Below are 64,115 nucleotides of genomic sequence, written 5' to 3' on the forward strand. Positions count from 1 at the left end.
TCAGAGATTCTTTTAGAGACTGTAGAGAATTCTAAGAGCCGGCGATGAAACATAGAATACAAAATATGAAAAAGAAAAATGCTAAGAAACTAACGGACGTTCGAACAGTTTGAAATTGAAAAGCTTCTGTGAGTCTGGACCCTAAAAAGATGGACTGTCATTGTAAAACCACTTGCTGGTCACCTTTTTAAGAAAAAGAAAAAATAAAATATAAATCAGATGCGTATCGACACAAACACACACATATATACATACACACACACTGTGGATGCATGTATAGTTAATTGACCAAAAAACCCTGCAAAAGAGCTGACACCAAGTGCCAATATCTAACAGCAGTGTGGTGTTAGTAAAAAAAAAATCTCCGACACCTAAGTCAGAGATTATTTTAGAGAAACTAAAATGTTTGTGGAGAGTTCTAAGAGCAGGCGATGAAACATTAAATACAAACTATGAAAAAGACAAAATCCTAAGAAACAAACAAATGGACGTTCGGACAGCTGGAAACTCCGCAAAGCCGAATTCAGTCTAAGATAATAATATAGATTGCATAATCACTTTCGTCACAAGTCATTCTCTGCTTTACAGATAAGTTGTGGCTAGCTGTTTTCGAAGTGTTCTTTCTCCCACCTCAATTAAACTAAAGTATTTAATGCTTGTTAACATAGAAAAATGGATTAAGAGAATGGGATAAACAGAGTAAAACGGCATCCACTGTCAACTCTAATAGTTTATTGTTTTATACTTAATCAAACTACTTAATTTAATTATCGAATATAAACATGCATGCTTTTAACCTATAATGTTTAATTGACGTGCGGACCCATGCATGCCACTGTAGACACGTGGCTTCATTTTATTCGAACTATACATGCACGTACGTAATATGTACATCCGGTTAGTTAAAGCATAAACTAAACATTTTTGGTTTGACCGAATAAATAATACAAAGTTTTGCAATACCAATAACCATGGTGGATTGTACAGTTCAAGTGGCATCAATTCCTGGAAGCTTGCCTCCGTGCTTTGAGGTAAATCGATAATTCGACGACCATAGCGTATAATTCAAAATTCCATCAGACAAAGCCAGTTGTGAATTTGGAGTTTTTTTTTTGCTTATTATCTTTGCGATAATTTATTAGACACTTTATATATACTAGCTAGGGCAGAGCTCGTGGAGAATCCAAGTTTTGAACTTTGAGGGTCTCAGTGTACGTAAAGATTTAAGTTTTTTTTTTTTTTTTTTTTTAACGAAAGTTGTTTTTTCAGTGATTCATTTCGTCAATCATTTGGTGGACTTGTCATTGTTTGCCAAGTTGTCGACTTCATGCCAAAGCAACTTCCTGAGTGCTGCCAAAAGCCCCTATCAAATTATGCCGACACAACCTGTCAAATGTTGTCAAGATATGTCAACATGCATTACATTACACACTTAATAATTATTTTTAGTTTTCAATTTGAAAAATAAAATATAGTTTATATTAGCATGATTAAGGATATAGTTTATGCTAGCATGATCAAGCAACTGAGTAAGGACACTTCCTCTATTCAGTAAAAACTTTGACTTTGAGTATATATAAACACTCATAAACAATTATATATAGGCACAATTATATATAAGATAGATCACTTCAATTTTGACTTTGATAATGATACATATAAAAAATATTTTTCATGGAATGAATTGATTATATTATCAAAAGATCTCCAAGACTTAATTTTCAAAACTCTTCCAAGTTTTATTTCCTTACAATGGAAGAAAGTCAAGCTTTGATCTTTAACGACGAAAAATGGTAGTTCATATGAACCAAGTCATTAACTTAGTTAATCTCTAAGAATCTATTTCATACTTATTTTACTTTTTATTTTAAAATAATAAATGAGAATAGACAACTTTTAGCGACTATTTTTTGTTTTCAAATAAAACGAAAACTAAAATTTGTTTGGAAGTACTGATTAGTTTTGAGTTTAAACAGCCTCGTCCCTTGAAATAATGGACACATGTATTTTCCTTTCTCATGACTTGAACTTAGTAGCAAATTTTTTAAAGAAGCATTCGATGACTACACACCAAGTATTAACTTGCATTAACAGTAATTGTACTTATAACAAATTATGCCAAATATATAAAACTCAGTACCTTAATATTATATTAATTCGAGAGATGTTATGGTAAATCGGTCATACTCACACGACACATAGTTAATTATTTTCCATTACTGATTCTTTCCATAGAGTGCAGGGCTTTATTTAGAGGCTATAGAAAGATAGATTCGTTTGTTGGGTTGTGAACTATTTTAGTACACGTGCTAAAGTGTGGGTAAGCATAAATAATCCAATTAACATGCATAATTTGCAGCATATTGGATTCCGTTTAATCATATTTAATAAATCCATGTTATCATGGTTAATTGACGTGTCTGTGTTACAAGTTCAGAATTCCAACCTTTAGATTTATATGCGGACGAATTCAATGATGTTGAGTCCCCGAAGTGTTAGCCCTTTACTAGTATACACACGAGTGAATTTTTGGTTAATGAAGTAGGAAGACATCAATCTGCTAGGATCTTCTCCTCTAGGTGGTGCGACAAGGTGTCACTACCAGAAAATATTATTTGCCTACGAAATTTGGCCCAACAGAACCATATTTAGTTGAGTCAAGTTATTTTTCCTGACAAAAATTCTGTTGGTCGGACAAAGCAAGTCAACATTTAGGATTTTGACAAAAGCATGGTGTGATGAAATAATCTTGGAGGACAAGGGTATTTATTCGTCAATCAAACATTTGGCCCCAAGGAAAAAAAATGACGTGCATTGTGTCAAACCTTGCCCAACATACCATAAAGGTTCCGTCGCACAAATGCTAAATTAGGTTTAAGGTTTAAGGTTTTAGAGTTTTCTTTCATCAGGTCAAGTGGATATATTCATCAGGCAAAGTGAGAGACATGGTTGGCATATCAAATTCCTTCGATGATTTTGCATTTTAAAAATTCAGTTTCCACGATCTAATCGTCAACTTGTTTGTATATACTTCAAATCACATACACCAAAAATCACCAAAAACAAACATTCGGATATCAAGTAACGGAATGAAATTGACGATTAAAAATGAAAAATCACGATTAACGATCGTTTCACCTCTGATTTTAATATTTTTTTACAACTACACTCCTCGAACCTATAAGAAACAGTGAACAAACTCTATCATCAATTTAAAATATTTACACTAGTGGACAAAAGCTTACGTTCTACTTAATGAAAATATAAAATAAACTCTTAAGTGTTTGTTGAATCTACTATTTTGACGGGATACGCATTCTACAAAACTAGTTTCAACAATCCAACCATTAAACTTATTTGTATATACTCCGAGATCTTATACTCCAAAAATCACCAAAAATAAACATTCGGAGATTAGGTAACGGGATGAAATCCTTTGACGGTTAGAAAGAAGAATCACGATTTTTGGTTACACATGAGAATTTTTGGTTAGTGAAGTAGGAAGACATCAATTTGCTAGGACCTTCTCCTCTAGATGCTGCGATAAGGGTCACTACCAGAAAATATTATTTGCCTACGAAATTTGGCCCAATAGAACCGTATTTAGTTGGGTCAAGTTATTTAACTCAACGAAAATTCCATTGGTCGGACAAAGCAAGTCAACATTTAGGATTTTGACAAAAGCATGGTGTAACGAAATAATCTCAGAGGAAAAGGGTATTATTCGTCAGGCAAACATTTGGCACCAAGGGGAAAAAATGGCGCGTATTGTGTCAAATTTTACCCGACATATCATAAAAGTTCCATCACCTAAAGGCTAGATTAGGTTTTAGGGTTTTGTTTCATCAGGTCAAGTGGATATATTCGTCTGGCAATGTGAGAGACATGGTTGGCATATTAAATTCCTTCGATGATTTTGCAGTCTACAAATTCAGTTTCCATGATGTAATTGTCAACTTGTTTTTATGTACTTCAAATCACATACACTAAAAATCACCAAAAACAAGCATTCGGATATCAGGTAACAAAATTAAATCAACGATTAAAAACTAAAAATCATGATTAACGATCATTTCACCTCTGATTTTAATAGTTTTTTACAACTATACTCTTCGACCCTACAAGAAACAGTGAACAAACTCGATAATCAATTTAAAATATTTACACTAGTGGACACTACAAAAGCTTACATTCTACTTAATAGAAATATAAAATAAACTCTTAAGTATTAGTTTCAACAATCCAACCATCAAACTTGTTTGTATATACTCCGAGATCTCATACTCCAAAAATCATCAAAAATAAATGTTCGGATATTAGGTAACATGATGAAATCCTTCTACGGTTAGAAAAGAAGAATCACGATTTTTGGTTACACACAAGTGAATTTTTGGTTAGTGAAGCAAGAAGACATCAATCTGCTATAACCTTCTCCTCTAGGTGGTGCGATAAGGGGTCACTACTAGACAATATTATTTGCCTACGAAATTTGGCCCAACAGAACCATATTTAGTTGGGTCAAGTTATTTTACCTGACAAAAATTTTGTTGGTCGAACAAAGCAAGTCAACATTTAGGATTTTGACAAAAGCATGGTGTAAGAAAATAATCTTGGAGGACAAGGATATTTATTTGTCAGGAAAACATTTGGTGCCAAGGGGAAAAAATGGTGTGTATTGTGTCAAATCTTGCCTGACATACCATAACGGTTCCTTCACACAAGGGCTAGATTAGGTTTTAGGGTTTTGTTTCATCAGGTCAAGTGGATATATTCGTCAGGCAAAGTAAGAGATATGGTTGGCATATTAAATTCCTTCAATGATCTGCAGTCTGCAAATTCAATTTCCACGATCTAATCGTCAACTTGTTTGTATATACTTTGAATCACAGACCAAAAACAAATGTTCGGATATCAGATAACGAAACAAAATCGACGATTAAAAACTAAAAATTATGATTAACTATCATTTCACCTCTGATTTTAATAGTTTTTTACAACTGCACTCCTCGGCCCTATAAGAAAGTGAACAAACTCGATAATCAATTTAAAATATTTACACTAGTGGACACTACAGAAGCTTACGTTCTACTTAATGGAAATATAAAATAAACTCTTAAGTATTAGTTGAATCTACTATTTTGATGGGATACGCATTCTGTGAAACTAGTTTCAACAATCCAACCATCAAACTTGTTTATATATACTCCGAGATCTCATACTCCAAAAATCATCAAAAATAAACGTTCGGATATTAGGTAACGGGACGAAATCCTTCGATGGTTAGAAAAGAAGAATCACGATTTTTGGTTACACACTAGTGAATTTTTGGTTAGTGAAGCAAGAAGACATCAATCTGCTAGGACCTTCTCCTCTAGGTGGTGTGATAAGGGGTCACTACTAGACAATATTACTTGCCTACGAAATTGGGCCCAACAGAACCATATTTAGTTGGGTCAAGTTATTTTACCTGACAAAAATTTCGTTGGTCGAACAAAGCAAGTCAACATTTAGGATTTTGACAAAAGCATGGTGTGACAAAATTATCTTGGAGGACAAGGATATTTATTCGTCAGGAAAACATTTGGTGCCAAGGGGAAAAAATGGCACGTATTGTGTCAAATCTTGCCTGACAGACCATAAAGGTTCCTTCACACAAGGGCTAGATTTGGTTTTAGGGTTTTGTTTCATTAGGTCAAGTGGATATATTCGTCAGGCAAAGTAAGAGACATGGTTGGCATGTTAAATTCCTTCAATGATTTGCAGTCTGCAAATTCAGTTTCCACGATCTAATCGCCAAATTGTTTGTACATACTTCGAATCACATACACCAAAAACAAACATTCGGATATCAGGTTACGAAACAAAATCGGCGATTAAAAACTAAAAATTATGATTAACTATCATTTTACCTCTGATTTTAATAGTTTTTTTACAACTACACTCCTCGACCTTATAAGAAACAGTGAACAAACTCGACAATGAATTTAAAATATTTACACTAGTGGACACTACAAAATAAACTCTTAAGTGTTTGTTGAATGTACTATTTTGACATGATACGCATTCTACTAAACCAGTTTCAACAATCCAACCATCAAGTTTGTTTGTATATACTCCGAGATCTCATACTCCAAAAATCACCGAAAATAAATGTTTGAAAATTAGGTAACGGGACGAAATCCTTCGATGGTTAGAAAGGAAGAATCACGATTTTTGGTTACACACGAGTGAATTTTTGGTTAGTGAAGCAAAAAGACATCAATCTGCTAGGACCTTCTCCTCTAGGTGGTGCGATAAGGGGTCACTACCAGAAAATATTATTTGCCAACGAAATTTGGCCCAACAGAACCATATTAAGTTGGGTTAAGTTATTTTACCTGACAAAAATTCCGTTGGTCGGACAAAGCAAGTCAACATTTAGGATTTTGACAAAAGTAAGGTGTGACGAAATAATCTTGGAGGACAAGGGTATTTATTCGTCAGGCAAACATTTGGCGCAAGGGGAAAAAATGGCACGTATTGTGTCAAATCTTGCTCGATAGACCATAAAGGTTCCGTCACACAAAGGCTAAATTAGGTTTAAGGTTTTAGGTTTTAGGGTTTTGTTTCATTAGGTCAAGTGGATAAATTCGTTAGGCAAAGTGAGAGACATGGTTGGCATATTAAATTCCTTCGATGATTTTGCAGTCTGCAAATTCAGTTTCCACAATCTAATCATCAACTTGTTTGTATATACTTCGAATCACATACACCAAAAACAAACGTTCAGATATCAGATAATGGAACGAAATCGACGATTAAAAATGAAAATTCACGATTAACGATCATTTCAGCTTTGATTTTAATAATTTTTTACAACTACACTCTTCGACCCTATAAGAAACAGTGAACAAACTCGATCATCAATTTAAAATATTTACACTAGTGAACACTACAAAAGCTTATGTTCTACTTAATGGAAATATAAAATAAACTCTTAAGTGTTTGTTGAATCTACTAATTGTACAGGATATGCATTCTACAAAACTAGTTTCAATGATCCAACCATCAAACTTATTTGTATGTACTTTGAGATCTCATACTCCAAAAATCACCAAAAATAAACGTTCGGAGATTAGGTAACGGGACGAAATCCTTCGATGGTTAGAAAAGAAGAATCACGATTTAACGATGATTTTAGCTCTGATTTTGATGATTTTTTTATACCCTAGAAGAATACAATGAATGACTCAACCATCAATTTAAAATATTTACACTAGTAGGTGCCACAAAAGTTTACGTTCTACGTATTGGAAATATAAAATAAACTCTTAAGTGTTTTTTGAATCTATTGTTTTGATGAGATAGGCATTCTATGAATTAGTTTCAACAATCCAACAATCAAATTTGTTTGTATATACTCGAGATCTCATATGCCAAAAATCACCAAAAACAAACGTTTAGAGATTAGATAACAGGAAGAAATCCTTTAACGGCTTTAGGACCTGTGATTTTGATGATTTTTTTCTTTTTCTGAACAACGGCAATTGAGAGTAAAATCATACACTGAATTGACCTGACCATCATATTTGATGATCTTTAACTGTTTGAAATAAAATAAAATTGTCGTCTTTGCCCGACGAATTAGGTGCAAGTAGTTGGGCAAATTACAAAGATTCGTCGGGCCTCACTTCTAAATTAGCGGACTGTTAATTGACCTGTCGCTTTTAACCCCTTTGATCAATACGACATGGTTTTATCCCCCTGTAACCCTACTTCCTTCCTTCTTTGTTTTTCATGTGTGTATGTGAGAATCAGACACGAACAAACTAACAGGAAAACCGAAACCGAACCAAAGAAAATAAAACCCAAAAAAAAAAAAAAAAAAGGAACTAAAAAAATGGAAAGAAAAACCAAACTCAACTGAACCGAACAGTGACTTTAGTTTGGTTTTTGGTTTCGGCAAAAGACTAAACCGAACGGAACGAAACCCACATCTAGAATCAATAGTCTACTTTGGTGTATCATTTGGAGCCATTTTTCTACCTCTTATCGTAATGTAAGAGATGTATTAAAAGAAAAACGATGAGCAATGGATGTTACTTTGATGCAAAAAAGAAAATAATTCGAAGTGGAAAGTCTCCTCTAACTCGAGAGGCTTAACTACTAGCCTACTATTACTCGTACAATTTTGTGATTGGATTCATGCTTCTTGTGAAGCATTAGTACGTAGCAATCTTAATTAAATTAACTTTAATTGCATCCTTTAATTTGAACATGTACGTAGAACCACAGTAACAAATAGCCGTGATTTCGTGTAAGAGCAACATTATGCAACTAAGACGACGATCAAGAGTCAAAGTTAAAACACTTGCCACAAATGAAGAACTGCTCGCATTTCTTCTTCTTGCTTGAAATGCAGCTTGAGTAACTGGTCTGTCGTCAGCCATTGAAATTTGAAACAAGCTCCACGGCCCATTCCAGGGGTATACGTTGGACCAGCGAGTGTTGGCATGTTCAAAACTTCATCAGTATCCGAGCACTTCTCAGCCACCTTCCTAAAAAAGACAACCTCGACCTTTATCGGTTTTGCAATGATGTTACCCCTTGATCTGTTCTCCCCTTTTCTTGATTTCATTTCAATTTTTGTTTCATTAAGATTGGGTATTATGTGTTCATATTAGAACTTTATCAAGTTTTTTTCTGCTTTGCTGCAGATATGGAATGATAGCAGATTATTGTATTCCATGATGTACATATAGTAGCAACTTGTATTTTTCTTTCGTGCACCATATCAACATGTATCGACACAAAACTGTCACCTATATCAATATGATAGCCATCGTATTAACCACAAGTATTAAAGATGTAAGGAACTAGTTGCACAGCTTCGTAGAAAAGCTCTTCCCAGTATCAAATGCAATTAGCTTGAAAGGCTCTTCAAGGTAATGTGTCAATTTAACCAATACAATGACATCATCATGCACAGAAATCAGTCTGGTGGAAAGCAAGGATTCGAACCTTAATCTTCTCATGTAGATCTTATAACGTGCATCGCTAAATACAAGTTGAGAGCCCTATCAATTTCAGTCTAAGTACACTCAAGTTTTCATTCAAACTGACGGTTTTTATTACAACTGTTGTAGCAAAAGTTGTTACAACGGTATTAAGAACCTCCATCGGAAATTGAATGCTATCTATGTGACCCCAGGCGACTTTATAGTGGCACTGAAAAGTATGCTAGGTTGTTACTTCTAAGGATGTAAAAGTAGCAATATGTAATCCTGCTCTAATGTTCTGCTGTTGTCATGACCTACTTCTCAGGGGACTCTTTAAAAATAAAACGCTCAGAGATCGTCAACATGCCATATCCATTCAGATCGACAAAGGATTTAGAAATGTAGCCCTCGAATAAATTCATTCCTATTTCAGATTCAGATGGCTTGTAAATCCAAACTTGACATGGTTTCATAATTGATTCTAACCTGGAAAACTTCTGAAAACTCATGGATCAAAGATCTACAAGTAATATCAAGTAGCTGGCCATCATCGGGATCAGGTAGATCTGCTATTCCACACTCTGCAGATGTCTGAAATTCCTCAAGCAAGCCTTTAATGCTTCCAACCTGATAGCCTTGTAACCCACAAGGTACAATCCAACGAAAAGGGGTCAAGTCTGTATTCACATTCACTGCTAAGCCATGATATGTTATCCACTGTTTGACTCGTATTCCAATGGCTGCCAGTTTCTGGTTTCCTGAAGAAAAATTCAAATATAAACATCACAGGAAAATTCCAGCTGCCAGTTTCAATACCAATATTCTTGGTTTTTAAACTTTTTTTCAACATGACTAAATTAAGAACAAGGAACCACTACTTGTAAGGAAGCTATGAGAGCAACAACCCGGTATTGGCAATGATAATAAGCTATAATACAAAAGGAAGGAGACAGCATGCCTTTGTTTTAAGATGCATACCATACCAAACACCAGTGAGGCCCTCAAGCCGAGATGCCTTGATACAGAATGTCTTTGAAAGAGCACGGATAATCACCTCCTCAAGTGACCTGAGGTACCAATGAAGATCCATCTTGTGATTTCGTAGATTCATAATAGGGTACATAACTATCTACAATGAAAAACGTATGCATCCAAGGTTAGAAAAACTGACCCTATAAACAATTAAGTCACACGTTCAGATTTTGATTCCTACTTTATCACGATGGGCTAACAAGTTCAAATTACAATGGCAACATCTTCGAAAACATAAATGTTTAAATTCAGGCATTGAAGTACCTGACCCGGACCATGATATGTAACCTCGCCGCCACGTTCAGTTCGATAAATGTCGAACGGAGCATCCTTGATATCGAAATTAAGGAACTGTTCTGAACTAGCAGTTCCCAAGGTAAACACAGGACGATGCTGAAGGACAAACAGTGAGTCTGGGCAATGCTCATTCCTCTCTATCAGAGTTTTTTTATCCTCAACTATGCTCTTCTGCCAATCCCATGCCTGACTATAAGGAACCTGCTGCTTGTACATATTGAAGCACTCACACCTGCACAAGTCCGAGTTGACCAGGTGGGTTCCGTGGGACATTATGAGTATATGAAATGATTTGGAAACTCACTCTCTTGTTGGCTCGAGAGAATAAAAGGTCGACTGCTGAGTTTTAAGATCTGAAACTTGATTCGATTTTGATAAGATCCGCAGAGAGAAAGACCGAGGAGGTTTATGTCGACGCTTAGAGATTGGGTATGTTGGAACAGCGGCGACACAATGAGTCACCCCAAGAGTCATACTTTAGGTGGTGTTTGGGCTCCTACAATGAAATGGACTGGGAATGAGAACGTAGTTGGGAAGGCAACGGAAATTTAGAAAAACATGATAAACATGCACAGTGCAGCCAACAATACATTCACATTGGTCGAAACAATATTAATAAAAAGCATAATCAACATGAAAGACCCCAAAAATTACATTGCAATTGTGGTGCAGACAAAATCTGTTACAGTTGACAACTTACAAGAAGGAGCTAAAAATATATATGCAAAGGTTGAATCTGACAGTCTGTTCCCAATAAACTAATACTTTGAAAGCGTTTTGACATTGATATTGAAGCGAATCAAACTAATATTTCTTGTTGGAAGCTTAGAGGTGAAGTTAATCTAACGAAGATAGGTTGAACAAATTCAGAAGTGTTTTGATTGATTCCATATGAAACAAAGGCACAGAATTTGCATTTGTGGAAACCACAATGACAACAGCAGCATACCTCAACAAGAAGGAACGAGCCAAAGAAAGCACCTAGCCCAGTGACCTGTCATTCAGAGAATTGAATTGAATTACAACCCTAAATTGAGAAATTACCGAAACTGATTGAATCTCTTACGCTGTGAATTGTGATCCTCCTTGTCAACGTCGCAGGGACACAAGCAGAGAGAAGTTTTGCAGCCGTTTGATCGAACCCAGACAATCATAGCCCTCCATTTTTCGTACCGCTGGAAAGGAGAGGAGTCGTCGAGGCTGCGAGCCTGCGAGCAAGAGAGAAGTTTTCAGGGCGTCGGGTTATCTAATATGAAGACTCGGATTTTTTTATTTTTCCAAGTATTTAATTATTTATATTATAACACTTGGTTTATTTAGTTGTATTTGTGATACATCACAAAAATCTCATATTTTTCTTTTAGCACCCAAGAGTTTGGCTTTTACGATGGAAATTAGATGGTGCTTAATTCAAAGAATTTTTAGGTATGACCAAAATTATTTATATTATAGACATTTTAATAAAAAATAATTAATATTAAATTTGTTTAATCAATTAATTATAGAATATAGATAGTAAATTCATAAAGTTTTTCGTCGAATTCTTCTATATGCTTTTGTAGAGTATGCTTTTGCATAGTTTTTCTATTTATCAGTGGCATTCTTCCTTGTTGAGGTCTCTTAAGCGATGGGCTCACAATTTTATATGGTCAGATGAGGTGACCTTAAAAAAGATTGTCATGGTTTCTTGGTCACAAATTTGTGCACTGAAAAATGAGGGTGGTTTGGGACTACGTGATCTTTGCTCTCCAAATCCTACTGTTCTCTTAAAACTTGGATGCGTTATTATTACTTTTGATTCTCCATTGAGTGTTTATTTTCGAGAGCGATTCCAGCTACATGGTCGTTTATACTCTTCTTGTTACAAACGATCTTCTATATGGTCTGGTGTTAAATCCATTATTCATATCTTATTTCATTATTGTCGTTGGATGGTTTGGAATGGCTATAGTACCTCTGTTTGGGTTAATATTTGAATATTGGGCTTTAATTAAGGAAACCCAAGGATGCCAACTAAAAGGGAGACTTGCCCAAAGCCCAGCATTGAACCCAGAAGCAAATTAAAGCATTCTCAGCCAAGATACAAGCCACTTGCCTATAATTGAAATGACAAGTGATGGAAACTAACCTACTATCAGCCAAAGAGCACTTTCCAATGACATTGTTAGTAAAAAGTCGATGACTCACTACCCTCTAAGTGCTTTCAGGTAAAAGCAAAAACTACAATAGTTGGGCCAAATTGTCTATAAAAGGGAAGGCAGGCCCCAGAGACAAAGACACTTAAACAACCAATCAAACAAACATACAAACTCTGCTCTCAAGCCAGATTTGCACTCGAAAGCTGATATCAACCCATATTCAGTCATTTTAGCAATAGTTTCCTTAGAAAGTTATCTTTTGTCTAGTGTAAAAGCTCTGCTACCTCCCTCAGTGTTGTAGTATTGATTCCCTTTTTAGCATACAACCCCTGTAAATTCAAAGAGAAGTGACTGCAAGAAGTTCAACCTTGCCAGACAATGTTAAATCTTGCCCAAAGCTCTTCGTTCGTTTTCTAAATTAGTAGATCTATTGCTTAATGCATTCTACAGCATGTATTCAAGTTATTTCCACTTGTTTTTCTATTTTAAGAGTCTCATTTGCATCTGGATCTGGTTAGCTTAATGGATATGTTTTCATTAAATATCAGTTTAGGATTAAACGAATAACTTAAGGGGCTCTGGACTCCCTTCATTCAAACATGCAAGACCATGAACTAAGACTCCTTATTTACAAGGCGAGAAAAAGAACTTAATACAACCCATCTGTGACAATTCTTTGGTAACAAGAAGTTGGAGTAACTTGGGGCGCAAGTAATCAACTTAAAACACACTTGTTGAACATCTGCTATATTGAGATAGCAGTGGCATGCCTAAACATTTAGTTAGTTTTGATTGCGAGCCCCAAGACCTACACTTAAGGCCCCACAAAGGCACATTTTCAGAACTAACTTTAAGCTCTTATTGCAACACACTAGGCAAGCAAGAGCCTGACTACCAAACATATACATCTAAAGTGCCAATCCCTTGGGGAGCTGTGCTGAGGTCCAAGGAGCCTTCTCTAGAGAAATCTTTGCCTGAACATAGTTTTGGCACGCTCCGTGGGATCATATTAGTCTTGTATGCCAAGAAGGAGAAAGAATGAGCGAACCTTCAGGTGGAACATAGAATACGAGCCACCCTAGTGTCTACTAAGATCAAGCATGACAGACCATCCAGAAGATTTCCCTTCCCTATGAGGACCAACTACTTTGGAGAGTCTGACTGCATCTAAGAAGTCAAGAGGAAAGGTAACTAATGAAGACTTATAAGCCACCATGGTGCAAGTGTTGAAAAGTATGGAGAAGATTACTTTAGAAACCAGATGAGAAGTAAGTAGACTCTATTCCTTAAAAGGAAGTCTACAAAGAAGATTAGATCTGGAGTACTTTACTCCAAAAAATGGTTATGCCAAGGAAAGGATGAGATAAGCAAACCTTGAAAAAGAACCCGTTGTGCCCATATTTCCTTTGCTTGAGGAAAAGAAGGATAAAGGGAAAAACAAGGAAGGATCTGGAGTTAGTCAGCCAGTATTAGAAGAGATCTTGGAAACAGAATTGCCTGACCCTCTATTATTTTCACTAGATAGTAGGGGGCAGAACGGGCAAGAAAGAAATAATTATAGGATGCCTCAATTAATTGGAGAATCCAGTGGGAAAGTTGAGCTCACAACTGTGGACAAACCTCCCCCTTATAGGCTACCACCATTGGCTAATAAGGGAGGAGGGGCCAGATCGAGGAAGGCTGAACTAAAAAAGGAAACTTTCTCGGGCAATGATCGAAGCCCGAAGTGGGAACCTCCTAATACCCCACCTAATAATATAGCCAACCATCAACTCAGAGAAGAGTTAGCCGAACTAATGAGGATGGTGGTCCAGAATGCTCAACCTTAGGCTCGCCAACTGTTTAGGATCACCTACCAGAAGCCATATCCGAAGTATATTGATGAACATAATCCTTTTCCCCTCAACTTTAAGATGCACGCGCTTCCCATTTTTAGTGGAGAATATGGCAGTGTGTCCTCTAGAAATCACATTTTCAAGTTCTCCAACCATTGTGTGGCATTTGAAGACAATCTTAACTATAAGTTAAGATTGTTTAGGAACTTGTTGGTTAGATGCAGGAACTTGTTGGTTAGCCTAGCATCTTGGTGGTATTCTCTGTTGCCCCTCAATTCTATTGCTAACTGGGGGCAAATGGAGATGGCTTTTCATGAACACTTTTATACGGTGGAGCCAGAGATGACTATGAATGATCTAGTGAAGGTGAAACAATATGAGCATAAGTCTACAGAAGACTTCATGATGAGGTTTAGAAAGACAAAGATGAAGTGCCAATCCCTTGGGGACCTATGCTGAGGTCCAAGGAGCCTTCTCTAGAGAAATCTTTGCCTAAACCCCTTTCAAACTTTTAATAGTAAAATGTTTAATCCAGCCAGTTAAGGATCAGAAAGTGGTGATGAATAATGGTGGATTTATCCCTATGAAGCCCCTTAAATACCAGAGTTATTCTTTGATTTAACAAAGGCCTCAGAAATTTATGAAAAGTTGGTGTAGGAAAAAGTAATTGTGCCCAACAGCACCAAGAATATGCCTAAGCTAGAAGAATTAAGAGGAAAAAAAGTATTGCAAGCTGCACTATACCTTCAACCATTCCATAACTAATTGTGTCCAGTTCAGGGACTGGATACAAGACCTTATGGTCAAAGGAAAGTTGCTCTTAGAGAAACCTCAGGCTAATATGATGACTGACACAGACCCTTTCCCAGAGGCCCCAATAAACATGATTAACTTGATTTGGGCTGAGAAGGGAAAAGGAAAAGCCGCTTGGGAAGTAAAGGTAGAAAGAAGGCAAGTTAACAGGCCTATAGAATGAGCTATCACGTTGCCCGAGAAACCCAAAATAGCCATAGTTAAAGGGCTGGTGTTGTGTAGCAAGTGTCAATTTGTATGTGAGCTAGAAGCATCAGCATTAGGAGTTATTATTGATCAAGAGTTAATCAGAAGAAGAGAGACGGAATAACAAAGAGCCCGTAGAAACATCATGCAAGCTACTGAGGAGACCTCTAGAAATGTTTTCCAAAGATTAGGAAGTGATTCTGAACCAAAAAACTTGTTCGAGGTATTTAGGAACCACGAAACCTCAAAAGAAGTGGAAGATAAAGAAGCCAAAAATACCAAAATGGGTGGAGGTTAGGCCTCCCTAGCCAAGTTATGAAGGTAGTGACGTCAAGATGAAAGGAAGAACAAAGAGCATAGTATCCCCAGTCACCAAGAATGATTCTGCTCGACTCGGGCGGAATGGTATATAGTTGGAAAGGATGGGAGACCTGACAAGGAAATGAGAGCTTCTATGATTAGGAGAGTCCAAAGGCAACACAAAGCCCATATGAAATCACTAAAAGTTCCTGCTACATCAGAAGCCTATGAAAATGTGAAGTTTGAAAAAGTGCCTCATGGCAAAAGAAATCAACTTAAATGGAGGAGCAAAAATAAGCTCGAAAGAGCTAATAGCAAGACCGAAGGGGAGAGAGATCATGTGCCACAAAGCCCTTATTCGGGAAAGTACAGAATCTTGAGGAGAGCTCAAGAGAATATGGTAATGATGCCAACCCCAAGATGGAGTCCAGAACCAATATGTTTTGGAACTATCTTGCCTGAAAGGAGAATGCCCTTAACTTTGTTGGTTGATACTCTTTGTGAAGTTCCAGGGCAAATGCTGAACTTTGGTAGAACTCGAGAGGAAAGGTTGCCCAAGCTAATGTCGCCAAAAAAAGCACATACATGGTTACATGAATTCATGGACCATATTGGGGGCAAAAAAGAGGATTTACCTGAACCTAGCAATTCCACGTAAATATGACATATGTTATGTCTACTATGTTTTGCGCCAAGCTTGATCAACCTGCCACAATGGAGGGTGATTATTTGGCCACAAAACCTATGATGGCACATGTTAGCATTGAGGAAATAAGAAGAGATGTGGGCAAAACAGGTTTGCTCGAGCTTGCAAAGAAAGAGCCCAAAAGGGTGTATTCATATAAAATGGTATTCAGCTGCTGAGTTTGGCATTGGCTAACCATCTCAAGCTCATATATGTAACTACTCATTTGGAAGGGGTACCCTTTAAGAGGGTTTTGATTGATGGAGGAGATGCGGTCAATATAATACCGTTAAAATGATGAAGAAATTGGGAAGAAGAGAGGGAGATCTTATTCCGACTAACTTGACAGTCTCTAGCTTCTCTAGAGCCATTACTAGAACTCATGGGATATTGCCCTTGGAGGTTGACTTGGGTTCCAAGCAAATCATGTTAGCTTTCTTTGTGGTGGACAATAGTTCTACTTATAGAGCTTTGCTTGGTAGGGATTGGATTCGTCAGAGTCTCTCTATACCATCTAATTTGCATCAACAAGTAGCTGTTTACCATGAGGAAGGGGCTATGAGACTAAGGTTTTGGTAGATGGTAGAGGCCGAATCACGACCATTCCTCCCTACTTCCAATGTTGCAGAAGCCAGTTTTTATAATCCCAGTATTGGGATTCTCCAACGCATAGGAGCTAATGAGAACTATCGCCCGACTAAGGTGACAGCCCAAAAGCTTATAGAATAAGGATTGTTTCTCACGAGGGAAGAATGGGACAAACCCCATATTATCCTAACTCCCCAATACCGGTAATGTTGGAACAAAGAACAAAGGACCAAGTAGTTGCAATCAGGTCCTTAATCAAAAGACTGTTGGTATATAGGAGAGAGAGAAAACAAGAAAGGGAAAGCTCGGCCAAAGAACAAGAAGAATGGAAGGAAGAAGCTTCAAGCAGCCAGAACAGGGGTGAAGAAGAGTTTTTTGGAAAAGAGTTAGAAGCAGCCATAAAAATGGTTGAATGATATATAACTTGGATTGGCCAGAGGATATGCTCGAGAGTCTGGAGTTAGTTGAATTTTTGTGTGCATAACCTAACAAGCCAACACCAGAGGTATAAGACCCATTAGAAACCATTGATTTGGGAAGTAAGGAGGATCCAAATCCTATACAGATCAGTGGCCTGTTGGGAGCTGAAGATCGGGCAAAGATAGTCAGCCTTCTACATGAGTTTAAAGACTGTTTTGCTTGGCATTACACTTAAATGCTAGGTTTAGATTCAACCTTAGTAGAATACAGAATGCTTATTAAGGAGGGATATAAACCTGTAAAACAAGCACCATGGAGAATGTCAAAAGAGATCGAAGAAAAAGTCAAAGAAGAGATTGAGAGACTGGTAAAAGTTGGATTTATTAGGCCTGCTAAATATGTCGAGTGGTTGGCCAACATTTGTACCTGTATTAAAAGCTATAACTAATGCAGTTTAATGTTGTGTTAACTATAGAAACATTAATGGATCCACGCCTAAAGATGATGTTGGTTATAATTAGATAAAAATGGCTAAAGAAGATATACATAAAACAACTTTTAGATGCCCAGGCCATGTTGGAGCATATGAATATTTACTTATACCATTTGGGCTTAAAAATGCTGGTGCAACCTATCAAAGAGCAATGAATGTTATTTTTCATGACTTGATTGGCCATAGCATGAAAGTATACATTGATGACATTGTTCATTAGAGAAGGGTGGAGGTCAACAAAAATAAAGCTTAGGCAATAATGGAATCACCTCTTCCCACTAATAAGGTACAACTATAGAGGCTACTAGGGAAGATCAACTTCTTGAGGAGATTTATTGCTAATGTGGCGAGTAAGATTCAGCCTTTGACTCCTCTGTTAAAGTTGAAAGATCAAGAAGAGTTCGAGTGGGGCCCACCACACCAAGAGGCCTTTAACAGAATAAAGGCTTACTTGACCTATCCACCAGTACTTATGCCACCTCAGAGAGGAAAGTCTTTAGAGCTTTACACTCTGCCTTTGAAAAATCAATGGGACAATTGCTAGCTCAAAACAATAAAGGTGGGAAGGAACAAGCAATATACTACTTCAATAGAATCCTTACTCAGGTAGAAACAAGATATACCCTACTGGAGAAGTTGTTGGCTCTACACTTCATTGCCTGCATGCTAAGGCATTACATGTTGCCTTGCCACATTCACATCATTGCCAAGATTGATGTAATCAAATACATGCTGTCAAAACCAATGCTAACTAGAAAGATTAGATGGATTCTAGCATTATCAGAGTTCAGTTTTCAATATGTGCCTCAAAGAGCGATCAAGGGACAAGGAATTACAGACTATTTAGCCAAGCACCAAGAATCGCAGGATAACTTATCAACATCCCAGGAACTCTAGAGATGGCAAGTCTCTAGATCCCACCAAGCAAAGCCTTCTCGGGCAGAGAATAATGGATTCATCAAGAGATAAAGAGGATAACTACCCTCTGGATCACTCATTGGAGATTGTATTTTGATGGTTCTTGCACTCAAAATTCTACTGGAGCCGGCATTGTCATCATTAATCCTAAGGGTGCTCACCATTTTTATTCATTTCTCTTAGATTATCAAGAAATTATTAACAATTGAGCAGAGTATGAGACACTGATAATTGGTCTGGAAATCTTCATAGAGTTGGGGGCAACTGAAGTTGAAGTATTTGGTGGTTCAGAATTGGTGATCAATCAGCTAAATAGGGAATACAAGTGTAGACACATTACCATGGCCAGTTATTACTTGGTAACCACTTAATTGTTGGGTTATTAGGGCGCTGAGATATCAGTCAACCATATTCCCAGATAATCAAATGTAATGGCTAATGAGAAAGCGTAGTTGGCTTCTGGAGCATAGATTCAAGAAAGAAGATTCGAGGTAAAGGTGGAAGTGCAAAGAAGAAATCTCCTTTTTATCCTTGATAAAGGATTCAACCTAGATGTAATGACTAAGGAGTCAGAGACAGAAGATTAGAGATCACCTATTACTCAACACTTGAAAAATCTTTCTTGTCCGACAAGTAAGAAAAATAGACAGCAAGCAACTAAGTATGTCATGTGTGAAGAGAATCTGTTAAGGAAAACTCCAGATGGACTTTTGTTAAAATGCTTAGGCCAAGAAGAGTCAATGAGAGTAATGGCTGAAGTATATGAAGGAATTTATGGAGCGCATCAAGCTAGAACTAAGATGAGGTGGTTACTGAGAAGATATGGTTACTTCTAGCCCGACATGGAGAAAGACTGCAAGGCCTATGCCCGAGGGTGTGAGGAATGTCAAAGGCATGAACCCCTCCAACATGTGCCCTCAGTACCCTTGAATCATGTGGTCAAACCTTGGCCCTTTAGAGGATGGGCAATGGACTTCATCGAGCAAATATACCCAGCTTCTAGCAAGGGACACACATTCATAATTGTGGCAACATATTACTTTACCAAATGGGTAGAAGCTTCAGCTGTGAAGAATATCACTTCAACTGCTGTCAAAAAGTTCATTGAAACTAAGATCTTACACAGGTATGGGGTGCCCGAGACAATTGTTGCAAATCGCGGGCCATCTTTTATTTCAAAAGAAGTAAAAGAGTTTACAAATAAGTTTAAGATAAAGATGATCCAATCTAGTCCTTATTACCCACAGTCAAATGGTCAAGCAGAAGCCAGCAACAAGGTCTTGGTGAATATTATTAAAAGAATGATGTCAAGAAGTCCAAAGAAATGGCATAAGAAGTTGGGAGACACTTTATGGGCCTATAGAACCTCCAAGAAGGCAGAAACTGGAATTACCCCTTATGCCCTAACTTTTGGGCAAGATGATGTGCTTCCCGTGGAGATTAATGTGAATTCTGTTAGGATCCAAAACCAGTTTGGGCTACACAGTGAAGAATACATTCAGGCTATGTGTCAAGGAGTTGAAGATCTAGATGTAGCCCGAATTGAAGCTTTAAATAAATTCAAAAGGGAAAGAGAGTTGTTAACCGAGCATACAACAACAAGGTGAAATTGAGAACCTTCAAGGAAAGAGAATTAGTTTGGAAGGCAATTTTGCCTTAGGAGCTCAAGTTAGAGGCTTTAGGAAGTGGAGCCCTACTTGGGAGGGTCCTTTCATTATCAACCAAGTGCTGGAGAAGGGAGGATATTACTAGCAGATTTAGAGGGGAACTTGCACAGGCATCTAGTTTATGTTAAGTTTTTAAAGAAATATCATTCAACTCTGTGGGATGTCAGGGATTGTTATATTGAGGAAGTTTAGTTATTTCAAAGATAATTGAAGATTGATGTTACAGTAAAAACCTCAATGTGAAGCAGGATGTGAAACAAGTAAAAGCGAAAAAGGGATTCATTTTCATTTCATAAGAAGGAAGGAAGTTTCAATGGTCCTAGCCTAATAGTTTTACATCTTCACCCAAAGTAATTATTCTAGAATAATAAGTTTGCATGATTGCAAAGATTCTGGTAGGTTCAGCCAAAACGGTGTTGTTATTGGTGAGTTGAGATTCAGCATCCTCCATCTCCAAATTTGCTTTCTTCAACTCTTTAATTTGTTGGTCAAGTTTATTAAGAAGAGTAGTTTTTTCAGCCTTCAGCACAGCAAGTTGCTCCTCTAACTTCTGGATCTCAAAAGTCACTACCTTGATCCTCTATTTTGTAGTTGAACCTTCATCCACCAGCTGTTGAATATGAGCCTAAGTACTGGATTGTTTCACCTTGAAGCACTTCAGTCGATTGGCTTGCCTCTCAACCTGCTAATGTTAATCTCTTAGAGGCCTAAAGTTCTCAAAGTAGGTGAGGAATGACTCATACTGAACTTTGGATAGTTGATCAGCCTTAAATAGATTAGTAATAGCCTTCTCTACATCGTGGAGAGCCTTAAGGCTGAGAAGTCCCTCATAGACCATTCTTGGAAGATTCGGCGTTGATCGTGAAAACCTTAGGGCTCAAATGGATGCCATGAAGATCTTAGCCTTATTTTGAGTTGCCTGAACTCTTTGAAAAGCTCTGGCAGATATGCTGTCACAGAAACGGGTGCAGTGGATGAGGGCATTGCTCTAGCTTCTTCAGAAGATGCAATAGTGGAAGTAGTTTCAACAGAGGAAGGAACCCGAAAGGCAGAAGCAACGAGAGCCTTGGTTTTCTTCTTAGGCTTAGGGATAGAGATCTTTGTGACCCCAGAAGCTAGAGGAGGCCGGGGAAGATCTATCTTGTGCACCAAGGGCGGGGGAGATTTGCCCGAGCCCTCTCCAAGACCCTGCTACAAACAAAGGGAAAATAAAGTCAAGAATGAAGCGTTCGGATAAGATTAGAGAAAGCTAGAAAAGGGAGTTAGTAAACCTGAATTAAGCCTGAAGTCTTAGAAGGAGGTGGAGGATGAGTTATTTCCCTTAATGGCTAAGGAGGATCATTCTCACTTATTTGAGAAGGAAGGATGATGCCTTAGCGTTCACTAGAGACTTATAAATATCAAGGAAAGAGGGGCAAATGTCAGTAACTAACTTATGAGGAAAAGTGGGCAGGATCTTGAATGGGAGGAGGAAGCTCCTTTATGGTTGCTGCTTGTTTGAGGAAAAACCCATAGGCTAGTCACCTCTGAGACCACAGGGATCTCAGGGACCATGGGCTACCCAAATGCAATTATTGCTGGTTGTTGTGACTTCTGTGTTGAGGAAGACTAAAAAAAAAAAAAAAAAAGCAGAAGAAAAATGAGTATAAAAGAAAGGGGAACGTTAAGCATAAAAATGTTAAGATCAAAATGCTCACCAAGTTACTGTTGTCATCCACAAAATGCAACATTTCCCCAGTACTTGGATTAAATTGGGAGGTTGAAGTCACCACCAATGTAGGAGGAGGAATGGAAGACATGGGAGTTGAGCCTTGCCCGATTGAAGACGCAGGTTTTCTAGCCTTGTCCTACAGAGGAGTGAAAGTCAATCATTAGCTTCCAAAGTAATAAAGTTGCAAGTTTAAAGCCAAGAGTGAGAAAAGTATACCTTCGAAGATTTAGCCCGAAGAGGGGAAGCTTATATCATTTGGGTTGGAGATGAAGAGGCCTTGGGCTGAGAGATCTTTTCTTCCCTTATAGCATGTTTCAGGCAATCGGGCAAAGAGTTAATGAAAGAAAAGAAAAGGGAAAACTCCAAAGGGGAACTTAAGATGCAGGCCATACCTCCAGCTTATCAAGAATGGTATCAAGAAGATCCTTGGCCTTCTAGTGCATCTCTACACCCAATGGCTCTTCTTTTGATACAAAAGTGGGCTTGTTGGTTACTTGAGGCCCTAGTGACAAGATAAAAGAAAAAATATCAGCTCACACTTCATGAGAATTTAAAACTGCAACTAAACAGGAGGAAGGAAGATAACTTACTGGAAGCCATCTATTTCTTCCTACGCACTTCAACTACAAAGGCGGAAAACTTGGAGGGTTTGGAAGATTTAGCCCTGGTTCTTTTCTTCGTTAGCGTTGCCTGTGAACCCGGAATGGACAAAGGAGGCCTACAACATGGCTAAACCCAACTCATTATCTCTCTGCTTTAGCCGCAGCCTCTTGGAGGACAAATGTATCTGCATCTTCTTCCTCTAACCCGACATCCACCTTTACGGTGTTACCTTGGGCTGCAAATGTAAAGTAACCAAGGAAAGGATTAGAAGAAGGCAAATTCATAAAATATCATAAAATACAAGTTAAGAAGATAAAGATATCTATTAGAAGGAGCTGGTTCTTCTGGTGAATCATCTCTTTCCAATTCCCGAGCTCGCCTGAGTTAGAATAGAATTTGATTGAAAGTTGACTAAAAAGGCAGTCATGAGACTTCTTGAGATCCCCCCTTGGTACTTCTTAACCCACTTGGTCTCCCACTAAGTGGAGAACCTTGAAGCACACTCAAAGTTAAGAGCCATGTGCTTTCTAGTGATCTTCCTCATAACTTCGAGGATGCGTTGGGTAGCCCGATATGTGGCTTCTTATGGTGAACGAAGATAATAAGAGGTGCCGCAATGAACAAAGTCGAAGAAAGGCACTGAGATGGCTGTTCTAAACCTTAACTGTCTAACACAGAAGCTAAGGTGGTAAACCTCCAACTCGCGCTCGTAACGATCGCTAGGGACTCCCCATGACAGATCCCTTGACTGGATGTAACTGATAAATTCCTCCCTACAAAAAAGGCGGGCGTATTCTCCGAAGGTAACTTGGAAAGCTTGGTCAAAGAACCAAGGATATCTTCTTAGTACTGAAGCTCTCCATTCCAAGTCTGCCGGAGTCTTGCAGACTCTGAAGAAGTAGAGGCAAGAGAAGGTAGAGTGATTGATAGGTGAAGCCTTGGCTAGAATACGGGCAGAGACTACTCCTTCAAGAAACTCGAGGTTGGGTGCCCGAAGCTCGAGGAAGTACCACTGCAACCACAATTGGACCATCCAGGTTGGCTTGTTGAGGTTGATCTCGAAAGAAGTGCCTCAGGAGAACATGATAAATATGAGCAAGGAGGAAAGGGCATGTGGCCACGTCATCAAAGTTATGCAAAGCCTCCACTAAAGGGATCCATTCAACCTTTACTCCCTTAGACTTGTTGAGAAAGACATGCTTGTTGAGCCAGTACAACAAGAAATACATATGCTCTTGGTCTATGCTGGCATTAAAAGAGGAGGGCCCAAAATTCTTTTTGACAAACGTGATAAAACCCGTGAAGGAAGTCCTATAACTCTTGAAAGTAGAAGAGTTGTAGTCCAGCTGAGTTATGGGATCAAAGATGCCTGAGCTCTTAGCAGTCGGGTGAGAAGAGGGAGCCTAGTCGTGGGTGACATCCATGACTCTGCCCGATGGCTTTAGCCCGAATACTTGAGCCATGTCAAGAATGGTCGGGGACATGGGACCCATCCTAAAATCAAAGGTGTTTGTCCCCGAATTCCAAAAAATGAGGGTCGTGGTTAACAGCTCAGGCTTGGCAATCACAGTGGTCTTGGAAAGCATGATTAGCTCATATATGCCGTTATTCATCCATTTCTGCTTAAAAGTAGGCTCAAACTCGATTATCCATTGTGTCCAGCCCTAGTCCTTCATTAAAGGAAAGCCTCGGCCGTGGTTTAACCACTTGGAGGCTGAAATGCCCGACTTGGCCAAGTACGGGTTGGGGATGAACCAGTTTGCCTTGGGCATGTTACTTTCTACTACACTTGGGACCTGAAAGGTCCACGCAGGCCCCAGGGAGTGCACCCTTCCCTCTTTGAAGAAAAGTGAAGTCTGCAAGCCTGCCTAAGGGCGATGAAGGTCTTTGAACAAGTGACGCATGGTGGTGATGCCCTTGCTTGATTCACAGGGAGATGGAGTAGTTTTTGGGACCATTGGTTAATTTCAAAAAGAATAGGGAATAATTGAAGTCAGGAAGCAAGAAAGAGCAAAAATAAGAGAGAATTCTGGGAAATTCTTAGAAAACTAGGGATTCTGGAAATTTGAAGGTTTGGAATTGCCAAGGTATTTGGCTAAGGGGTTTAACTGAAGATTATATAGTAATGCAGTTACCTAACATTGGAATTTGTGGGTTAGGGCAAAGGTTTTGTTAAACAAATGGTTGTTTTGATTGGTGCAAGTCCCGAGTAAAGGCATGCGGCATCATTAACACCTCGATTTGCAAACTTAACAATGATTAAAGGGGGCACTGTTTGGGTTAATATTTGAATATTAGGCTTTAATGAAGGAAACCCAAGGATGCCAACTAAAAGGGAGACTTGCTCGAAGCCCAGCATCGAACCTAGAAGCAAATTGAAGCCTTCTCAGCCAAGATACAAGCCACGTGCCTATAATTGAAATGACAAGTGATGAAGACTAACCTACTATCAACCAAAGAGCACTTTCCAGTGGCATTGTTAGTAAAAAGTCGATGACTCACTACCCTCAAAGTGCTTTTGGGCTAGAGCAAAAGTTACAACAGTCAGGCCAAATTGTCTGTAAAAGGGAAGGTAGGCCCCAGAGACAAAGACACTCAAACAACCAATCAAACAAACATACAAACTCTACTCTCAAGCTAGATTTGCATTCAAAAGCTGAAATCAACCTAGATTTAGTTCTTTAGCCAATAGTTTCCTTAGAAAGTTATATTTTCTCTAGTGTAAAAGCTCTGCTACATCCCTCAGTGTTGTAGTATCAATTCCCTTGTGTAAACTTGTTTACCATCCATCCCTTTTTAGCATACAACCCCTGTAATTTCAAAAAGAAGTGACTGCAAGAAGTTCAACCTTGCCAAACAAGGTTAAATCTTGCCCAAAGCTCTTTGTTTGTTTTCTAAATTAGTAGATATATTGCTTAATGCATTCTCCAGCATGTATTCAAGTTATTTCCACCTATTTTTCTATTTTAAGAGTCCCATTTGCATCTTAATCTAGTTAGCTTAATGGATATGTTTTCATTAAAGATTAGTTTAGGATTAAACGAATAACTTAATGGGCTTTGGACTCCCTTCATTCAAACATACAAAACCATGAACTAAAAGTCCTTATTTACAAGGCAAGAAAAAGAACTTAATATAGACTTAATCCATCTATGACAATCCTTTGGTAACAAGAAGTTGGAGTAACTTGGGGCCCAAGTAATCAACTTAAAACACACTTGTTCAACATCTGCTATACTGAGATACCAGTGGCACACCTAAGCATTTAGTTAGTTTTGATTGCGAGCTTCAAGGTCTACACCTAAGGCCCCACAAATGCACCTTTTAGAACTAACTTTAAGCTCTTATTGCAGCACACAAGGTAAGTAAGAGCCCGACTACCAAACATATACATCCAAAGTGCCAATCCTTTGGGGAGTTGTGCTGAGGTCCAAGGAGTCTTCTCCACATAAATCTTTGCCCGAACAACTTCTCTTTGGGTTGATAAGTGGTTAGTTATGCCTATTGTGGAGGTTATTGGTGCTACTTAACTTGCTCATTCTCTATCTCGCACTAAGGTCTCAAACATTGGGAAAATGGGTTATTTCTTCTATTTTTTTCTTTTACTTTTCCAGATTTGACTAAAGAGATTTTAGAGATGCCTCTTCCAATTAATGAGGACAATGACGTGTCATTTTGGGAAACTTTTACATTTGGAGTCTTTTCATTTTTTTGATGGCTATGAAAATGTTCATCATCGGTTTCCTGTTAAGAGTTAGGCTTCCATTATTTGGCGTCCCTTCATTCCACGTCACTAATCTATTTTAGTTTGGAAGATTCTTTTCAAAAAACTCTCAACAAAGGATCAACTTCAACGACGGGGCATTCCTATGGTTCCAATATGCCAACTATGTTACAATAACTCTGAACTTATGAGCCCTTATTCTTTTAGTTGTGAATTTACACAACATGCCTGGTGTTGGCTTGACACTCAATTCGGCACTATTTTTCAGTTTACTGATTCTTTCTCGGATTTATAGCTTGTTTTTGTGTCAAGCAGTTTTCTCCATAACTTCACAATGTGTGACCAACATTAGGGTTTTTCTTACTAATGACTATTTGGAAGATGCGTAATAAAATGAAGTTTGAAAGTAAGCCTCATTCTTTTTCATGCCTTTGTCGTTCCACCTTGGCATGGATTAGGTAGGTGTGAGTTTTCACTCATGGTCATGTACGTGTTTCTGGATAAGCAACTTTTAATCTCTTTTGGAATCGCGGCTGAGTCCTGTAAATTTCATTTTATAGTTCCTATTCTTTTGCATCCCCTCCATTTTCCTACGTCAAGTGAATACAAATGGCCTTACTAAGGTAAACCAGGTCCTACAGCTTATGGTGGGGTTTTCCAAGATTTTGTAGATTATTTTCTTGGTGGTTTCTCACTAAGCTTGGGGCATCGTACTTCTTTCTATGCGGAGCTTCATGCTGTCATTCTTGCTATGGAGTTGGCCTACGAGCAAGGTTGACAAAATTTATGGCTTAAAAGTGACTCTTCTAGTCAAGGTTGGGCGATGGGCTAGCGCCTAGGCGGCTAGGTGGGATCTAGTCGGGCGCCTAGGCGGCCTAGGTAGATTTAGGTAAATTTCTTATATATTATATGAATTAATTAAATTTACTATATCAGATGTAAATAATTATTGAATAATATGTTATTTCTTATAGAAGAATATACATATGTGAATGTTTTATGTACATATATAATATGCTTGCCTAGGGAAAAAAAAAACAAAATATTATCTAAATAATTTATAATTTATATAACATTTATATATATAATATATATCCCAAACTTGTAAGTGGGTGATGACACATAACATTTATATAAATAGCCCACGCAAGTGGGTGGTCCTTAGTCATCAGTCATCACCCCTCAAGTAGTAGCTGTCCACCCTATTTCACATCACCCAAGGTAGACCTTAGTCATCACCGGTTTTTTACCTTGGAAAGTGAAATGTCATTTGTATAACTTGTTCGTTTCTTCTTCTTTTCCTTTTCAGAACCTCAAAATTGGATCTTTTAGTCTCTCTCTCTCTCTCTCTCTTTCTCTTCGCACTCTCTTCCCTCATCTTCGTTCTTCTTCTTCACCCTTTCAGAAGAATCAGAACCTCAAAATTGGATCTCAAATCCAACTTGCGCCACCACATAATGAAATGTTTAATACTCTCTCTCTCTTTCTCTTCGCACACTCTCTTCCTTTTCGCACTCTTTCTTCCCTCATCTTCACAAAGACGAGCTGCAAAAATTCACCGGGGCTCTACAAAATTGCAGCGAGTTTGTGATTTGCAACAAGAATCAAACCGCCTAGATTTCCGCCTAACCCACCTAAGTCCTCCCCACCTAACTGAACGTTTTGGTCTAAATCAGCTTGGAGCTCCATCGCCCAGCGCCTAGGCGCCACCTAGGCCGATTTTTAGAACATTGCTTCTAGTGTGGTATCTTCCTTTGCTTTTGGTTCTTTTTGTTTTCCTTGGTCGCTCTAGACTTGTTGGAAGAACTGTATTTCCCAATTACAGCACATGGTATTTCGTTGCTCTCATACATTTCGAGAAGGGAATGCAGTTGCTGATAAATTGGCCAATTTATGGCTTCTCTCGTCTTCACTTGTTTGGCATATTACTCCTCTTGTAGAGATTCTTTCTTTTCTAAAATCAAATTTATTGGGTATGCCAATCTACAGGTGTCCCCCTTTCTTGATGTGTGGTTTCTTTTTAACTTGTTTTTTGGATTTTCCTTTTTTGTTTTGCAACTTGTCTTGCAGGTTCTTACCTTTTAGGTTTTATTTTGGGGAGGTTTGGTCCATGTCCACCTTATCTTTTTCTTGTATTTTCTTTTTTCAAGAGGGTTAAGGTCTAGTGCCCCATTTTTTTTCTTGTATTTGTTTTTCAACCACTTGTTTTGTATGTCCCCCCCCCCCCCCCCTCTTTTCTTGTATTTTTTTTTTAATTTTTAATTTTTAATTTTAGTACTCATGACGACAAAATAAGAAGGGTGCATTCAATTGAGATTTTGAGGGAATTTAAAGGATTTATACATTCATAGGTTGTGATGGAGTTTAATTGATTTGTAGAGATTTCATATAAAGTTTTGATTCAATTTCATCGAAATCTGAGAGGAGAGGTGAGATTTATTAATACTTAAAATACATTACGAAATCCCTCAAATTCCTTAACTTTTTAAAAAATTTTAAAATAAATTCATAATTGAATACACCTTATAAACTTTTTTAAAATTTTAATTGAATGCAGTTGGATTTCAAATTGTAAGATCCCACATCGCTAAGGCGAGTGGATCCTGTAAACCTTATATGTATATTCCCATCTCTACCTAACACGAGGCATTTTGGGAGCTCAGGCTTCGAATTCCATCAGAACTTCGAAGTTAAGCGAGTTTGCGCGAGAGCAATCCCATGATGGTTGACCCACTGGAAAGTTCTCGTGTGAGTTCTCAGAAACAAAACCGTGAGGGTGTGGTAGGGCCCCAAAGCGAACAATATTGTGTTATGGTGTAGTCAAGCCCGGATGTGGTGGGGGCTCGGGTTGAGATGTGACACAAATGATTTTAATAAACCATCTTAAAATCTTGATTGAATACTCGCTGAATTTTAAAAAATTATTTAAAATCTTAATTAAATATTTTTAAATTCATTAAAAGAACTAAAATTTCTCAAAATTCTAATCGAAAACCCTCTGATTGAAAAGGAACTCTTCATTAACAATTAAGGAGCCAAGTTTATCCCTTTTAGTAATCATGTGGGTTTTTCTAGTTAAAATAAATAGAAATTGTGAGAAGAACGGGCAAACATGAAGCCTGGAAGAGTTGACCTCGCAGCTGGGCAGCCTGTGAGAGCAGCTAAGAAGACAAATTGAAATAAATCTCCCTTTTTTTTTCAGATTCAGATTGATTGGGATTTCAATTAGGGTTTTCGGTTTTCTTTCTTCTTCTTCCCTCCCAGAAGAAAGAAGAAGGAAGAAGGTAATAACGCGGGAATGGTGATCAAATAACCAAAATCGCCCACTAAGAAAAAAAAATGGAAGGAAGAATGGGGTGGAAGAATGCGTTGGACAAGGCGAAACCAGTGTTCGCGACGATATACGCCGCTGTAATAATTGGGATTGTCTTCTCGTCTTTGTATGTGATATCCGCCATCTGCTCCGGCAAGTCTGCAGCTGATTCCACCACATCCTGGCTTTCCCGTCGGTTCCCCCTCTCTCTCTCTCCCCGTTGATTTTCTTACAAGTACCATGCATTATCCGCAAAAGCTTCAAATTTTAGCACTTACATTGCATATTTGAAATGGGGTTTTATGAATTTAATAATTCAACACATATGAAGTATGAACTTGTCTTTCTAACTAATTACGATGTCAACTGCTTACATACATTGCCAAGTGATGAAACTGATTCAGCTATTACATTAACCGGGGAACATGAATGCAACCTCATTTAGGAATTATATGATCAAATTTTTTACCTTTGGTGGTGCTTTTTTTTTTTTTTTTTTTTTTTTTGTTTTTGTTTTTAAATGTTCCTTTCGGGTTGGGTAGAAGAAAAGGTGATCGACTCTATGGTTGTTGTTGTTGTTATATACCAAAATTTCGAATTTATATATTGTAGTAACTGCCTTTGTATAACATATTTTCTTGCTCTTATTTTGCCGCTTTGGATATATGCACCAAATTTTGTGTATATTTAATATTGACGTTCTATTATGGATTACCCTGCAGTCAGTAATATTGTATAACTCAAGACCTTTTTTTTTTTTTTTTCAATGCACCCCTTGTTGCAATGCTTTGTGTTCATTCAATAAGCAATCTGTCTATTATCCCAGTCTCCTTGTTCGTGCATGTGTTTTATTTATGTGAATGCATAAATTGTTACATATGTAGGTTCTCCTCCGTTAGAGCAAGCACCCAATGTTTCTCAACCAGAAATAGTTCAAGCAATGTCCACACCTTCACTGGGGCCTCAAAGCATGTCAACAAGACCTATTTGGGAAGCTCCCACACGCACAAAGAAAATGCCACCTTTGAAGAAATTTAGACTGAGCAAAGAGCTAGTTCAGCAAAGAGTGAAGGATAATGTCGTTATAGTGACATTTGGGAATTATGCATTCATGGATTTTATCCTGACCTGGGTTAAACACTTGACTGATCTGGGGCTTTCTAACCTTCTCATTGGTAAGCTACCCGTATTCTCAGTTTGTATGCATATATTGTTCCATTTCCCGAATTTTTTGTCTGCAACTCTGAGTTTGAACTTGATGAGTTAGGTGCAATGGACACCAAACTGTTGGAGGCTTTGTATTGGAAAGGAGTTCCAGTATTTGACATGGGCAGCCATATGAGCACAATAGATGTCGGATGGGGATTGCCAACATTCCACAAGATGGGAAGAGAAAAGGTTATCCTGATAGACTCAATCCTCCCTTATGGTTTTGAACTCTTGATGTGTGATACAGACATGGTTTGGTTGAAGGTACTTTGCAGCTAGTTTAAGTCTTAATTGTTTAGTTCCTTTGTCTGGCATTATGAGTTATCAAATTTCTTATAAATTATTTTCATTTTCGTGGGACAGGACCCACTTCCATATCTTGCTCGCTATCTGGAAGCAGATGTCTTAACTTCCAGTGATCAAGTTGTGCCAACAGTCACTGATGACAGGTTGGACATTTGGCAACAAGGTGAATATTTTGTATATAAATATTTCTCTTTTTGTTCTCCATTATTCTTTTTATGAAGCTATTCCATGTGGATGATTTTTGTAAAACTTGCATAACATCTGGTGATATGAAAATGTATCCCACCACAAAGGATTACCATGGTTCGACCGCTCTGAGATACTAGTACAAGATCCGACTCTTCGTTTCTGTAGATACCTTCATTACTATTCTTGGGTGTTTAGGCACTTAGAAAAGAAAAAGAACTGCTGAATATGCTTTTTGTCCTACTCCTAAAGAACCTATACTAATATGTTACTCTTGTGTCTATTTGATTCTATGGATCTTCTTCTTGTACATATACCAAGTTGGATTAATATATATGCCAGTGTTGACTGTAGTATATTAAGGAATTTATGCACATGCTGTACGTTTTTGCAACTCCTTTCCTGGATTTAAAAGATTCACCAATGTCTATTTTTGAACATAAAAGTTGTGCCCGTGGTTAACAACTAATATGCACAGTTCACACTCTAGCCACATTGTTTCGTACAGTCCAATTTTGACTCCGGCTTAGCCTCTGGTCACCCTTGTCTATTTTTCATTTTCAAAGTTATTGCTTCAGTTACGGTTCATTTTCATGATAGATAGATTTATGGTTACCTCACTTTTGAGAATTTTAAAAAGATGTAGTATCTTCGCCTTTAACAGTTGGTGCTGCCTACAACATTGGAATTTTCCACTGGCGGCCAACAGATCCTGCTAAAAGATTGGCTAAGGAATGGAAAGATATGCTTCTAGCTGATGAAAAGATATGGGACCAGAATGGGTTTAATGATCTTGTACGAAGACAGTTAGGACCACCAGTTGATGAGGAGAGTGGACTTGTATATGCTTTTGATGGAAGTCTCAAGCTGGGAGTTTTGCCTGCAAGTATATTTTGTGGTGGGCATACATATTTTGTCCAGGTAGATGGTGTGGGTTTTATTTGATAGTTTGGACTTTAGATCTTCTTATTTTATCTTGGCAAGATTTATAGTGTTATTCCTTTTTTTTCATTAATTGCGCTATCAAAGTTAGGTGTCTTGCATGTACGTAATCCACCTAGGCTATAAAAGGTTTTGTTTCACATAAGCCCTAAGCTTTAATTCTTTAATGCTTTAATGACAGGCCATGTATCAACAGTTGAGGTTGGAGCCGTATGCAGTGCATACCACATTCCAGTATGCAGGTACTGAAGGAAAACGCCACCGACTACGGGAAGGCATGGTTTTCTATGACCCACCAGAATACTATGATGCACCAGGTACTAAAAGGAAATATCGCTGACATTGTGCCATACATTTTATTTCTTCTCAATCTTATTAGGATGCATTTTTCTTTCAGTTGTTTGCTTTAACTGAATGCTTGGTATCATTCTTTGAATCATCTCTCCTAAGGTTTCTTTCCAATCTCATTGAACTTGATCTTTCACATTTACAGTTCTGCTATTTACTCTTGTACTAAAGAAACTAAGGTACAATTTGGTAGCTAGAATTAGCATTGGAATAGAATGGTATTTTCTATTATTTGGGGGAATGAACATTCTATAGGAATGCGAGACCATTTCAGTGTTCATTCGAAAAACACTATCTAAATCTTTTTTTCAGTCAGAACTTCAAACCTCCTCGTCAATCAAAAGGTTTGTGATTTGGAAGGGAATAGTTGATCACGTGAATACATGGATATGCCACTATGTCTTTTGTTCAAATAGTACTGATGACTATTTTTTATACAATTGCTGCTTCACATCGTTTGTAACAAGGTATTTGGAAATTTATGCAGGAGGTTTTTTGTCATTTAAGCCATCTATTCCTAAGAGCTTGTTGCTAGATGGGGAGCATAATGTTAAATCACATTTTTCTCTTATTAATTACCAAGTATGCGTGTACCTGCTTCTATTAACTTTTCACATTCATTGGACGGGGTTATCATAATGTTGCATCTTGTAATTTATATACTGAATGTTTTTCTTCAGATAAAACAGATAAGGATGGCTCTTTCTATTGCTTCTTTGTTGAATCGAACCTTGGTAAGAAAAATATGTATCTCTCCATTTTCTTTTATGTCACAGTATATTTTGTTGGACTGAAATGTTATGGTGATGAATGGGTGAATGGATTTAGTTCCAGATCATTAAAGGAGTTTGAGATTGGTTTGTTTAGATGTAGCTGGGTGAAGTTACAATTCACCATCAACACAAGCGTTGATGCAATCATCATCATCATCTTACATGGAAAATTGGGGCCTTATTCAAACATGTTCCACTGTGCATGCTTCATAAAATATCACGTACAAGGCTTAGTGTAATTTGTAAAAAAACAAATGTCATTCAAAAGTCTAAATCTTGTAAGGACCTACACGTTTAACAATGTAGTAGGATCCTGACTGATATTCATAAGTACATAGTAATGTCTTCTGTGAGAATATAGAAATCTCAAATCTGATATTCTAAGCCTTGTATCTCTCTCAATGTATAAAATCATGGGCTTCTCCTCTAATAATCCACTGGTTTTTTAATGCGTAGTCTAACTTTGACAAGGTATATGAGTGGGGCAATTCATCCACATTTCGTGGCCAATTCGGCCACACGTGCTCCATCTCATCCCATAATAAATTAATCCATCCGTTTGCCTCAGACCACCACACATGAGATGGTGTTGAAAATATAAAACTTTTACATCTGATATACTAGTGCTTGTATCTCAACATATAGTCTTAGGCCTCTCCGCTAGTAGCCAAGTGGTTTTCGATTGGATGCTTCAACTTTAACCCAGTGCAATTTGATTTGTCATTTAATGTACACTATAGATACTGTGCTCTTTTGTTTCTTGGTTTGGGTTATAAGATAAGGGACAAAAATAGGTCCTCTAATTAATCAAACAACAGTGCTAGGATATGTAGTTACGGTTGTAGGGTTTAGTTTACAAGTTTGGAATACATTATAGTTGAGATGAAATATGCATTTTTCTGCTTATGTATTTTAATCTTCATCTCTTTTATTTGGGATTTATAGGTGATGCCTCCACTGTGGTGCAGGTTGGATAAGCTGTGGTTTCCCCATCCTGGTGTTCTTGAGGGATCTATCACTCGACAACCTTTTATTTGCCCTCTAGATCATGTATTTGAGGTACGTCCAGTTTGTAGGAGCTAACTTTATTCACTTTGTTATCTTTGCTTCCTCAATAGACAAGATTGCTCGGAAAATTACCCTTGTAATAAAGTTTCCAATCCGTTGGTAGAGTTTGTTATTAAAGCAGCCTTTGTACTAAAACAGCAGGATGTGGGTTGCAATTTTTAAATTGAGTCGGTTACCATATTAACTCAATTTTCCTTTTCTGCTAAAGTTTAATTGTTTGAAGTAACGATTTGAATTACAATGTCATGGGACAAAAAGTAGTGATCACATTATCAACTTGGTCATCCTTGCAAGGGGCTCAATTAGAATTTTAGCCTTTTCCCCTCTCCACAATTTATACATGTGACGGAGTCTGAATGACTATTTGTGCTGATTACTTTGCTGTTACTGGCATTGCTAAAAACTACTAGGAGTACTAGGAGTGTCAGTTGAATTTTCTGATTGAATCTCATTGTGATAACCCAATTGCCATTTCTTAGCATGATTTATTGCGAAGGGGGTTTTCCTAGAGGGGATGTTTTCTGGTAGCGTCTTTTCTTTCTTATTTGATTTTTTTGTTTGGATGTGGTGCGACTGCCCCTCATGATGGTTGAGGGAATTGGCTTCCCCTTTTCTTTATTTATGCACATCATAATAGTCATCTGGTAATACAATGTCTTTTTTAGGTAAACAGAACTACAGATAAACCAGTCATAACTTAGGCCCCATAACATGTTTCATCCTCGTGGTTTATTTTGTCTCATACATGTCTATGTGGTTTCCTTTATATTACTCACAAAATTTAAGTTTGGTAGGAAATAAAGCACCTCTGTTGCACATGATTTTGGTAAGACTCCATCAAAATCATGCCTAATCTCTACTTCTCTTCCTTCAATATTAATTTAAAATCAATGGCTTTTTTGTTACTGAGGAATGACATAAAGTGTAGGCGTCATGACGTAAAGCCCAAGGACAATATATGTTTTACGATCTAACCACAAGATGTGTTTCCAAAATTTTCCCTTTTCTCTATCCTATGTGTCGACCATTTGATATAAACATTTAAAAGGCATTGGCCAAGCTTCAAAATACTGTCTCTAATCCCTGATTAATAGAATGTGAAAAATTTCAAGAAATTTCATGCATGGTTGGATTGGATACTTGAGAAGCTTAAATACAATAAACCGGAAAAAAAGGATTTGAGGAGAGAAAAAGAGGCATACAGAAGTTATTTAATTATTTTCCTACACCTGCCCGTGGACAATTTTGATTTTCTAATTTTTTTTCTTCACCGTCGTCATTTGTCAAATCTTACATCTAGTTTAAACTGATTAAGATCCACTGTTTAGATTAATGGGTTTGTACTTAGTGAAGCTTCCTAAGAATTGAACAAATAATTCATAGGAACATTGGTGTATCTCAAGGTTCTATTATGAAATCGCCTCTGGAAGTGGAAGCTAACAAAAGTGTAGTGTGTTGCAGGTGAATGTCATGCTTAAGGAATTGCCAGAGGAGATATTTGGGCCCCAAATCGGTATTAGAGAATACTCATTCTTTGACAATCCATTGATGCCAAAACAGGTAAATGAGTCTATGAAAATTTTAAGTCAAAAGTATCAGTTTTATTGATTCTGTCACTAAGCGGAAAACTTCATTTATGAACTTCGTTTTAGGCGAAAGAATCATGGCTTGATGTCGAGCTTTGTCAAGAAGGAACCAGAGACTCTGTTGCTTTAAACACTACCAGCCCTTTAGGAGCACTCAGATTTCCAAAGAGAAGCAACGAAGAAACGGTAATCTGAATTAGTATGTGTGTGCACGTTTGTGCGTGTGTGAGTGCATTTTATTTCTTTCTTGAAAGAGTATACATTAATATATGTGTATTTTATACCCTATTAATAAGTAGTGTCTTTTGAATCCTGATGTTCTAACTCTGAGTAACTTACACGAAATTGGTTTTCACTTGTATATGCAGTTCAAGACAGTATTCTCCTCATTCAAGGATGTAAAAGTAATTCAGTTTTCTTCTATGCAAGATGCATTCGCGGGTTTCACCAACAAGGCAAGCCTTTTCATCGTCTTTGGTGTTTCTGTTTTACTTTGGTTTTGTATTAATCCCTGAACATGCACTACATGCTTAGTTATCGTGTGCTGATGTGATGCTTTATGAAATTTATGGTCAGGCAAGGGAAGAGAAATTCAGGAACCGTGTGAAGCGGTATATTGGTATATGGTGCTGTGTGGCCGAACACACTCCTGGTCACATATACTATGACATGTACTGGGATGAGAAACCAGGTTGGATACCTATCCCTCCTCAAACCCCTGAGGATGATCACCCACCACCGTGAAACTTAGCTACCCGTCAAAAGAAATACAAATCCGACTATCCGAGGAGCATTGGGGAAACGAAGAGGACTGCCCATCCATGTTTGTACACGGAGGAGGGGCTCTACCTTTTATCCATCCATTTTAAGAATCTGTGTATCAATCAAATTAAAGAAATATTTTTCGAGTGCATCATTCATAATCTTCATATATAGCTCCAATAAAAGAAATGGAAAACTTTTTATTAATCATGCGCCTTTTTTTTTTTTTTTTTTTTTTTAAATGAAAATAGGAAAGGATTGGCGAGATTAACTATTCGTCAATAGTCGTGGGCGAGGGTTATTTAGTATTACGGTCTAGTAGTATTCCTTTTCATTTGTAAGTGAGGTTTTAGGTTCGATTCTCGTCAAAGGTGTATTTGAAGCACTTTATTGATAGCCTATTGTGAAGTTCAGTTCACTCTCCTACCTTTTTAGTGTAAATAATATCGTTTGTTAAAAAAAATTGAATAATAATCGTATGCGAGGCATCAACCTTGAAAGGGAAAGGACCATTGGACCCAGGGTAGGCCTTCCATTTGCCTATAATCTTGTGGAACTCCCAGGTCATTAAATAGGAAGGTGAACATGTGCAGGCTTTCCGGATGGTGGGAGAAGTCAAGGATCCTCCAATTCTCTTGGATGTGGGACTTGGGGTTCGTACTGAGAGCATGGACCATGTCCGGGAATTTCATTCCATCACGGACAAAAATGACGGGGAAATTATTTCCCACCAGGTCAAAATTACCGTGTTAAACGTTTAAGAAGAATTAGGTCACAACATGAGTAAAGAGAGGAATGGATGTATGGACAAGCAAAAACTATACGACTAAATGATTTCCAAGAGCTATAGATGGTTAATAATAATGTTACCAAGAAATCAACAATCTGTACAATCAAAACAATACTTAACAAAAAACAAAGAAAAGAAAAGAAAGGAATGAACGCCATATTTCATGGAAGTCACCACTAGAGATACCACTGCACATCAATTACAAATAAATATGCTCTTGAATATAACTATGGTCACCGACGTGTCAAAACTCAACTATCATTACCCAGAGGTCATACAACAGCAATAAGCCATTGAAACCTCACCTCTCTGGTGTAAAACTTCACTGCAAAATGTTAAGACCACTTGGTTGGGCCTATCATCCATAGTCCAACCCTCTCTTAATAGCCCTTGACTTGATTTTCTTGCTCTTAGCCCATGCCTCTTTTAGCTAGGGTTTATCTTCTAGCTTAAATATAAATAATGTAATGTTTCATGTTCAAGGGGATATGAATGAATGAATGAAACTTTCCTTTCTTTGTCTTGAACTTCTTGTCCCCTTTCCCTTTTAAAATTACTTGCACTGTTTACAATTATTGCCAAATTAAGCTCTTGAACTGATTGGGTGTACCAATTGGTATCAGAGCCCATCGACCTATGGGCAAAACCACACCTTCCTCGAACTGTGACCCCCACGCCCTTGCAACTGCCGCTGATGTTCATCATGAGCATTTGCGTACCTAGGTAGAAGATGTATGTGACTTTCTTTCCTCTTTGGAAACCCAACACGCTTTGTTCCAAAAGACACTCGACGACTTGAACACCTCCAATACAGCCTTCCAAAACACCATGACCACTCAGTTTGCAGCCTTCCAATCCTTGCTGCTGGATGAGCTATGTCTCCTCAAATTTACCCACCCAACTCCCCCAACCTCAACCACTGCCTCACCCTTTAACCCTACCCCTCTGCGCCCCCACCACAACCCACCCTCAGCCTTCTTTCTATTCCCTCTTCGCCCCGCCACAACCCACCGTCAACCTTCATTCCGTTCCCTCTTTGCCCCGCCCACAACCACCTACTCGGGTCTTGGTCTCTCGAACCCTCCATCCCCCAACTTCACCCCAATCCCTACCTCCATTCCATCTACTCGACCTAACCTATCCCCATCAACCATTACCAGTAGACCCAACTACTCTCTGCAACCACAGGCCTCTTCGTCCCTTTTCTCTCCCCACCTTTACTCCACCATTTCGCCCGCTTCCCCCTCCTTCCATGTCGCACCATCCCCAACCCTAGTTTCTGCACCTCACACCACTACAACCTTTGTTACCTACCCAAATCCCTCCCATCACTTTAAACCCATCAAAATGCAACTTCCTCGTTTTCAATAGGGATGACCCTTATGGTTGATTGGCAATGGCTGAGCGATACCTTGATTACTATGAGGTCCCTCCTCATCAATGGGTCTTCGTTGCAGCTTGTAACTTTGGTGTAAATGCATCTATTTGGATGCGGGGTTCTGAACAACTATATGGCAGAGATAATTGGGGGCTCTTTGTTCAACTTTTGCTCCAACGTTTTGGTGCTGTGATCTGGCCAATATTGAATCCCAACTCACACACATCCAACAATTGGGCACTGTGGATGAGTATATTGCTAAATTTACTAAGTTCTCTTATCGTGTGATTGATTGGACCAACAACCAGCTGAAACATGTGTTTTTGGGTAGCCTCAAAGAGGACATCCGCCATAATGTCCTCGCGCTGGAACTTGAATTGCTCCATCAAGCTCAGAAACTAGCTAAGATTTTTGAGACAAAGAACCAGGCAAAACGAACCTCTCGGCCACCATTCTCTCGACCATACCTACCTAAACCACCAAACATCCATACCACACCGTCTGTTCCCAGCTCTAAACCACCATCTTGGTCCATTTAAACGGTTGACCCCCGCCGAGGTTCAAGACAAAATCCATAAACGGGAATGCTTTCATTGCACTGAACCCTACGTTCTCGGACATAAATGCAAAGTTCCTATGATAGTGTTGCTTGACGCAACCACCACAGAGTATAATACCATCGAGTTTCATGATTGTACATCGGAGCACCACAGAGTATAATACCATCGAGTTTCATGATTGTACATCGGAGGGTGAACCCACTCCCGATCCTTCGTACCACATGTTAGACCTTTTTACCATTCCAGGTATTAACTTTGGTCAACCGATAAGACTACAAGGTTCCATTGCATCCACCCCCATTTAGGTCCTCATTGATTCCGGCATAGACTGCAATCTACTCCATACTAAGGTTGCACATCACTTGGGATTGATAATCGAACCTATTGCTCCAGTTCAGTTCACCACTACCTCTCACAAACAAGTCTCTGCTTCATCCCGAGTTCCTGATGTGGAAATCAACCTGTAAGGCTATACACTGCGAGGCTTTTTCCTCCTTCTGGACATACCAAGTTATGACTTGATCCTCGATTCTGAGTGGTTGGAATCCATCAGCCTTATTAGATGGCATTTCAGAAATAAGACAATGATCTTTTCTGATGGAGGCTTTACCCATACTCTCCAAGGCCTTATCACAACTCAACCACCATTCCAACCTTGTCATTCACTGCAACACACACCTCCCCATACCGACCCTTCCCTTAACCACATCTAACCCTACCATACTCCTTTGTCTCCACCTCCTAACACCCACCCATCCCTTATTTCCCTTTTGACCACCTACCAACACCTTTTCTCCATTCCCTCAAGCCTTTCCCCACCACACCAAATAAACCACAAAATTCCCCTACTACCATATACCACACCAGTCAACGTCTGGCCCTATAGATACCCCCATCCCCAAAAGGCTGAAATTAAGAAACAAGTGCAGGAACTCTTAAAATCTGGTGTCATCCTTAACAACCACAACCCCTTTTCCTCCCTCGTCATACTTGTAAAAAAAAAAAGGACGATTCCTGGCGCCTCTGTATTGATTATAAAGCCTTGAATGCAGCCACTATAAAGGACTGTTTCACAATCCCGGTTGTTGATGAGTTGCTTGATGAATTGCATAGAGCAGTAATTTTTTCTAAGCCCGACCTCCGCTCCAGATACCACCAGATCCGAATGTACTCTGAGGACATTGCCAAGACAACCTTTCGTACACATGACGACCATTTTGAGTTCTTGGTCATGCCATTTGGCTTATCCAATGCTCCCTCAACTTTTCAAGCATTGATGAATTCAATATTCAGACCTTATTTGCGTAAGTTTGTCCTAGTTTTATATTATTTTATGATATACTTGTCTATAGTCCTACATTGGCCACTCACATCTCCCATTTGGAGACTGCTTTTCAAATATTGTCCACTCACAGCATGAGAGTCAAGCTTAGCAAATGTTCATTTGGCCAAGACAAAGTGGATTATTTGGGACACTCTATTTCGGGACAAGGAGTCGTTGTCGACAATTTCAAAATTCAAGCCATAGTTGACTGGCCAAAACTAACCACCATCAAAGGCCTTTGGGGCTTCTTGGGTTTAACCTGCTATTATCGGAAATTCGTCCGTCATTATAGATTAATAGCCAAGCCACTAACCAATATGCTGCAACACGACAAGTTTTCATAGAACACAGACTCCTTGGTTGCCTTCGACAAGCTTAAGCAAGCTTTAATCTCAACACCTGTTCTTGCGCTACCAGATTTTACTAAGCAATTTATGTTGGAAATTGATGCTTCAGATCTTGGTATAGGGGTTGTCTTATGTCAAGCGGGGCATCCCATCGCCTATCTTAGCAAGGCTTTGTCAGGCCGCACCCTCCACCTCTCTACATATGACAAAGAGATGCTCGTGGTCGCATTCGCTATGCAAAATTGGAGGCATTACTTACTCGGTTAGCAGTTTCATATTGTCACTGATCACAAACCACTCAAACACTTCCTTGAGCAGCGCATTACTTCCATGAGTTGCTGTTATTCATGGGCTTATCTTTTCCCATTTTCAATTGCATTCCTAATTTGCAACAGTCATATACAACTAATCCACAAGCCCAAACAATTTGGTCCTCTTTGAATCAAACGCCCACCATTGTCATCCGCGGTTTCTCCTTAGTTATTGGAGTTCTCAATTACAAGCAGCGTGTCTTCATTCCTACTACATCCCAGTGGCGTCAAAAAGTACTACAGGAGTTTCACTCTTCATTGCAAGGAGGTCACTCAGGTTTTCTTCGCACCTACCATTGAATATCAAGGAATTTTCTTTGGTCGGGTATTTGTAAGGATGTCAAGACCTTTGTCTCCCTATTGATAGGAGCATATTCATGCAACTTAAATGGCTTGTTCTCGTGCATTTACGTTATGTTTCTTTAGTTATTTTAGTACTTTAAGCTATTTTCGTGTGTTTGTAGGTCCAAAGGGCTAAAGGAGCAAAAAGATGCATTTTGGAGACTTTTGGAGCACTTTTGGGCTAAGGATGGATAGCTTATGCTTGGAGCCAAAGTGTTGGACGAAATTGAAGACCTAATTGAAGACCAAAGTGTTGGAACCTTGTTCTCTTTAGTTCTAGGACATTTAAACCTTTCCTATATCCATTGCACATGCATTCCTTTAATCCACATTCATCACCACTTCAACACATGCATCCATAATCATTTCTCCAACCTTGCCGTGCACATCATCATAAACAATCATGCACTCCACATGCATTTCCACCCTTACAAGACCCTAAACATATCATCCACACAAATCTGCCATCATTCACACAAACACTACCCATGCCGTGCATCCCCTCACCAAGTAATCATTCAACATTTCAGAAATGAAGCCATTCCACATGCATATTCAACCTAGCTGTCATTCCACTGCATTGCACATGCATCTTCATAAATCAACACATGCATTCACATGCTTTCACAACCTAATCCACATGCAATTGCATCACCCATTCACCACCAGAAATCACTCATTGCCGTGCACATTCACTCACCACAAACATTCCACATGCATTCATCAACATATCTAGTTGTCACTCACATGCATTTCCTTCATCATTTCCAACCCACATGTCCCTTTAATCATTCAAACATACACCCATTCACCACCAGAAATCATCCTTGCCGTGCACATGCATACACACTTCATTTCAGCCACATGCAACCATTAAACATTCAATCATTTCACTCCACTTAATGCCGTGAGTTCCCATCAGATTTCCAGCATATTCACATGCATTCCATCCTTTAAAACATTGCACATGCACTCATCATCATAACCTAGATGTCATGTTTCCCCTTTCATCATTCCCTCACATTCTTTAAATCAGCCAACACATGCTTTCACATGCATTTTTCAGCACCAAAGAATCCTTGCCGTGCACATTCACATTCATTTCCAGGTTGTCCCCTTGCATTGCAGCCATATATTCATTGCACATGCATTTCCAACCCACATGCATCCTTTAATCATTCAAACATGCAGCCACATTCCCTCCTAGCTGTCATGTTCCCCCCATTTCACCTATAAATAAGCATCCATTACACCTCATTCAGGGATTCTTATATATTCAGAATGTAGACCATCAAACTCCCTTGTGCCGTGCCCTCCCTTACAATCCAAACACCATCCTTCCATTTTCACCACTCCCCAAACCATTCACACCATCAAACTATCCTTAGACCTTGTGCTACAACGAAGAGGAAGATAAGAGGGCCTAAACGTTCATACAATTCAAGTTTGAGTTGTTGGAATGTTTAGGTGTTTCTTTGATTCTCTTTGTTTTGTACCATGAGGAACTAAACCCCCTTGGCTAGGGGGGAATTCGAAATATATGTTTATGCTTGCATTTTGATTTGATTACTTCTAATTGCGTTTCATAAGTTCTGGATTCAATTCGTTTAACTGTTTGATTGATAACTTATTTATGTATGTTTATTGAGAGTGCACACTTAATTTTCATGCATGAATATGACGCTAGAATATAAGTGAGTTTCACCTAATAGTTACGAACTTATATTCACAAGTAATGGAGGTTGCTTATAAACAATCGCGTTAAACGAATTCTTGGCATAAGTTTCATGCGTATTCCATAGTAACGAATGCCTCGTCAACACTTATAATTTTCATAGAGCGTAATGATTCTTGCTTGTATCTCTATTATGCAATCATGTAGGGGACTTGTGGGGAATGTTTTGGGTTGTCGTATGCAATCATCCAATTCAATAACGTTAGGAAGATTTGAAAGTTAATTTAAGCGGATCTAATTAACTTGGAGCATTGAGAATTAATGGTTTATTGAAATGCAATTGGAAATCGTTTTATTATGCAAGTATAACATATGTGGAGATGAACCCCGTAGCTAACTTTCCATCCATTCAATTCCATCAATTTGTTCTTTCTTTTCTTGTTTCTGTTTTCATGTTTAATTTAACTTGTTGTTCAATTATGTTAAACATGTGGAACTAATTTCTTTTTAGTTAGAGGCGAATTTGAAGCCATGAACATATGTTGGTTATGATTTGATTTACTCCAGTTATGAATTCATGAACTTTAGATGTGGTTTACTTTTCTGTTTTGATTAAGAACTTGTTTATGTATGTGGGTTGAGGGTCGACACTTAATTTGCATGTCTAAACTTGATGCTAGGATATAAGGGAATTTCACCTAATCGTTATGAACTTATATTCATGAGTAGTAAAGATCGTTAGTCACGATTGTGTTTAGTAAACCCTAGGCTGGATTAACATGCGTATTCCATAGTTATGAATGCCTAGTCGATGTTTATGATTTCCGTTGAACTTAATGATCTTTGTTGAATGTCTCTATCATGCGTATTCTATGGTTAGGGACTTTGATTAGGAATAATTTGGTTGTAATGCGTATTCCATTCAATCCAATGAATCTAGGGAAATCTGAAAGTTAGTTTAAGCGAACCTAATTAACTTGGAGCATTGTCATTCATCGTTCGTTGAAGTCATAACTGGGAATCAAATTATATGCTTATGTTCATGTGTGGATAAGGAACCCTCTAACTAGTTTCTCATCATTCTTCGTTTTACAATCTGTTTTGTTTACAAGTTTTTGTTTTGTTTTCAAATTCGTCCAAAACTCAATCCCCCTTTACTTTATTGTTCAATTTAGTTAGAAATCATTTTAGTTTGTGTTTTTAAAGAATTTTGAGTCTTTGGTTTGTCTTAGTGTTTTAAAAGTTTAATTTTGCATTCTTTGAGTCTAGTATAGTGTTTTACATTGTGTTTTTACGTTTTTGAGTCAGTTTCCAAGTGATTAACAATCCCTCCTAATCCCCGGTCCAGAACGATCCCTACTTATACTTATACTACAATTGACAAAAAGAGGGTTTAATTTGTGCGCGTATAATTCACGCATCACCTATACCATGAATGCCAAAGACAAAACAATGAGACTATACACCCACTGAGTTTCTTACAACCTTTGCCCATTCCCAACGGCATTTGGTAGGAAATTGCTCTATATTTTGTGGAGGGTTTATCGTCTTTTAATGATTACACCGTTATACTGGTCATAGTGGACAGATCGACTAAATACGGTCACTTTATCTCGATCAAACACCCATATACTACAGCTTTCATTACCGACACCTTCATCAAGGAAGTCTTTCGTCTACATGGCATGCCTAAGTCCATTGTGTATGATCGTGATCCCACATTTGTAAGCCACTTTTGGCAAGAGTTTTTCAAACAACAGGGCAGCAAACTTTGTCACAGCTTGGCCCACCACCCTCAATCCGATGGCCAATCAAAAGTGCTAAACTGAACCTTAGAACTCTTCCTCCGGTGCCTCTCGGTTGATTGACCTCACAAATGAGCATCACTCTTACCCTGGGCTGAATGGTGGTGCAACACCACCTTTCATTTTGCAATCAAAATGTCGCCATTCCAGGCGTTGTATGGTGCACCTCCTCCATCCATTCAAACCTACATGCCTGGCACTACGGCTGTACACTCTGTCAACCAAGCCTTGCAGGACCGTGACCAATTACTCCGTCTCTTGCGTGCTAGCCTGCAGTTGGCACATAATCGAATGAAACAAACTTACGATAAAGGCCGCACAGAGAGGGAATTCAATGTGGGTAACTGGGTATACCTCAAACTCCAGCCGTATCGCCAGCAATTAGTTGCTACTCGACAGTTTAACAAGTTGGTGCCCAAATTCTATGGACCATTTCAGGTGCAAGCTCACATCGGCTCAGTCACGGAATGTCTCACTATCCCACCTGACTCCAAGATGCACCCTGTCTTCCTTGTGTCCTTGCTCAAGAAACAGATTGGAACTAATATCTCCCTCAACCCCACTTTTCCACCTATCGATTCCACAGGCTCCTTACATTGGCAACCAGAGCAAATCTTGGACATTGGCATGTTCAAAAAGAGGAACTCGGTGGTAACTAACTGGCTTATCAAATGGTCCGGTCTTCCAGCAGAAAATACCATATGGGAGGAAGCTGATGAGATCCTCGCCCGCTACCCAGATTTTGCCACCTGAAGACAGGTCTCGTTTCAAGGGAGGAGTTGTTACAGCCACTTGGTTGGGCCTATCAGCTATAGTGCAACCCTCTTTTAACAACCCTTGACTTGATTTTGTTGCTCTTGGCCCAAGCCTCTTTTAGCTAGGGTTTATCTTCTAGCTTGAATATAAATAATGTAATGTTTCCTGTTCAAGGGGATACAAATGAATGAATGAATGAAACTTTCATTTCTTTGTCTTGAACTTCTCGTCCCTTCTCCTTTTTAAAATTACCTGCACTGTTTACAATTATTGCCAAATTAAGCTCTTGAACCGATTAGGTGTACCACAAAACCACGAGGATCCCTCAGAGTTTCAGGGCTGCCGCGCTCATGGATAACGGTGGAAAAGCGCACAATGATAGGTGTCTGAACTCCAGGGGCTCGAAGGAAGTCAGCACATGAAAGGTGAGATAGATCATGGGTGACCTTAAAGAAACCTTTTGCACTGGCTCCCCTAGCATGGACAACACGTTCTGGGATTTGTTCTCTATCACAGTTGGCAAGTTTCTCCACCAGATGGTAGTCCTCAAGCAGAAGTGGACCTGAAAAATAGACGAAGATTTTAAATTCTTAACTACATCTACTCAACTCAACATAATCAACCATCCAGATTACATGCAAAATATCTGATAAGAATGAAATTAGTTGTAATACAATTTATAAAGTATGTCAAATATAGTAACATTTATTTAGATTTAGGCAACCAAACGATCCAAAAATCCACCTTGACAACCAAAAAAGCAACAAAAAAAGGGGGCCACAGGAATTCAATGAAAATTGATAGACTGGGAACTATAGTTGAAAATTTTAAACATAAATGTCAAACAAGGAAAGAATTAACTTCAAATACAAACTATAAGGAAAAATTGTGTACTTTTGACACCCAATAAGCTTTTGATCTTTTGAGTACACATTCTTATGGTCCTAGTAGCGTATTATATGTGTTTATTTGCTTAAGTTCCAAACGGTGCCAAACGCACACTCGTTTTTCCCATGAATGCTGAAAATAGTCCAAATATACTTTATAAGGAAAAACTGTGTACTTTTGAGACCCATTCAGCTTTTGATCTGTTGAGTGCACATTCTTATGGTCATAGTAGCGTATTATATGTATATATTTTCTTAATACAAGTGTTTTAAAAAACACGCCTAGGTGGCTTTGGAGGCTGGGTGTTGATGAAAATGCACTTGCCCAGCAAGAGTAGGCTTAAACTTGCCTAGACTTATTCGAGGCGTGCCTGAGGCGTTTGACTGGGCATTCCTATGACCCTTCAGTGATTTGAAATTATTGCTTGAAATTTCCTAGGGACCCCTCAAAGTCGAAGGTTGGGGCTCTGAGGCTCTGTCCTTTGGGGGCTTTGTGTTCTAGTGGCGGCGTCTCCACGAAGAAGACGACCACGAACAAGAAGAAGAAGAAGAAAGATTTTTATTTTGAATGACTTAGCCCAAAAAGACGTCGTTTTAGGCGAAGTCTTTTAAATTTTTTTAAATGACTTAGCCTAAAACAGAACCAAGTGCAATGGTGATTTAGGATTCATACAGCCGACTCCACTTAGTGAGAAAAGGCTTTATTGTTGTTGTTGTTAACTTGGCCCAAAACAACAACATTTTGGCCAAGTCTAAATTTTTGTATAAACCCCAGCAGCTCCCCCCGCTCCTCTTCCCCATCCCAATACATGATTCTCCCATTCATAATTCACCCAATCCCCAATTCCTCAAACCTAAATTCTCAGTACCAATCCTATATTTCAATTTTACCCCAATCTCATACCTCATTTTGTTTCAAAATTCTCTATACCACCACAATTTGCTTCATAATTCAAGTGGTATTCTAATCTCAATTTGGTCACTGGTCAGTTTGATTGTTGATTAATTTTTTTTTTTTTTTACCAAGTATTATATTTTATATATAATACATATATTAAAAAATAGCCTCACGCCTCAAAGCTTTCTCCTAGGCGGGGGTATCCTTGAAACCCTCGCCTAAGCCTTCATCTTTTAAAACATTGATCATATATAAATATATATCTCAAAAACAACAAGAATTTCAAAAAATTAATCATATCCACAACTTGTTCGTGATAGAAACATCCAAAATCATCTTGTAGCTCACAATAACATAGACATAACATTGAAGCTTTCTCAGAAAACAGAAATAAACACACACACACACACACACACACACACACACACACACACACATACATGATTATGATTATTGACAAGGTGCTTGAAAAGCGATGTGCAATTAAAAAACACAATAAGTAAAAGTTCAATGCAAATTTGCAATTGAAAATCCATCAAAAGAAAAAATAAATAGATAAATTCAAGGGGATAAAAATACAATTACCTCTGGATCCAACAGTCAGAGAGGAGTTGTTCCAAGCCGGAGCACCGGAATTTGTGGTCCAGAACGGAGAATTGAAAGTACTTGAAGGGCGGTGCTGCAACAACAACACAGACAAACCAAACCAATCCAAAACCAAAACCATTAGAAAGCTAAACCAATAAGGCTCTGTTTGTTGCCGAGAAAATATAATTAATCAAGAAAATCAAACTAAAATAAATAAAATCAAAAGCATAAACATGTGATAAATAAATCCCAGAAAGATAAAGAATAAGATTAGAGTAGTACCCTGTGTAGAAAATATGGAAGAGAATGCTTTTTCTCATTAATTTTTCTCTACAAGATTACAAGGATATATATACATGATACAAATGTGTAGGTAGGACAAGGTAGCCGTCCTAGTGTGTAGGTAGGACAAGGTAGGACGGCTGTAGAGGACAAGGTAGCCGTCCTAGTGTGTAGGTAGGACAAGGTAGGACGGCTGTAGGACGGCTTGACGGCTGTAGGATGGCTAGTGTGTAGGTAGGACAAGGTAGGACGGCTGTAGGACGGCTTATTCTTCCAATAATAATATTATATACAATTACACAAGGACTCCAACCATATTCCTTATTTGTCTAACACTCCCCCTCAAGTTGGAGAGTGGATGTCAAGAACTCCCAACTTGCGTAACATACCCGAAAACTTTTCTTTCCCAAGAGGTTTGGTAAACAAGTCTGCCAACTGTTGTGCCGTACCCACATGCTTGGTCTCTATTGTGCCATTTACAATCTTATCTCGTATAAAGTGACAATCCATCTCAATGTGACGAGTTCGTTCATGAAAAACAGGATTGGCAGCTATATGTAACGCTGCTTGATTATCACAAAATAAAATGGAAGGACCATCCAAAGGAATGTTCAAATCCTTCAACAAAAAACGAAGCCAAACTATCTCGCAATAAGCACCTGCCATGGCCCTATATTCCGCCTCTGCTGAAGAGAGCGAAACGGTTTTCTATCGTTTCGTCCGCCAAGAAATCAAAGAACCGCCCAAGAATACACAATACCCAGTAGTCGAACGGCGAGTGATAGGGCAACCTGCCCAATCAGAATCACAAAACGCAGTTAACTTGGTCTGGTTGTCAGAACGAAATAATAAACCTTGACCTGGAGTAGCCTTCAAATAACGAACAATACGAAGCGCAGCATCCATATGAGATATCCTTGGCTCGTGCATAAAACGGCTTAGAACATGCACAGAATAGGTGATATCTGGCCGAGTGATAGTGAGATATATTAACCGACCTACTAATCGTCGATACTTTTCAGGATCCTTGAGAAGTTCTCCTTTATCAAATAATTTTGTGTCATCCATAGGAAAAGCAATGGGTCGTGCTCCCAAAAAACCATAGTCCTTGAGAATCTCTAATGCATACTTGCGTTGAGAAATATAAATCCCTTGTTTGGAACGAGAAACCTCAATACCCAAAAAATATTTTAAATCACCAAGGTCTTTTATCCGAAAATGATCACGGAGAAAAGACTTCAGAGAATTAATGGCACTAGCATCATTGCCTGTAATCACAATATCATCCACATAAATGAGCAAAGCTGTGAAAGAAATACCAGACTTTTTAGTGAACAATGAATAGTCAGCTTTGGATTGTTGAAAACCGGCAGAAATGATGGCACTAGTGAATTTGGCAAACCATTGGCGAGAAGCCTGCTTAAGACCATAAAATGACTTGTGAAGGCGACACACAAGATTCTCCCCCTGTCGCCAAAGACCAGGAGGAGGAGACATATAGATTTCTTCATGTAAGTCACCATGTAAGAAAGCATTATTAACATCAAGCTGATGAAGAGACCAAGACTGACTAGCAGCAAGAGCAAGAAGACAACGCACCGTAATCATCTTAGCAGTAGGAGAAAAAGTGTCATGATAATCAATACCTTCAGCCTGAGTGAAGCCTTTAGCAACCAAACGAGCTTTGTATCGGTCAATAGAGCCGTCGGAATTGTGCTTGAGTTTGTACACCCACTTACAACCAATGGGAATTTTGCCAGGGGGCAAGGAAGTTAAAGTCCAAGTACCATTAGCATGTAAAGCTTGAAGCTCCTCAGTCATAGCACGTTGCCAATTGGGGTCAGTGGCAGCCTCGGCAAAGGAGGAAGGCTTCACAGTCCGACTGACAGAGTTAATGTAAGAAAAATGCCTAGGAGAGTAACGGTGATAAGAGAGAAAATTACAAAGTGGATATCGCGTACCTTGTGTAGAACCGGGTTGCGAAGTCGAAGATGGGTGGGATGGCAGAATCACCTGCGAGCAAACGTAGTCTTTTAAATAGGATGGAGGTTTATGGGCATGGGAAGAGGTGCGGGGAAGGGGAGGATTGGTAGGTAGTGGGGGGGTAGGGATGTCCGTGGGTAAAAGGGTGAAAGGTAAGGAAATAGCGGGGAGGGGAAGGAGGGGATGCCGAGAGGGCAGGGGCATGGGGAGGAACGGGTAATGGGGCAGCAAGGGAATCTGTGGGAGGCGTGGAAGGGGAGGAAGGTGGTGGGTTATATGTAAAGTCCAGAGGGGGTGGGATGGGTAGGGTAGGCGAAGAGGATGGGATAGGAGGGTGAGAAACGGCATAAGGGAAAGTAGTTTCGTGAAAGATGACGTCTCGACTAGTGAAAATGCGGTGATTGTCGAGATCGTAAAGGGTATAGGCCTTTTGTCCATGAGGATAACCGAGAAAAATGCAACGATGAGCCCGAGGGGAAAATTTGGTGGTGGGAGTGACAGAGGTGGCATATGCCAGACAACCAAAGACGCGGAAGTGGTCATAAGATGGGGTTTTCGAAAAGAGAACCTCAAATGGGGATTTATGATGGAGAAGACGGGTAGGGAGACGATTGATGAGATAAGTAGCGGTAAGAACACATTCCCCCCAAAACTTGATAGGAAGATGGGATTGAAAACGAAGGGCGCGAGCTGTTTCAAGAAGATGACGATGTTTTCTTTCAACAACGCCATTTTGTTGGGGGGTATAAACACAAGAAGTTTGTAAAAGCACCCCATGATCAGAGAAAAAACTACGAAGAGATAAAAATTCACCACCATTGTCAGTACGAATGCATTGGATGGTAGTGCGGAATTGGGTAGTGACATAAGCAAAAAAATCCTTAATTAATTGTTGAGTGTCGGATTTATGTTTCATGAGGAAGACCCACGTAAAGCGAGAAAAATCATCCACAATGGTTAAGAAATAATGAGCACCAGAAAGAGAAGATTGACGATTCGGGCCCCAAATATCACAATGAATTAAAGCAAAAGGGAAAGTTGATGAAATTGAACTCAAAAGAAAAGGTTGACGAGTTTGTTTTGCCAACGGACAAACATCACAAATATGACTAGAATCAAAAGTACAATTAAGAGAGCTAGATGCTAAAGCTTGCAAACGAGTGGAGGAGGGGTGACCAAGACGCCTATGCCAGAGGGAGGAGGGGATGGTAATGATGTTGCAGAGAGGTTGACGGGTGGGGAGAGAAGAGGTAAGGGCCACAAGGTAATACAGATCGCCACGTCGCTTACCCACACCAATCATCGCCTTCGAAACCAAGTCCTGCAAAACACACCAAGAAGGAAAGAAGGTTATGGAACACGATAATCCATCTGTAAGTTTACCAACCGATAAAAGGTCCACTTGGAAATTAGGGACACATAAAACATCCTTCAAAGTAACTGATGAATTTAAAGGAAGAGTGCCGGTAAAAGTAATGGGAGCGAAAGCACCACTAGGCAAAGAAACAGGCGGCAAATGTGAAGGAGAACGATTAACCAAACATGAAGCGGAAGAAGTAATATGATCCGTAGCACCACTGTCAAGAATCCATTGACCATGACGAGAGGTGACAGGTAACAAACCTTGGGCAAAATCAGTAGTGAGAACGGCATTAGCCTGAGGAGGGGTGGTGGTGTCACATAGAGCAGCTAGAACACGGGAGTGCTGCTCGGCAGAGAGGTCAGGCATGGCAAGCTGTAAGTCATGCAAAGTGGGCTGGGCCCCGTACACTTGGTGGGTCGCTGGAGTAGAAAATGAGGCGGGGGCCTGGGTGCCTTGCACGTGATGGGCCTGGGTGAAATTATGGGGCCGGGAAGCAGAAAACCGTGGCTGCCAGGGAGGACTGGAAGGTGCATGGCTGCGGGAAGAACTGGAAGCAGTGGCACAGCGCGGTGGTCGCCACGGTTGGCCATGGAGGGGATGGCCAACGGGATAGCCATGAAGTTTATGGCAGGTGTCTCGGGTATGATAATCAAAATTGCAGTAGGTGCAGTGGAGGGGAGGACGAGCAGATGAGGGACGGGACGGGCCACGAACAGCCATGGGAACGGCAGAGAAAGCTGCCGAAAAAAAAATTAGGGCTAGGGTTATAAACCTGCTCTGTATACCATGTAGAAAATATGGAAGAGAATGCTTTTTCTCATTAATTTTTCTCTACAAGATTACAAGGATATATATACATGATACAAATGTGTAGGTAGGACAAGGTAGCCGTCCTAGTGTGTAGGTAGGACAAGGTAGGACGACTGTAGAGGACAAGGTAGCCGTCCTAGTGTGTAGGTAGGACAAGGTAGGACGGCTGTAGGACGGCTAGTGTGTAGGTAGGACAAGGTAGGACGGCTTGACGGCTGTAGGACGGCTTATTCTTCCAATAATAATATTATATACAATTACACAATGACTCCAACCATATTCCTTATTTGTCTAACACCCTGTAATTATCCATGGACGAAGGTCAGGTTAGAGTGAGAGAGGGGTTGATGGAGAAGGTAAGAGGAGAGCCACTCACTCAAATGACAATCGAAGGCTGAAATGCAAGTAAATTGGGGGACGTACAAACGCTGTACGCTGGGTTTTGGCTTTGGTATGGGTCGTAGACTCGTAGGTGTGGCTCGCACACACGACAGAGACACTCGAAGGTCAGTACATTGCTTTGCCATTTTATCATCACCAACCAGCCGTGTTTAAAATATTGATATTGGTCGAAATATCAATATCGGTTGATTTTGATGAAAATGAAAGAAATTTAAAATAAAATTCTAGGAATTGTCAAAAATTAGTTTGAACGAAATATAAGAATTTATTCGATATTTAACATATGTTTTAGAAATATCGATGATATCTATCGATTTTTGCCTAAACTTAAGAATTTTTCTCCAATATCAAGTGAAGTTTACACTTCATCCCCATTTCCATATCTTTCTCTAATTTTTTCGATATTTCTATTAAAATATTGACCGTATCGAAGAAATTTTAAACATTGGTCATGATGAGGCTTTGTTGTTTATAGCTTAGAGCTAAAATGTGATGTCCCACATCGCCCAAGGGAGTGATCCTTAAATGTATATTCTCATCCCTACCTAGCACGAGGCCCTTTTGGGAGCTCACTGGCTTCGCGTTCTGTAGGAACTCCGAAGTTAAGCGAGAAGAGGGCTAGAACAATCCCATGATGGGTGATCCACTGGGAAGTTGCTCGTGAGTTCCCAAAAACAATACCGTGAGGGAATGGTAAGCCCAAAGCCGACAATATCGTGCTACGGTGGTGGAGCGGGCTCGGGAAGTGATCCGCCCCGGGCCGGGATATGACAAATTGGTATCAGAGCAAATCCCTGGCCGGAAGTGTGCCGACGAGGACGTCGGGCCCCTAAGGGGGGTGGATTGTGACATCCCACAACGTCCGGGGGAGTGATCCTTATATGTATATTCCCATCCCTACTTAGCACGAGGCCTTTTGGGAGCTCACTGGCTTCGGGTTCCATGGGAACTCCGAAGTTAAGCGAGAAGGAGGCTAGCGCAATCCCATGATGGGTGACCCACTGGGAAGTTGCTCGTGAGTTCCCAAAAACAAAACCGTGAGGGAATGGTAAGTCCAAAGCAGACAATATCGTGCTACAGTGGTGGAGTGGGCCCGGGAAGTGATCCGCCCTGGGCCGGGATGTAACAATTTGGTATCAGAGCCTAACCCTGATCGCGTGTGTGCCGACGAGAACGTCGGGCCCCTAAAGGGGTGGATTGTGACATCCCACATCGCCTAGGGGAGTGATCCTTAAATGTATATTCTCATCCCTACCTAGCACGAGGCCTTTTGGGAGCTCACTGGCTTCGGGTTCCGTAGGAACTCCGAAGTTAAGCGAGAAGAGGGCTAAAGCAATCCCATGATGGGTGACCCACTGGGAAGTTGCTCGTGAGTTCCCAAAAACAAAACTGTGAGGGAATGGTAAGCCCAAAGCGGATAATATCGTGCTACGGTGGTGGAGCGAGCCCGGGAAGTGATCCGCCCCGAGCCGGGATGTGACACAAAAGTTAGTATCTAATTTCAAAAATGTCAATTTTTATAATACTTTTCAAATATATCAAAAAACGAACTGGAATAGACCTAAATACCCTTACAATAAAACCGATTTACAACCATAAGCTAAAACATGTTTGATCTTTTGCATTTGTTCAAAGATGGAGACTGGAGTTCCACACAAAGAGTATAGACGAAGACTGCAGAGGCTTCGCCTCTACAAGCTCTCATCGGTAAATACTTGAGTTAATTGAATAGCAATTAAAAGAGGATTAAAATTTATAATTTTTTTGGTTTCATATTGTTACGAATTTTTATATATTGGTGTCAATTTCTTGCAATTAAGTTTTAAGTTCTACGACGTATTACCCTTTTTAGATTATTTTTTTGGGTTAAAATTCGCCTTTTCCATTTGATTGGCATAGTTCAACTTGGTTTTCTTATTTTCATGTTCTATTTTCTTTGATTTTATTATTCAATTTCAATTTTTGGTGCACGGAATCATAGTGGTGGTTTGGTCTTATGTGGATCTCCAATATCAATAAAATAATATTATTTTTGAAAAATCTTTAACCCAGAAGGATGAAAGTTCCCATCGGGCTACCTCTCAATTTAGGAAGAAACCAAATTAGGTTTTGAAGTGAATGTTTAAAGTTGTTGAAATAGGGCTTCGGCCTGAAAATTGGTTTATTGTATAGAGGAAGAAGATGAAGAAGGGATAGCGGGTGAGAATCCCAAATAACATGGGTTTTAATTTTGTATGTATTTAGGTCAATTCAAGCATATTTTTTGCTATATTTAAAAGATTTTGTAAGAACTGACATTTGTGAGTTTAGAGGTTAAATTTTGGCTATAAATGATAAATACTCGGTCACGAGTTGGAATGATTATTGCCAATTCTTTTGAACGAAATTTTGTTGCATTTACATACAAAAATGAATGGATAAATGCTTAAGGAGATTCTCTCAAATAGGATTCTTCATGCACTCTCTCCCAACTTATAGTTTAATGTTAATTCTCATTTTAACATTATACAATATCGTTTCAAAAACATGAGGTGGCAGAGAGTGGAGAGTCCGACTTTTGAGAGTCTTCTTGACATTTCTCAAAGGGTAATGCTAGGGACCAAATTTTTAAACTTGTAAACCAAATGATGTGGTAGTTGATGATTATATTATTAATCATACATTGCCATTTCTCAAGATAATATAATTTGCAAATTAAGTTTGCAAATTAATCAACACTTAATTAATACTTGTAAACTAAGTTTGCAGATTTAGTTTAAAATTTTGATCTCCTTAACACTACCCTTTCTTGAATGATAAATACATATAAGAATTTTTATTTGGTTTATTCAATTTAATGATTAATTATAACAAAATGCTAAAAGTGATGCACGGAAAAATCCTCTCGCATGTACATCATTTTCCTCTTCTATCACTTATAGTCTCTATCATGTGCCAAGTTACGTGGGTTTCTACATTTTCAGCTTTCTTTCTATCTTAGAATTATATTTTAAAACATTGAGGGTGTCATCCATCACAACAATCTTATGCCACGGGCCCACAGGTCCAAATTATCTAGCCTACATTGCTTCAGTCACCAAACACAACCATTCGAGGATTTTCAGTTGTTAATGGTGTCATCAATTATAAACGACGCATCTTTGTTCCTTCTCCTTCACGGTGGCGCAATTAGAAGAATTTCACCTCTCTTTGCAAGGTGGTCACTCAGGTTTCCTCAGGACTTATCACCGAGTTTCTCTCAGTTTCCTTCGGCCAAGAATACAAACGGATGTGAAGCACTTTGTTTCCACCTACACGGAATGCCAAAGACAAAATAATGAGACATCCACCCACTTAGTTTTTTGCAACCCCTACCCATTCCTGATGGCATTCGGTAAGACATTGCCCTCGTTTTCGTCGAAGGCATACCATCCTCAAATGGCTACACAGTCATATTAATGGTCATGGATCATGTAACCAAATATGGTCACTTCATTCCAATTAAACATCCATATACTTCTGCATCCGTAGTTGACACCTTCATTAAAGAGATCTTTCACCTCATAGCATGCCGAAGTCGATTGTTTCTGATGACCCAACCTTTCTCAGTACTTCTGGGAAAAGTTTTTCAAACACCAAGGTATAGCAATGCGTACCACCCTCAAACAAATGGCCAATCTGAAGTTCTCAATTGAACATTAGAGCATTAGCTCTGCTGTTTTCTGCAGATAAACCCACCAAGTGGTTCACTCGTTTTCCCTTGGTCGAATGGTGGTACAACACCACATTCTAATCCGCCATCAAAAGGTTTCCATTCCAAGCATTATACGTTGTGCCCTCTTCATCCATTCACACTTATATTCCTAAAACAACTGCGGTCCACTTTGTTGATGCAACTTTACAAGGTTGAGACAAATTGCTTCGTCTTTTATGAGCTAACTTGCAGCTTGATCAAAATCGGATGAAACAAATCTATGACAAAGAAAGAATGGAACGCGAGTTTATGGTGGGTGAATGGGTGTACCTCAAGCTTCAGCCATGTAGGCAACAATCGGTGGCTACTCGCCAATTCAACAAACTTGCACCCAAGTTTTATGGCCCATTTCAAATTTAGGCACGCATTGGGTTTGTGGCTTTTCATCTCCATCTTTCACCAACTTGAAGATCTACCCCATCTTCCATATGTCTTTTCTCAAGAAAAAGATTGGCGACACCGCTTCTTTTAATCCAACTCTACCACCAATTGACTTTATTGACTTCTTAAATTGGCAACCAGAGGAGATTCTAGATAGAAGAATTTAAAAATAAAAAAATAAAAATAAAAAAGAAGAATGAGGTAGTGACCAAATGGCTCATCAAACGGGCAAGGGTTACCAACCGAATATGCTACCTAGAAGGAAACCAACAACATACTTGCCCATTATCCTCAGGGAGGTGGGGAGTTGTTGGAACCATGTCTTTGGGCCTATAAGCTCTTTCAGCCCATGCCTTTTTTTTTTTTATTATCTTTTAACTAGTTTTGTTTCTCAAAGCCCAAATTTCCCAAGCTCTTGGAACGATGTAGTGGTGGCTATGTTTTCCTCATTTAGCTAGGTTTCTTCTTTTTAGTTGAATATAAATATGTAAGACTGTACCTTGTAAGGTTTTATGCAAAATGAAAACAATGCTCTTTCCCCTTAAATCTCAAATCTCTTCCCCTTTTCCTTTAATTTCTTACACTGGCTCTATTTACTGAAACTTTGCGCAGAGTTCCATTACTATTAATGGGTGGCCCCTTGCGCGCTTTTAGGCCTTTTGATGGCTATCATTTTCTGGGCTATTTGGAAGGGTTAACTAATTATGTATATAAATCGCATACAAAAGTTCACAATTTTACATTTTCTATCAACTTGAACTAATTGGGCGTGCCATTATACTTGAAGTTTGTGTTCTACTTGCGCCTTGAAGCCATTTAGTTTTGACTTAATGCAACTTTTCACATTTCTCCTTCGACTATGGGTTTTATCTTACATTGGGTTTTTACCAGAGCGAGGTCATGCAAGTTTTAATTCTTATGCATTTTTCCGTTGTTTTGAAACTCGCATTCGCTCATTGTGCCTACGAGATCAACTACTTCCATATTTGGCTGAAGATATGATGCATATACTGCTTGAGTATTTACATACTCAGGGGAGTGTAGTAATTAATATTTCATATAGTGTAATAGTGTAAATACTAAGTAGAAATAAATTAGGAATTCTTTGAGATCTAGAAGATTTTTTCTATTTGACTTTGTATTACTTGGAGAACAAATTATTCCCTCCTCCTTATTTATTTATGTTTTGAACAAACGATATTATCTGCACTAAGAGGATGGGGGTAGGCTTGGCCTCACAATAGGCAAGCATAATGTGGTTCAAATTCACATTTGGCGAGAATCAAATCTAAGACCTTTCACTTACTAGTGAAGAGGAATACTACTAGACCGTAGTACTAAGTGGCTATTCCCTCCTCCTTATTAATACTAGCAATTGGCACACACGTTCCACGTGTGCAACTAATTTATTTGATTTTTTATTTTACTACAACTTATTATTAATGAGAACGGATGACAACTAGAAAAAGGAAAAAAAAAAAAATAGAAGAGAAAAAGGAGGAGAAAAGTGAGGAGTATTTATTTATTTATTTTTAATTTTTAAATAGGATATGCTATATTTGCATTGCTGTTATATTAGTATTAAAAACAAGTACAATTTGTGTTAGGCGTAATTACTAAATTGTCCACATTTTATATTAGTTCAGTTCTAGTGAGATTGACACATCCTGACCTAGAATGTCCACCTAGACTCCGAATCGAGTTATGCTAGTTGACACCCGGAGGGTGACGAAGCCATAAAGTGTAGTGATGTGGAAATGTGAATAAATTTAAACATAAAAGTGCCTAAATATAAGCGTGCGCTGTAGTATCCCACATCGCCCGTGAGGGCGTGGTCTTTGGGCCTTATATATCCATGCCCAGAGCTTTAACTTTGAGGAGGCCTTTTGGGGCTACGGCCTGCAAGAACAAAACCGTGCGGTAGCTGGGTGGCTGCGACATAGTCCAGGCCCAGAATGCCAAAGCGGACAATATCCGAGAGGTTGGAGTCGGGATGTGACAATTTGGTATCAGAGCCAGACTCACGGCCGTGGTGTGCCGACGAGGACGTCGGGCTCCCTAAGGGGGGTGGATTGTAGTATCCCACATCGCCCGTGAGGGCGTGGTCTTTGGGCCTTATATATCCATGCCCAGAGCTTTAACTTTGAGGAGGCCTTTTGGGGCTACGGCCTGCAAGAACAAAACCGTGCGGTAGCTGGATGGCTGCGACATAGTCCAGGCCCAGAATGCCAAAGCGGACAATATCCGAGAGGTTGGAGTCTGGGATGTGACATGCGCTGTGAGCAGGAATGAACCCATTTCACATGTGATGATAGAGCCTAAGTACAGTACAATAAAATAGGGTGAGAAATTATACCATCGAAGGTAATCGTCCACACCAAGATTTGCCAATAATCCTCGTTGGTATGAAAACTCAGCTACTAAACCTGGAGGGGCGAAAAACAAGGGTGAGTAGGCCTAAAAATAAAGTTTAGTAAAAACCTTTTTGAAAATATTGTAACCCCTCGCCATAAAACAAGTATAGTTTCCAAAATATACTTATTACGTATAGTATAAAAATACTTACTTGTAGTCTGCAAAATCTCAAGAATTCATTATGGCACAATATCTAGTAACTAAAGGCAGGATATCCAAGATCACAAAATCTCAACAGTAATAAAAATAAAATCAGGTGCTCAAACAATCTATGCTAGCACACAAGTCGGAGTCGCCTAATGCGATATGTACGACTGAACTGATGCTCTTCAATCTATGCTAGCACACGAGCCAGAGTCGCTTAATGCGACATGTACGACAAGACTGGGTGTAATCATAATATACACTCTAGTGCTGCAACCACGTGAAGATTGGCAATATTCGCAGTCACGTACGAGTTAGAGTTGCCTAATGCAACCTGTACGACATGACTGGCACCTACTTGGATCCAAGGTGAGCGTGTGGTGCGGAGGTGAGCATACATGTGAAAGACTGGCCTTGGCCCTGGGCGAGCACTAACACTGGGGTGCAACAATGATGAGTAGACTACATGAATATAAGCATGCCACATTGATTCGATAGTTCTAATCAACATATTAGCATTCATAGCCATAGATATAATTATGGCATCAAAGATTATAAGCATACCTGTGCATCCCTGTAGGATGTAGCATATTTCGTAAATTCCATCATTTCACTAATTCTTATAAACTTTAGTCTAATCCAGGCGTAGGTAAGAAACTCTTTTTCAAATGCATGAATGGAAACTATCAATTATATATATATATATATACTCCCTAGCATAAATATTGAGGAGTCACGAACGATCGTCGCCTAGAACAATTATCAAATCATGTCTCAGAATTCTTATTGATAGAACATGTATCTTACATAAAATACATCCCCAAGGACGTTCTAGAATGATTTGTAACCCATTGACCAAAAGTCAACCATCAGTCAAAGGTTGACAGTAAGGTCCACAACCCTACGTAACTCGATGCAAAAGATTCACATCTCGGATTTCCTATCCGTAACTTCCCAAGAGTTTCAATAAGCTTCTAGAACAACATCTTAGAGTTTCAAAATGATCTAACAGTCGGATCTCTGCCAATTGCTAGAATTGGGTTGTTATCAACGTTTTATTTTATAGACTTACAAATCCAATTCGGGAAGATCCGTATGTCAGATTCCCGATCTAAAAGTTTCTATGGTCATCAAATATTACGTACTATAACGTATAAAGGTTTGGTGACGATTCAACGGTCAGATCATCAATTCACATAATGTCCAAGTGGCAGGCGTTAGTGAAATTATACCCAAACAATGGAATTTCCTTAATTGAATGTCAAATATGGAATCAGGGCATCTAAATTAGCCTAGAAAGGTCAGGTGAGGTCTCGGCCCACCCGTCGCCGCACGCAACGGCTAGCTACCCTAACTTGTTGAAAAAATTCTATTATTTCTAAAAATTCTCAAATTTTACAAGAATGAAGATCTCAATTAGTAGAGCAAGTTTTATACTTGTGGCCAAGTCTAATTTGGTCGGGAAAAGCTTCAAATCGCCATGAACCCACCAAAACCCTAGAACTACCAAGCCTACGTGGCGCGTAGGCTGAGTAACTAATGAGCTAACTACATCCTTCGATTATGTGCGGGGCATGCCAACTGGATGGCCGAGCTCGGTCGAGGAGTAAAATGTGTTGATGTTGCATTGAGCGCGTTGCTGACTTCTTGATCTTGTGACTGCAGCCGACAAAGGAACACGTCTCGACCTTCGGGTTCTAGAGCCTGAAGACATGGTTGCTAGTTTTGCGAAGTTCAATATCAGATTCGGCTTTTAATGTGCCGAATGTAGTAACCTGGTAATACCTCACTTCGCTGAGAAGACTGATGAGATGACCTTTACCAACAAGGACTCGTAAATCCTTGTCAACTAAGACTTGGATAGGTAAACAGTCGACTTCGAAGCAGTGCTGTTTATCCAAACTGAAGGTGATGCGCGATCGGCTGACTTTACGGTAACAGTGATGTTTATCCAAATTGAAGATGTCACCGGTTGCCTTCACAGTGCTGTTCATCCAAACTGAAGATGTGTTGCGTAGAGTGAGAGTTTACGCATGGCAGTTTGTGTGTTGAATTGGAGAGGGCTTAAATGTTGAACTACCTTCTCTATTTATAGTGAAGGTTAAACTCCACTGCTTGGCATGACTTGAACTCATGGAGAGTCCTAATTGCATCTGAACTATGTGTTATATCTCCTATCCTTTAGCCGAGGATCTTCAAGACAAACTGAAGCATATCCTTCAGCATAAGACATAATGCCACCGTGGACTTTTAGCCTATCACAACCTATACCAATTAAACCACCACCTCTATATGCTAATCTCTGGCACATATACTAATTATTACCATATTTTAAATGCATAATAATCAGTTTGCAGCATACTACTTGAATCTGTCAATCAATGAAACTGATCCCACCTACACATTCACACGCCAAACATCCAAATCAACTTGAATTGTGCCATCGTGTTCCCAGCTTAGAGATACATATCTAATCTTTCATAGTAAATTATTATTAAAAGATAATTATGATAAAAACCAAAACATTATGATCTTTACCTTTCCATCCGATGGTTAGGAGCTATGCCCACTCAACGGCCTTGATTGCACAGTCCGATGATGTAATTTTGGGTCCAAAAACAGCCCTCCAGTTTCCTTGAGCTTCGGCCCGAAAGCCGAATGGTTAAGGAAAGTAAACCTAACGTCAAATAATTGCCCAGAGCATTGCAGCCAAACAAGGAGGTCAAGAACCCATATGCTAAGAAATTTCCCTTCTTCGACAAACCCACACTGCTTTGACCCAGCTGCTCATCATCGAGATTTCATGGAAAGGTGAAATCCACTTTATTCATAAACTTCTCTCGGCCAAATCAATATTTGCCGAAAGACAGCACCCCATAACCATAACTTTAAATTGGAGAATTTGCTATGCATATACATAAGCTTATTAAATAGCATATACAACTCCCTGAGTCATCATCTAACACCCACCGTCGAATAAAGATTTACCAAAGCTCCACCGAAGAAGTCTTATCACCAAAGCTATGGTCGAAGAAATATATGGTCGAGTACAGAATCCTCTTGCTAACTTGGGTGATGCAGACCGCCAAATTGATTTAAGCCGACTTCAACCAAAGCTCATATATGCTCTGATATTTGTATGCAAATATTTTAACCAAAGAAAATCTCGATCAAACTTCCAACTCCACCAAATGGGCGACAATCTCCAAGAAATTAATGCTGGAATCAAATACTCTCCACCACATGTAGTTACCAGTCTGAACCAAGCCTGCAAAGAAAGTGGTTGACTTGCGGGCATTTGAACCGGAGGCGGTTGACGGAGCAAATTCAAGAGCTGAAGTTTGGAGGAGGACAGACAGGAATTCGGTCGTGAGCCGGATCGCTAGTGAGCAGAGTACCGTTGGCCTTGTAGTGTGTATGGCTTGAAGGGAAGTTAACTGACAGAGACAACACGACCAAAGACTACCAGGAGGTCGAAATAGAGGATAAAGGATGCAAGTAAATGGTAAACAGGAGCAAATTATCTCCTGCACCCGGTAGCTGGGAAACATTGTGCCCCAATGGGCTAGCGAAAGATTATAGGTTGTATGGAAATGATTGATTGATTCAAAGTTGGAAGCTTCATGGTACGTCTCATGAGTGCTAAGGTCTGCACCTGCCACGAAGCAAAGGAGGAAAATATGGGTAGCTGGAGGTGCCAAACATTCTCGCTACCCAAAGGGTATTGTGGTTATTTTGAAGCCTGAAATTTTAGCACATCACTGAATGAAACCAACCAGGCAACCATTTGGTGGAGAATGGTGTTGCTTTGTACTAAGTTCATGTGCTGCTCATTACCACTCAATGAAATTTGCATTTTATGAAGCACACTGCCATGTTGCTTTGTACCAAGTCTATGTGTTGCTATGATACTAAGTTTTGTAGAAACAACAATAGAACTTGGGAAAAACGACATGGTGGACCGATACAACTTCACCGAAACTCTGAAAGTCAGTTTCAACCACTGCCGAACTGGATATGGAGTTGGACATATATCATCGAACCAAAAGAAACACCGAAT

The 64,115-nt window shown here is 39.1% G+C and overlaps 2 protein-coding genes and 1 pseudogene across 3 annotated transcripts; 1 reads left to right on the plus strand and 2 right to left on the minus strand.

Moving 5' to 3' along the window:
• Positions 1-8,771: 8,771 nt before the first annotated feature.
• On the minus strand, positions 8,772-11,553 carry LOC137731616 (octanoyltransferase LIP2p, chloroplastic-like). 2 transcript variants are annotated; one of them, XM_068470772.1, is made up of 6 exons: positions 11,374-11,553; positions 11,257-11,301; positions 10,612-10,803; positions 10,275-10,539; positions 9,957-10,107; positions 8,772-9,736 (listed from the first exon to the last, which is right to left on the minus strand). In XM_068470772.1, exons 3-6 carry the CDS (start codon positions 10,779-10,781, stop codon positions 9,414-9,416), a joined length of 909 nt encoding a protein of 302 aa, XP_068326873.1. In that variant the 5' UTR covers positions 10,782-10,803; positions 11,257-11,301; positions 11,374-11,553; the 3' UTR covers positions 8,772-9,413. The 2 variants fall into 2 exon arrangements, with proteins under 2 accessions (XP_068326873.1, XP_068326874.1); XM_068470773.1 differs by lacking the exon at positions 11,257-11,301 and having other exon boundaries at positions 11,352-11,553.
• Positions 11,554-29,475: 17,922 nt separating this feature from the next.
• LOC137731948 (arabinosyltransferase XEG113-like) lies at positions 29,476-37,088 on the plus strand. The gene is made up of 13 exons (XM_068471213.1): positions 29,476-29,893; positions 30,586-30,876; positions 30,969-31,174; positions 31,274-31,379; positions 32,067-32,323; positions 32,526-32,661; positions 33,180-33,274; positions 33,373-33,426; positions 34,411-34,524; positions 35,995-36,093; positions 36,186-36,305; positions 36,488-36,574; positions 36,696-37,088. The coding sequence occupies exons 1-13, from the start codon at positions 29,728-29,730 to the stop codon at positions 36,861-36,863; spliced, it is 1,899 nt and encodes a 632-aa protein (XP_068327314.1). The 5' UTR covers positions 29,476-29,727; the 3' UTR covers positions 36,864-37,088.
• Positions 37,089-37,369: 281 nt separating this feature from the next.
• Positions 37,370-53,436, minus strand: LOC137732955 (catalase isozyme 1-like; annotated as a pseudogene).
• Positions 53,437-64,115: the final 10,679 nt, after the last annotated feature.

The sequence above is a fragment of the Pyrus communis genome, chromosome 4 (genome assembly GCF_963583255.1).
Source record: "Pyrus communis chromosome 4, drPyrComm1.1, whole genome shotgun sequence".
Lineage (NCBI taxonomy): Eukaryota > Viridiplantae > Streptophyta > Magnoliopsida > Rosales > Rosaceae > Pyrus > Pyrus communis.

Bases quoted from the DNA above. Each gene is read 5' to 3' on its own strand.
- LOC137731948 (XM_068471213.1), top strand. From the start codon at position 29,728: ATGGAAGGAAGAATGGGGTGGAAGAATGCGTTGGACAAGGCGAAACCA. The intron at 31,380-32,066 runs GTGAATATTTTG...CGCCTTTAACAG, and splicing joins GTTGGACATTTGGCAACAAG to TTGGTGCTGCCTACAACATT. The intron at 36,575-36,695 runs GCAAGCCTTTTC...ATTTATGGTCAG, and splicing joins TCGCGGGTTTCACCAACAAG to GCAAGGGAAGAGAAATTCAG.
- LOC137731616 (XM_068470772.1), bottom strand. From the start codon at position 10,781: ATGACTCTTGGGGTGACTCATTGTGTCGCCGCTGTTCCAACATACCCA. The intron at 10,540-10,611 runs GTGAGTTTCCAA...GGACTTGTGCAG, and splicing joins TCTCTCGAGCCAACAAGAGA to GTGTGAGTGCTTCAATATGT. The intron at 9,737-9,956 runs GTATGCATCTTA...ATTTTTCTTCAG, and splicing joins CCTCACTGGTGTTTGGTATG to GAAACCAGAAACTGGCAGCC.